Here is a 72,089-nt window from a genome sequence, read left to right as displayed (position 1 = left end):
TCATCTCCATCGCCTTCCGAGGGTGTGGCCACTGGTGGTAACTGGCCACCATTTCGAAATGATCCAGCCAAGAGAGGACGTCTTCCGATGGTAGGCCGGAGAACGGTTTTGGGCGAACTCAAGAGTCCGGGAGATTTTGTTGTGGCTCGGATCGTGCTGAAAGAAAGGACAACATGGCTTGGTTAGTATGGTTAACTTGTAAAATGATGTTGGACAGAGCTTGAACCAGTTGGTCGATTGGCGATGTGGGCTGGTGTCCTTGATTGTGTTGTAGGAATTCCGGATTCATCGAGTTTGCGTTGCCGTCGTTGTTGTCGTGTTGCATCGTGGCGGGCGTTGTTGGGGTCGTGAGTTGGGGTGGCTTGGCCCGTCTTCTCCACCAAGATGTGAAATGCTCAAGATGTGAAATGCTCTCAAGAATAGCCCTTCTTTCATTATGTCTCAAGTTACATTTTATAGACTCACTCTTAGCGTGGAGGGTGTTCTCCCGCTCCAATTAGCTCTACTAATTATGGGGCTTGGTGGGGGCCTAGTTTGGGTGTGGTGCATGAGGCTTGGTAGGGGCGTAATTTGGGTGTGGTCTATGTGTGGTGCATGGGGCTTGGTAGGGGCCTAATCTAGGTGTGGTCCATGTGACCACCACAATATAATACATACATAAATAAATATGGAATACAATATATACATATGAACACACACATAACACACACATACATAAAATATATACAACATATGCAATACAATATAATACATACATGTGTCTTCTATGTAAGGGCATTTAAAATGAGTTGTTGTCAAAATATATATTGGCACTAAGGGGTATTTTTATTAACCGTATTTTTATAGAAGGGTATCTAAAATAATAAAAAACATACATATAAGGGGTTTATAAAAGGTGTCACGAACGCACGTGATATAACCTCTTTATATATAGTGGAGCCCCCGAGGTGCGAAGTAGTGTAAGGGCTCTACAAGCATTATAGGCATTCTTGCTTTATATTGAGACCAACATTCAGGGTTGACATTTGCAATGTAGTATTCTAGCTTTGTCCTCTTAGCATCTTCCCACTTCATCCTTACTGATTCCACCAACCTTTCCTCAATCATTACATATTGCATAGTATTGTCGGAAAGTTCTAAAAGATCATCTAAACCCCATCTTCTAAAAACCATTTCCTTATGTCAACAACCCAACCAGATGACAGAATCTTACTTTTATGACTGTTTTGTAGCTTACATCCAACATTCCAAGCAAGATGTGGCAATCGATGATTCAACATATTCTTGACTTTTGTAATATATGTCATGAACATCGACTTGAATTTTAGCCTTAGGTTCTTAACAAGGGAGATCAACCCCTTTTATACATGTAGTGAAGCATGATAAGCATGCTCATGCCAAGTCTTACATACTATAATATCAAGCATACTGATTCTTGCATGCCAAGTCTTACATACTCAGTCTTATATACCACTCTTTATACAAAGGTTTTAAAATCTAAAGTTTGTCTAGGAGAAATATATATATACAAGAACCTAAGGCTAAAATTCAAGTCGATGTTCATGACACTTGTTCTCTATTGTTGATAGATGATTCCTTCACCTTTATACATTTGATTACTCATTTTAGATACAAGTCATAGAAGATGTTAAACCCCTTTGATTGTGATAAGTTCATGATACTCCAATACTTTATTATATGCAATTCTTGCATCCAAGGCCTTCCTAATACTAAGATAGGATGGCCCTTTAAGAGGATTACATGCAAATCCATGGAAATGGATATGCCAAAACACTCAATAGAAACACCCTCTATAAATCCAAATGAGAGGTCAAACCCCCATCACCCATGTCTACCTTGGTAGCTGACTTTTGATAATCAAGATTTCCAATCTTACTCACTACAACTTTAGATGTTGGACCAATTCTAATATCACTATCAACTAAAGAATCTTTGATTAAAAGACCAATAATGGTTACCGGGATAGTGGGCTGAATATCCTTTCGACCTCTGACTTGCACAATTCCCACGTAATGCATGGTCTTACGACTTTGGCGAATACTTGCAAACCTCTACACCTTTGTCTTTTAACTCTTAAACCATTCATATCGTGCTTTAGTATCCAATGTATTTGCCATGGTCTTTTTTACAACCAAAAGTTGACTTCCCACATACATTTTACTAATTTGTTTTTATTTAATTCTTTATCTTTTTTTATTACTAATTACCTCTCTTACATATTTTATACTTTCAGGAATCCATAATTCAAGCCGAAAGTAAACATTGGAAACTGAAAGAGGAGCATTAGTTTATGTATAGTTTTTTCACATTTTTTTTATATTGTTCACCTTTTTTTGTTGTGGATACAAATTTAATGTACACTTGACGTCTATTAGATCGATTCATTTGATTATTAGTCATAAGCTATAGGATTTCATTCCAAAAAACCTTCACTTTTTTATGTTATAACTTAACTTTCTCCATAAATTAGTTACTTTTTTATGTTATAACTTAACTAAATTGGACCCATCGTCAATTTACAACCTCTTAGATCAATTTGTCAACAACGCTTGGATAATTGATTCCCAAATTTTGTGTTGTCCACCGAAATAGTAACTGACGGCCAACAGCGTAGGAATAGGGAATAGTATAAGATTGTAACGCATGTAACGGTTCACGCAGGAAGCGTGAACAACTAAAAGACCCTGAGTATATAAAGGGCAGAAAACCTCTAATAGAGGTAGTGTGTAATTTTGGAATGTAAAGATGTGTATCGTAATAGAATTCTATCTTCTCTGATATCTGTGTATAGCTCCGACTAATCTACTATGTGTCTGTAACACTTGAGAGTGTAGAAGTAAGCAACGGTGAGAGTGTAGCCATTGTTAAGGAGCTCGGTTGTAGACGTCTCCCTTATATGCGGCTAGGTTACGGGGAACATTCCCTTATGTATTACGCACAGACGCTACCGTTCGTTGACACACAGTCACTTGGAGGTCTAGGTCGAAGGACTGACCGTAGACCGTGTTCCTAATCAGTAACACTTTTGGCACGCTTGGTGATCTGTGTCTTCTCACGGACGAACAACAATGAATGGATGTTTAGCCGCAGACGCCCCAGAGAACCAACACGACCAGACCGGCCAATCACAAGGTCCATCACGCGATTGGCAGAGGACCGCGCATGGCGGAAGCCTCGCCTTAGCGACCTCAACACTACCTGTCGTGATCACAAAGGTGATTTTCCGCTCTCCAAATACCTCGACGATACACGGGGAGCACGCTCACCACAGCAACACTGTGGTCTTTCCCGACCTGCCGTAGCCCCTAGCATGGCCTTTGCCTATCCCCACTTTAACGGTGAAACTGACGCCGCAACTCATATTCGCATGTTCCTTAATATCTGGAATGCAAACTAGATGGTGCAGAGCCTTATGAGGCGGTAGCGCACTAGTCCAAAATGACGGAGTTCGGGTTAACATTGGATGGGAGAGCGGCATTTTGGCATTCAGAGATGGATTTGCCAGCAATCACGACCTTCAACCAGCTCCAGTCTGCCTTTTTGCGGTTCTTCCATCGGAGGCTTCCACAACGTGAAATTCTCGGACAATTCTACACGATTAAGTAGCTACCGACCGAGACGATCGCAGACTTCAGCTTACATTTCCAAAATTTACGGCGGAAACTAGAACGGAGCCCCGTGGAGGACGAGGCTCGGGAGACATTTCTGGCAGCATTACACCGACCTATACCGACAACGCTCAACAACAATAGCGTGAAAGGGGAAACGATGAATATGGTCATTGAATGAGCGTTACAGCTCAAGCTGGACGACGAAGAGGAAAGGTTTTCTATGTCCTCATTACGACAAGCGTTACCTCAGGACGAGGAATGACAGTTTTGTCAAGCAATCCAGTGCACAATTTGCTTGAACTCGGGGCATTCCGAAGTATGAATGCAACATGCGAATCCACTGCCCAATCTACCACTCGAAGGCTCACACAGTCGAATAGTGCGAATACAATATGCTGAACAGAGCCGCTCCCATAGTACGCAACATGGACACACAACGTCCCCCACGATGTACTGAACAAAGGAGGCAAGAAGACCGACCACGGTATGGGGATTGCAACCCACGTGATGAACGACACTACCGGAATCGCCGGAATCACAACGATTCTGAGGAAGACGAGCCAGAGGATGAGGACTACCGGGGCCCCCCGAGTTATGCTAAAGGGGGCCGACGCTATGAGAATCATCGGCCGACAAACAAACGTGGCGGCTTCAATGGTTATCGTGGGAAGCAGCGGCAATATCGGAACCAACAGCAATATGACGAAAGCTCGGACAATATGATGAACCACGCCGGGACCAGCAACAACCACCGCGTATGCTTTGACAAACGAGGCCGGACCGTGAGGAGCAAGTCGCACCAGGGGATCGACACACACCACCAGGAGCCGAGAAGGGCAAATCGAGCATCCATTGTTTTGTTTGTTAGCAGCCTAGACATTATGCCACGCAATGCCCAATACGCAAGGGCAAGGGGCCCGCCGTCAATACGATTACAACGGAAGTGCAGTAAGTCACAACACGCCAACAAACAAAAACAGTTGATTGGGCCGCTCAAGATGAGATACGACGACAAGCCCACGCATGGGTTGAAAAAGCAAACGCGACAAATATAGAGCGCATGCGGAAGGAGTCCGCGAATACAATGGAGCGAGTGGAGGACGAAGGACCGGCCCCGGACCCCATTTGGTAAGCGTTGGCGGGCTGCGAGATAACGTTAACCATGGAGAAGCTGCTGCAACTAGTCCTACGCTTCCGCTAGACCATGGAAGAAGTGACGGGCATACCTGTGGTGAGCGTCGCTACGAACCTTACGAACGTTAGCGATGGACCGTCTGTAGTCAATCACCACAACCTGGCTATTACATTGATATTACACGAACAGGAAATCCCAAGATGCGTAATCGATGGCGGCTTAGGCGTTAATGTAATTAGCGCGAAAACATGCGAGTAGTTAGGCATTTCAGATTGGGAGGCTTGCTCATTCTGGCTCCGTATGGCAGATACCCGCTCAGTACGACCATTGGGGTTGATAGGCAAGATAGGCATTATCATGGGAGGACATCGCTTCGACATATCGGCGGTAGTCCTCGCCCTGGATGCCCCAGGGGCATACCCTATGCTGCTGGGCAGACCGTGGCTTCAAGCAGCAAATATCAAGCAGAGCTGGCCACACAAGTGTATCAATTTCCGACATGGACGCACCAAGGTTCACGTACCTACGGAGGGAAGCGCGACACAATTCAAGGGTATAACACCATTGTACGCGGAAGATATAAATATGTTGGCTGGGGTGGAGGATGCAGAATTAGAGGCATACCTAGACGAGCACCCTCGGATTATTCCGTTGTTCGAAATCGACGTCATCGCAACTGCGACAGAATATGCCATGGCCACTATTCTCCACGACGAGGCTTACGAACCAAACCCGGAGTCAATATTGGAACTAAGCAAAGCACGGGTAGCATTCGAGAGGGAAATGGAAATTTCACGGCGAGTCACCGCCTCCACCCTGGAAGAAGTAAACGTGGGTACGACGTCAGAAAAACCCGTTTTGTCTCCATCGCAAAGGAATTAAGGCCAGACCAGAGAGACGCGATGATCGAACTACTCAAGAAATATAAAGATGTGTTTTCCGGGGCTCACGAGGACATGAAGGGGTTAGATCCGAAGTTCTATCGACATAAGATCAATTTAGCAACCGACGCAAAACCCGTCCAGCAACGCCGCTACCGCATGAACCCGAACTACGCGACCCGTGTAAAAGAAGAAATTGACAAACTCCTAAAGGCAGGATTCATACGGCCAGTTAAACAAGCCACATGGTTAAGTCCGATAGTAGTCGTTCCAAAGAAAAACTGCAAAATACGTGTATGCGTGGATTACCGAAAATTAAAAGCCGTAACCATTACGGACGCATTCCCTTTACCTCTCATCGATAGCATACTGGATGCTGTCGCAGGACATCACATGTACAGTTTTTTAGATAGCTTCAGTGGGTATAACCAGGTACGCATGCATCCCGATGACCAAGAGAAGACGACATTTGTCACGGATTGGGGAGTCTATGTGGCAGTCGTCATGATGTTCGGGCTAAAGACGGCGCCGACAACATTTCACCGAACAATTACGGAGATCTTTGGGGAATATATTTCGGCGTTCATGCAAGTTTTTGTAGACGACTTTGCGGTATATGGGAAAACAATCGACCATTTTACGCATCTGCAATTGTGCCTGGAACGTTGCCGCACCGCATGCTTAAAACCCGAATCCCGCGAAATGTGCCTTCGGCATGACCAACGAAACTCTCCTAGGTCATATAGTTAGCAAGGATGGAATAGCGGTCGATCCGAACAAGATCTCCGCGATTACGCAAGGCAAAAACTCCGACAAACGTGAAATCACTCAGCCGGTTTTTAGGACAAACACGATGGCATAGTTGGATGATATGATACTTGGCGGACTTCGCCACGCCGTTGCATGCTGCCGTGCATCGGACTCCCTTCCAATGGACCTCAACAAAGGACAAGGCCTATGAGGTGCTTAAGATAATGCTCACACAGGCACCCGTCGTACAACCACCAGTTTGGGTGAAGCCATTCCATGTGTTCGTAGACGCCTCGAACATAGCAATAGGGAGTGCGCTAATGCAGCTCACCGAACCAAATTGGTACCAGCCAGTGTACTACGCTAGTCGCAAATTATCAACAACAGAGCGTAACTATTCCACAACGGAGCGGGAGGCGCTAGGGATGATCTATAACATCAATAAATTCCGACATTATTTGTTGGGAAGGAAATTCACGTTCCACGTGGATCATTCGACACTGCTGTATTTGGTGGAGAAACAAGCACTAACGGGGAAATTGGCACGATGGATGTTGCTGCTTCAAGAATTCAATATTCCACAACGGAGCGGGAGGCGCTAGGGGTGATCTATAACATCAATAAATTCCGACATTATTTGTTGGGAAGGAAATTCACGTTCCACGTGGATCATTCGACACTACTGTATTTGGTGGAGAAACAAGCACTAACGGGGAAATTGGCACGATGGATGTTGCTGCTTCAAGAATTCAATTTTGTAATTCAGCACCGCCCGGGACGCAACACGCAGTGGTAGATTTTTTGAGCAGACTCGATAATGGAGAAACAGTACAGAAGGACGACGACTTTCTAGACGCCGACATTCTACGGGTAGCAGCACTAGCAGAAAGAACAGAATTGACCTTTCAGGACTGTTGGCTTATGGAAATGACATACTTTTTGACTACGGGACTGCCTCCACCACAATTACGCACGGACGAGAAGAAACGATTAGCCGTCCGAAGCCTTAACTTCTACCTGGTAGAAGGAATTTTATATCCCAAAGGAAGTGATGGCATTTGGCGATGCGGGGTACGTCAGGATGAGAAAGAAGCACTCTTACGCGAGGCTCACTGCGGCATGGCAGGCGGCCATTACGCAGGTGATGTTACAGCCCGGAAAATATGGCAGGCGGGCCTATGGTGGCCAACTACACAGAAGGACGCATATGAGTATTGTAGAAAGTGTGATTTGTGTCATCGGATGGGCCAGCCCACGGAGGACGCAAGGATGCCCTACCAGCTCGTATTACCGTTAGACCCCTTCCAAAAGTGGGGATTGGATTTTGTGGGCCCCTTCACACCGGCGGCGGCCCGTACGGGCAATAAATACATATTGGTAGCCACGGGTTATTGCACCAACTGGGTAGAAGCAAAGGCACTACGAGAAAATACGGCGGCCGTCACATCGAGATTCCTTTACGAGCACATATGGTGTCCGTTCGGCTGTCCGATTGAGCTTATCAGCGACCAGGGGAGCCACTTTCTCAATACAGTTGTTCGAGAACTAACACATCATTACGCCGTAGTCCACAAGAAGAGTCCGCCATATTATCCACATGCGAATGGGTTAGCGGAATCCACCAACAAGACGTTGCATACCATCTTAAAGAAGATCATCAATGAAAATAGAACGGACTGGGATACCAAATTACAAAGTGCGTTATGGGCGTACAGAACCAACTACAAAACAAGCATATTGTGAACACCGTTTCGACTAGCGTTTGGGCTGGAGGCCATAATGCTGGTAGAGTTTCAGATACCCAGTTTACAAATTCAGGTACGAGACCGACTATCGGAAGCTAGGTCAAAGGAGGTACGGCTCCACTAGCTACTCGAACTCGGCGAAAAACGTGTACACAAGATGCCTGTGTTGGAGCAGGAACGATGACGGTGTAAAGCGTTTGTGGATCGACATCGGAATGCATGGGAAAAGGATTTCGTGGTCGGTCGAGCGGTACTGGTTTTCCAAACCCGCATGGGCCAAATGTCAGGGAAGTTACGATTCCAGTGGACAGGCCCGTACTGGATAATAGGAGTGGAACAAGGCACGTTCCAACTAGGCACGCTGGGCGGGGAAGTCTTACGACAAAAGGTGAATGGGTTTCGCCTTAAACCTTACCTGGGCCCTATGCGACCTAACCCATTCACCGTCGGATAGGACAAAGCCGGAGAACCCGCGGCGTAAGGCTGTATGTAACCGTTACGAAACAAAACAAAAAAAGAAAAAAAGAAAAAAAAAAGGAGAAGATAGCGACGCTATTAAAAAAGAGGACTGAATGCATGCACAGACTTCTACATCAAGAACATGCGGCACCACGATGGCTCACCGCCCAATGAACCCTAGGCCACAAAACGAAGGAGATAGAAGATCTTCTGCACAGAATAGAAACCCACCTCCTAACTCTCAGCGCTCTCATCGCTCCCCTCCCTCACCTTCTCCTCCATCCTATCACAGAGCTCACCGCAACCACCAATCTCCTCCCCATGAGCCTACTCTGGCTATGCCGAACTTTATCTCTACCGCCTTACGTCGATGGCTCGTGGAGAAACGTATGGATGGGTACATCAGGGTCGTAGAGGCACCTCCACACCCGGATGCATTGGACATCGCCAGAAAGCTCAATATCGACACGGTCACCAACTCTTCCATCCGAAAAATGTTGGACCTGTCATCACTCGGTGAGAGGCATTTCGAAATCCCTCCTGCAGAGTCGCTGTAGAGATATTTCAGCCCATATTCCTCCTCCGCCAAGGCCTATAGAACGAAGCAAATCCCGGATCCCTTTTTCTGTGAAGTCGCCAAGTTCCTATTAGAGGTCGGATGCGTACACATAAACGCATATGGGATGCCCAAGTAGAAGGCAAGTATCATTATTGATACCTTTGAAGGGCGTGCGGTCGATTGGGGAGTCATCACGGGGCTGGCGTTAAGGGAAGGCTTGCATGTGTATCAAGGAGGCAAGAAGCTCAAGCCGATCATATAACAGTACCTGACGGTGCTATTCCCACCTCGAGGCCTGCCAGCACCGCAGTCCAGCAGACCCACGCCTCCGCCCCGATCCGCGAAGCACAGGTTAGCGGAGTTAGTTGCCACAGAGTGCGAGGATGAACCCCAACCCGCCCAGCTGGACACACGGACAACGCCAGGTGAAGCGTTACCAGAGCCAGGCACCGAACCACGGTAGGATAGCCCAGACCGAAACGGCGAAGGCTAGACAGGAAAGATGGGCGGGGATTAGTTAAAGACGTACCCACGACGACAGAGACAATGACCGAAGGCAATGGCTCTACAACTACAGAGCCCAACACCACCTTCGAAATCATCCGGGAGCCACGACCGATCATTACGGCCTAGTCACAACGAGGGAAAGCCGTATTGTTTGCGGAAAGCGAGGTTTTGGCATATCCGGATATCGTGGACACGAACCATGAGTTTAGTGCCCTCTTGTAGTTTGGAACCTCTTTTGAGCTCATGGAATTCTTGGCAACACAACAGATAAAGGCCTCACAACGAATGGCCGAGGAGCATGTGGAGCGCCAGATGATCGAGCGCGCCTTAACACAAACGGTGGAGAGCGACGATGAGGACCGGTTAGCCAGAGTCGGTAGACAGGAACGCCGGTATACGCCGAGTGGGGATGAAGTTACCCCCATTAAATACGGCCCTAGTCAAAGTCCATAGGGAACTGGCAAAGGTCAGCAAGGGCGCCAAGGAGATAGCCATTAAAAAAAAGAATGTCTGGAAGAAGGTGAAACTGACCCAAGCTGAGCTGCAAAAAGCCAACAAACGCATCGCGGAGTTGGAAACTAACGCACTACGGCGCAATAGGCAACTCCCCTACCAAACCATGCCATCGAAGCCTTGAAGGAAGAGATTGAGGCTCAGACCGCCATTGCCTCAAAAGCAAAAAGGGTCGTACAACTAGCGGAATCAGAAATTGACCGCCAATCCTCAGACAAGGAAAAGGACATCCGGGTCAATTACGGGAAGAAGCGAAGAAATTAGAGGTGGCAATTGTGGGACTCCAAACCTTATTGGAGAAAAAGAAGGTATGGTTCGACGAGCAGCTGGTGGGCGAACAGGAAAGAAGGCATCAGCTCGAAATCCACCTAAACAATGAAATGGGGAAATTAGAAGAACTCCATGCAAAGGAATCTCAGTTGTGCGCGGGCCTGAAGAGCACGTACGAAGAAGCGACGGCGGTTAGCTAGCAAGAAATTGCAAACCTCCAGAAGTCGGTGGAAGAAGCATGCAACCGTTGCCAAGCCAACACAGACAACGTCTGTATCCTTCTACAAACGAATCAGGAGAGGTTCACAACGCAATTGAAAACGGCGCTAGACAAAGGATGGATGGCGTGGGCAGCCCAAGCGGCAGAATTGCATGCGTATTGTGCAGACTGGGAGAACCGGCGAAAAGACGGCCGAGGGTTCTATAAACTCAATGAGGAGAGCATTGTGGTAGTACGGGAGGACCTAGCGCGGGACTATCGCGCGCTAGCGGACCAACATTCCGAAGAACTCGCGCAATTATTAGATGATTTTGGTGAAAGCTAGGAGGAGCTGTTTCACCAGATCACACAAGCCGGCAGCACGTGAACAAATGAGGAATCTATCGCGACACCAATTCCGGACACTGCCGAAGAAGAGGAACCTCAGGCTAGGTCACCAAAAATTACAACGGTGAATAGCACGGAACGACGAGCGGAGTCCCCCACATTACCAGACAACAAAATCGTTGCCCAAGAGGAACCCTATCTACCGGAGCATACGCTATCGGCCGACCACACGGAGAATGTTGCGGACTAAGCGGAACCGCAACCCCACTCCCCAGAGCGTACAACGACAGCCGACACCACGGAGGAAGTGACGGATGAGACGGAGCCGCAACCGAGCACAAGCCCGCCGACGGCTGAGCCCAACCCCCTAGCCCAAGAAGAGCCCATAGAACCCGGACCGCCCACACAAGACGATCGCGACACCAGGAGAAGCCCTCCCGACCAAACAGGGGAACCACACCACGATGCACCTACGGGCCCTACGCTGTCCCCGGACGCAAACACCGTAGCAGAGCCAAACATCCGGGCCATTTTTGAAGAAGATTAACGGGATGGGTCCGACGTGCCATGGCACGGTCCCACAGGCGTGCCAGGTGATGTCCGCCGGAATAGTAACCGACGGACAAGACCGCAGGAATAGGGAATAGTATAAGATTGTAACTCATGTAACGGTTCACGCGGGAAGCGTGAATGGCTAAAAGACCCTGAGTATATAAAGGGCAGAAAAGCTCTGATAGAGGTAGCGTGTAATTTTGGAATGTAAAGAAGTGCATCGTAATAGAATTCTATCTTCTCTAATATCTGTGTATAGCTACGGCTAATGTACTATGTGTCTGTAACACCTGAGAGTGTAGAAGTAAGCAACGGGGAGAGTGTAGCCACTGTTAAGGAGCTCGATTGTAGCCGTCTCCCTTATACTCTGCTAGGTTAGGTGGAACATTCCCCTACGTATTACGCACAGACGCTACCGTTCGTTGTCACACAGTCACTTGGAGGTCTAGGTCGAAGGACTGACCGTAGACCGTGTTCCTAATCGGTAACATTTTGTGAACCCAACAATGAGCTCTCGTGCTCATGTTATATAATTTTGGAGCACTCTTGTTGGATTAAGGTTGTGTTGCATTTTTTAGCATACACAATTGCTTTCTCCTTTTCGACATGGACTTGATCTGGTCCTTGCCTAAGTTCTTGAGTTGAACAAAATATACTTAAAACAAGCATGTTGCATCTTCCTGTCGTGTACAGTGTAATCACCTTTGCACCTTCTATCACCTTAGTGGGTATTAAACCTTGACATTGTTGTTCTCGTGATTAGCTCATAATATTCAAGGTATTTCAATGGTCATTTTGACATTTCCACATCCTAATGTTTCGTTCAACTAAAATCTTGACCTCTTTGCTCAATGTTTCCTACACACATACCACATCACACATTCCTCAATGTTTATCAAAAAAAGCTCCTTCCATTAATTATAAAATTTTACAGATGAGAGCGCTATATACAAATCCATGTAGGGATGTGATAGTTCCATCTTATGTGGATGCCCACTGACTCAAGAAAAGGAGAGGACGACCAGTGCTGGATGAAGGTTAGTTGTGGTCTTTCAACTCCATTGGAGCCGCCCTTTAGGCCATCGTATTGGCTCTTTAGAGTGGCTAGAACTTCTCTCCATATCTCTTGCATTAACATTATTGGATAACATTGTGGTTTGGTTGGAGAAGACTCGTCTACACCATTGTTTCCATAGAGTCCAAAGAGTTATTGGGCTGACCAATTCAAACAAACCTTCAGATTTGACATTAATAGGAGTTAAGTGGATATTGTTGATGGTGGAAAAGGAAACCTCTTGTGCTTTAATCACCAAAGTCATCCCCTCCTCCTGATGCTCGTACTTGTCAACTGGGGCATGCCATGATAACCAACATACATTTCCCTACTTGATTGTGCCTTGCACCTAGCATAATTGCAATAGGAGACCAAATCCCATAGAGTGTGTCAGATTGATTTTGTTGCATTTGGGCATGCTACCTAATTAGGAGAGCTACGGTTCCCACCCTGCCATGCTCCAACCGGTAGTGCCTTATGTATTAATAGCCATTGGAACATGGTAATTCACCTCCCGTGATGTTGTTTCTAGATTTTCTATCAACACTTGGCGATAATTGTGTGAGGAACATGATATGGGTGCCAGACCTTTTCAGTAGCCAGATCTCGGGTGGTTTGAGCGGCTAGAATGTGGCGACCCAACCTAATCGTGGATTGGAAGGAAGGGATGGATTTGCTTCCTTGACCTGCATAAGGATCGCCACGTCCATTGCAAAAGGTTCCAACTGACCTTACATAGCTATGTGTTCTCATGAGTACATATGTGCCATTCTGGTTATACTTTGATCAGATTGGGATTTATGTGTGAGTACTCGAATTGCCATATTCAATGTTAGTTTCTCATTGTCTCACAATTCATGGCCTTTTCTCTTATCCGGTGTTTCCCTACCTCTTGGGGTCAAAGAACCCTCCTCCTTGTATCCTATCCACTTCTCCATTGTCATCATTTGATTAGCAGGTTCCCTAAGCAATAGAGCATTTATGATTTCAGATCTCATAGTCCACCTAGCCATAATTCCATGGTGTTATGTACACATAACGTTGGTGAGGGTAGGTCACTAATATTTACATTAGTGAAGGGTATGTTAACTAATGTTAAAAAAGGGGCTAATGTGATTGGATAAAAGGAATGATAGGTGCATGCACTATCATGATTTGGGCAACCAATGAATGGAGAGCCTTTTAGAAAGGCACATCTATCCAAGGGGCCTACGAAAAGGTATAAATATGAGGCTTAGCTACCCTCATAAGGACATTACGTCAGAAGGCTGCTATTTGAGACACCGGTGGTGCAGGCTAGGCTTTCATCTCGACGATCGTGTTTATCTCTTCCAAGGTGTTAGTCATCCTAATATCTGACGGTATGGGACGTCGGTGGTAGGTTGGCTATGTCTAGATCATAGCTCAAAGGTGGTTGGGTGGAACGGGTTCTTCTATCCAATCAATTTTCCTTATTTCACTTTACTTTGGTCTACTGATTAGTAATAGATTCTTAAGAGTGGTATCAAAGCATTTAGTAACAATTTTTTTTTGTTGTTTTGATGTTTTTTGCATGTGAGAAATGGGGACCTAATAAGCCTCTTCATGCTCTTCATAGGATCAAAACAACATTCTTAACCAGGTATTCTTCTTTCTCGATCTCTCTCTCCTTTTCTATGATGCGTTCTTCTTGGTCGAATCAAATTTGTATTACATTTTATTTTCTTTCTTTCTACTTTCTACCATGCTACAATTTTAATTATTATTGTGCATTGGGCCTTGGTGTTTGCACTAATCACACACGCTCAACTCATGGCCCTTTTCAATATTGTGATGTATCTGCCACTCTCCCCTCTCTTGAGCCATCTCTTACAATGATAATTATTCTTGTGCATTGGGTCGAGCACATGCTCACCTCATGGCCCTTTTGCATATGATGTTGTGTATGTGACTCTTCCCTTTATTGAACCATCACTTGGCCGATTCTATGGGATGTTGTGCTTGCCTAATCGCACATGCTCACCTCATGGCCCTTTTGCATATGATGTTGTGTATGCGACTCGTCCCTTTATTGAACCATCACTTGGCCGATTCTATGGGATGTTGTGGCCTTGATGAGGTGTATCTTGCCTACCTATGCCACTCTAGTCTCTATTGAGTAATTACTTGACCGATTCTATGGGATGTGGTGGTCTTCAGGAGGTGCATGTCGACTACCCTAGGGTTTCTTACCTTATCGCATGCTTAATGTTCATACACCTAATTGATTATTATTCTACCTATTTTTTAATTACACAAGTTATCTTCTCCCTTTCTTAAGATTTTCTTATGATTTTCATCTACGCACCCACACCCCACTATTTTTTTAACCTTAATTTTATGTTCATCTACACTATTTACATGTGTTTCCCTATTGGGTAATGATTTTGTGTAGTCTATTTTTTTCGTATTAAGGGGGCATCATACTGCTTTTTAAATATTTTTTCCAAAGTGTCCTCTAGGTTTAACTCATGTAATTGAGCCTTAGAACTTGATTAAAAACACATGAGTTCCCCTATTGATGTTTAAATATTCATAAATTTGAGTACTACATCTTCGCGCACAACACCACCACCATTTGTATCAACTTGTGGCTTATGTCGCAATTGTGCGCATTACAATCGCCATATTGGGATGGATATGTGCATACCTCGCACCATCTATTTATTGGTGGTATTTTTTTTTAGTAGAAAACACATGGTTTTTGAACCTTGTTTTCGTCACTTCTTGACTCTTATAGATAGTGACTTATTTTTCTTCTTTTTTTCATAACATTTGCTTGTTACTCGCATGTCTAGAATATTACTTACGAGTGCACTTGTTTTTTCATGTAATATGATTTCTCGACCACATCAATACATGTTGGGTTGGCATTCTAATATAAGGCTAACTAGGAAACTACATTGATGTTAGAACCATGGTTGAGCCTTGGGGAGCCGCCATGATTATTCAAGATAGAGATCCGGGACAGACATTTAGCTATGATTTCCCCCATGGTTTTTAAAACACCATAGTGTTACCATAGTTATCGGATCTCGAATCACATCTCATATGTCTAGAGGGGTAAAGTTCTTACAATCAAAATTTCAAGCATTCATTTTGCTTGTGTATTTTCTGAACCTCCTTATTTATATTGCATACCCACAACTTGCATCATGGAACAAGTTTTGAACGTTGTTGGAGCGATCTCTCCGACCGAGACCTCTCAACTCCAATCCGCATCTTGCACACAAGCTGAGATCACTATTGAGCAATTGCTCATTACTACCTTGAATCAATTGGCCGAAATGAGGCAAGCCAATATGGCATTGGAAAAGAAATTCCAAGAATTGACTATTGCGTCCAAGAAAGAAGGTGAACCTTCTTTCGTAGTAACGCCATTCAAGGGAGATAAGAAAGAAAGAACCGAAGAGGCCATTGGCACTTGGCTTGGTCGTTGGGAGTCTCACTTTGAGCTCCACCCCAAGCTTGATGCTGTAAAAATTGTTTATGTCGGTTGTGAGTTAGGTGGCCGAGCTGCTGCTTGGTGGTGTGGCCTAAGGACTACAAAGAACTTGCCCACAACTTGGGAAGGTTTCATTGATGTTTTTAAGAAATAGTTTTTGCAGCCACCTTCTCAAACTGAACAAGCACAACATTTGCTCATGTTGTCGAGGAAGCCATTTACCTCTCTCGAGGATTATGTGCATCATGCTCGGACCGAGATCCAAAAATCGGGACTTATGGGTGAGAAATGGTTTGTTGCTTTCTTTTTTAATGGTATTCCAAATGGGGATTACTACCATTGGATATTCCATGACATGGACCCCACAACTTTCGAGGAAGTCGTCAACATTCTACTTACAAGAAAGAACACAATAAACCTGAGTTCACCAAAACTCTGAATGTGAAGTTCATTGGGAAATGTAAGCAATCTAGTGACACTCTTGACTGCGAATCCAAGAAACCGAACCTCTTCTGTGCATATTGCAAGAAGTAGGGCCACACAAAGGATACCTGTCGTCGTCTTGAGAGGAAGTCATTGAACACCCCTCAAGACAAATCTACGAGTCACACAGGTGAGTCTTTTGATGTTGTTGAAGTTCATAACAACCACTTAAGTTCGTGACAACACTTTTCCTTCCCATTTACTTGGACCTAATGATTTACTTCGAGTAGTCAGGTATATCAATGGAACACAAACACATTTCTTGTTTGATTTTGGTAGTTCTCACAATTTTCTTAATGATCACTTTGTGCATCAAATGAAACTCCACATAGATGCAAGTGATCATATCTATCAAGTTCACATGGCAAATGGAAGCATTCAATACATCAATGGCATTGTTTGTCAACTACCAAGTCAAATAGATACCTATTTGGAGAAGCTAGACTTTCATGTTATGAAACTACAATCCGCAGATGTCATTTTAGGATACCCTTGGTTTATTATTAAAAACCCTTGTTTGTCCATTGATTGGGTTATTATGAACAACGATTACTCGACTCTATTTTAGATGATTTTCAAGACGTGTTTCCTAACGAATTGTCGCGTATTTTACCACCAAAACATAATGTGGACCATCAAATTGAAGTCACCACCGGTGCTGCTCCTGTGAGCATTCCACCTTACCGACTTAATCGATTAGAAGAGGATGAGATCGCTAAATAACTTAAGGAATACTTTAGTATGGGCCACATTAGGTATAGTAGAACACCTTGGGGTGCACCAATTCTATTAGTTAAGAAGAAGGATGGTTCATGGCGAATGTGTATCAATTATCGCCGTATGAATAAAATGACAATTAAAAATGCATATCTATTACCTCGTGTGGATGATTTGATTGATCGTTTGCATGGGGTCCGATATTTTACGAAAATACAGGTTATCATCAAATTTGTATTGTCGAGGACGATATTCCTAAAACCACTTTTCGTATGCGCTATGGCCATTATGAGTTTTTTGGCATGCCTTTCGGTTTGACTAATGCTCCAGCCACATACCAACAAGCGATGAATGACGTTTTCCGAGATCAACTCGGTGATTTTGTTGTCGTCTTCTTGGATGATATTTTGATATATAGTCATACCTTGCAAGATGATGTTCAACATGTTCGATTTGTTTTGCAAAAGTTCCGTGACAACTCTTCCTATGCAAAACATTCAAAATGTGATTTTTTCCAAAAATCTATTGTGTATCTAGGTCATTTAAATACAGAAAATGGCGTTGAAATTGAACCTTCTCGTATTGAAAAGGTTAAACTTTGGCCATTCCTCCTAATATTTGTGAACTGTGATCTTTCTTAGGGTTGTTGGATTTTTATGAAAATAAATTCATAACTAATCCAAATTGATTATGCCATTAAATGACCTTTGGAAAGGTCATCCTCGTATGTTTGTCAAACCGATTGCATGGAACGAACAACTTGACAAATCATTTGAGACACTCAAAGAGAATGTGTGTCAAGTTCCCTCTTTTCTATTATCAGACCCTTCTAAGCCTTTCTCAATCGAAACCGATGCTAGTGATTATGCTATTGGTGTCGTTCTTTATCAAGGTGGTCACCCTATTGCTTTTGAAAGTAAGAAGCTTGATGTTGGTCAATCTCGGTATTCGGTTCAAGAGAAAGAGTTGTTTGCAGTAATACATGCACTTAAAACATGGAGGCACTATCCCTATGGAAATAAATTTGTGGTTACAACAGACCATCAATCATTGAAGTATTTTTGTGCCCAACCAGATCTTGTTGGCTGTAAAGGCTGTTGGGTTGACCTTATGCAAGATTTGGTTTTTTTCATACGGTATCGCAAGGGTTCTATGAACATCGTTGCAGATGCTCTTTGTTGCATTAAAGAAGTTAACATGCTTAGCTTCGCGGAAATAAAATCTGATCTTTTAGATCACCTTCGAGGGAAATACCTTGATGACAGTTATTTCACAAAATACTGGACAAAAGCCGAATCTGGTTTAGATGTCATTACTAGCAACCTACCCTTGAAGGCGACCTTTTACATTAGGGTTTGCTCTACCGTAGTGGAAATGTCTGTGTCCCAGATTTACCAAACGTAAAACAGAAAATTCTTCATGAATGTCATGATGCACCATCTACAAGTCATCTTGGAATACAACGCACACTCGTTCTCATCTCGATGTGCTCTAACGTGCATAAATACGTAACTCAATGCTTACAATGTCCGATTAATAAGTGAGAACGACTTAAAGTTGTTGGTCTTTTACATCCCTTCGATATTCCCAACAACAAATGGGAAAGTATCTCGATGGATTTTATTGTTAGCATGAGTTCCGCAGATCATGCTCAGTCTAATGGACAAACTAAACGAGTTGATCAAATTATGGAGGACATGCTTCAAGCGTATGTAGAAAAATCCCCTTTTAAGTGGGAGCAATACCTTCCTATCTTAGAATTTGCCAATAATAGCTCTAAACATACATCCACTAGATATAGTCCTTTTATGTTGATGTATGGTTTTCAGCCACGTGCCTCAATCAATGTCATGATTCATTGTGATACATTAGATAGTGCATGCATTTTTTCGCAAGAGATGAACAAAATGTTGCATATTGCCAAAAAAAATGTCAAGACAACTCAAGATCGTGCTCGATTTTATGTTGATCAGAAGAGACGTCCTCGTGCATTTACTATTAGTCAAAATATTTTTTTGCATGTCCCCACTAACTCTACGTCATTGTCTATGGGCAAGTGCGCTAAGTTAGCCCTACTATATTGTGGCCCATTTGAAATCCTTAAGCGAGTTGGGTCATCTGTTTATCACCTTGCCTTACCTCGTAACGTTGGTATTCATCTTGTTTTCACGTTAGTTGTCTAAAACCATTTTTAGGCTTTGCTAATAACACCATCACAATCCAAGATCTTGTAACATTAGAGTATTTTTCTTACAAACCTCATGTTCCTGAACAAATTCTTTATTCTCGTACTAAACGTTTACGTTCAAAAGAGATTCGGCTATTCAAGATCAAATGGATGGATAAACCTATTGATGATGCCACATGGAAACGCGAGCATACTCTTAAGGCATAATTTCCTCACTTCATATCGCAAGAGTACAATCTTTTAAACTAGGGGGATGTTATGTACACATAATGTTGGTGAGGGTAGGTCCCTAATATTTACATTAGTGAAGGGTATGTTCACTAATGTTAAAAAAGGGGCTAATGTGATTGGATAGAAGGAATGATAGGTGCCTACACTATCATGATTTGGGCAACCAATGAATGGAGAGCCTTTTAGAAAGGGGGGGTCGGGGGTGGTAGCTCGGGGGTGGTCGGGTGGAACAGATTCTTCTATCCAATCGATTTTCCTTCTTTCACTTTACTTTGGTCTATTGATTAGTAATAGACTCTTAACACATGGAGTATGTTGTCTTGCGTTTGTATTGGCAATGATGCGACCTTCTTGCGAGAGCTTTTTCGAGCTCCAATGTATCAACTTTTGTCGAATGGGGTGAATAACTAGTGCAATCATAGTCTCCGGAGGAATGTTCAATCCAATTTGGAAACCCAAATATTTGTTTCTTGCTCCCTGATTGATCCACTTGAAAGTGGGATGTGGGGTGCCATGCAAGATGTTCTTCATGAGAGAGCCGTTATTGCACAAGATTTGTGCCAATTGATCATGGCGTTTGATATCTTGCAAAATACGGTTAATCCACTTTCTAGCTTTTGTAGATTTTCCAAGTCCCCTTGCAAAAAGACTACGGTGTCATTTCTTATTTCTATATCCAGGAGGCTTTCGTGAGAGTGCAACATAGGAAGTTCACATAGGTTTAGATGTCGCGAGTTGAGAAATCTAGAGAGTGCTTCAGTGTATAATAGAAATAAGCATGGTGCCAATGGGCATCCCTGTCGTACAGATCACGATATTTGGAAGAAGAGGCCCCTTTCACCTCCTAGTGAAACACAATTGTTAGCGTTTCTATAAAGTTCTGTTGTGCCTTTTATCCATGACTCTTGAAAGCCGCGTTTCCCCATCACACTATTGGCCGCCTTGGACGACCAAGTAGGAAAGGTTGAAAATGACAAAAGAAAAAAGGACAGTTATGGCAAGCGAAGAAGACGGGTGGGGCCATAGCGTAATGAAGAGGGAGTAGCAGCTTTAGCGTAGGGACATCTGAAGTGTAATTAATATTTTAAGAAAAAGTAATGGTGTCGTGATGTGGCATGCTTGATAGTGGGAAAAGACGGCGAAAGGGGTGGGAGTGTCAAAATGTGCACGTGCAATGTGTGTGCACACAAAGGCGAGTAATTGCGCACATGAAAAAGAAAAGGGAAAAGAAAGGGTGGAAAGGATGCATAGAAGCCCGTGTAAAAAGTAAGAGAGAGGAGAGATAAAAAGTAGAGGGGAGATAGGGTAAGAATTTATCGAGATAGAATCATATATTACACAAGAGAGAGTTAATGGACTAGTAGATAGTCACATTGACTTCTAGTTAGAGGTGCATGGTTCAAGTCTAGACTTATAGTGTAGTGTGATTTAAGGAATTTTATTCCCTTTTGCATTAAAGAAGAAATTGGTGAACCCCCTTCCTTTTTTTCCTATAAAAGGAGGTCGAAGAGGGGCTCATTCGAGAGGACGTTTTGGGAGGAGGAGACTATCGCCATTTTTCCTTCGGAGCTCTTCATCTTCTTATTCACCACTTCTCTTCATCTCATACCCCTTCATCCCCCCACCGCCACGTGCTCGTCTTCTTCACGACGGCACTCGAAGTGCTTGTGAGCCCAAGCTTCGTTGGTTCAACATTGCTCCGCCCCATTCATCGTTGTGAGCCTGTATGCTCGCCGTTCGGGTGGTCGTGGTTCGTTGGGATTGCCATTTTGGTTGTGCTCGCGTGTTCATCTTCACCGTGTTCGGATTTGCTCTTGTCTCTAAGGGCATTTAGTATTTATGTTTTGATTGACCTTGTGGTTAACTATAAGTTGCCATTGTAATCAAACCCTATTTTTTAAAGGGTCCTCTTGTGTTGGAATCGAACACATATTTATTTCTTTGGCCGATATCATTCGTGTTTCTTTCTTTCCTTCTTTCTTTGTTCATGTCTTCCTTGTACGTTCGGCCATCTTATGACGAGTGAGTGTTTCGCGCATGCCCATGCAGTTCTCCTCGTCATAAAGATGTACGAGCATTTGTGTGTGTGTTTGTGTCTTCCTTGTACGTTCGGCCGTCTTGTGACAAGGGATCGTTTCGGGCGTGCCCATGCACCTCTCCTCCTCATAAAGACGTACGAGCATTTGTTCGTGTGTTTGTGTCATCCTTGTACGTTCAGCCGTCTTGTGACGAGGGACCATTTCAGGTTGGCCCATTACCTCTGCTCCTCATAAACGCGTACGAGCATTTTGTGCGTGTGTTTGTGTCTTCCTTGTATGTTCGGCCGTCTTGTGACGAGGGACCGTTTTGGACTTGCCCATGCACCTCTCCTCCTCATAAAGGCGTACGAGCATTTGTGTGTGTGTTTGTGTCTTCCTTGTATGTTCGGTCGTCTTGTGACGAGGGACCGTTTCGGGCTTGCCAATGCACCTCTCCTCCTCATAAAGAAGTAAGAGCATTTGTGCGTGTGTTTCTGTCTTCCTTGTACGTTTGGCCATCTTGTGACGAGGGACCATTTCGGGCTTGCCCATGCACCTCTCCTCACAAAGACGTACGAGCATTTTGTGTGTGTGTTTGTGTCTTCCTTGTACATTTAGTCATCTCGTGACGAGGGAGCGTTCGGTCTTACCCATGCACCTCTCCTCCTCATAAAGGCTTACGAGCATTTTGTGCGTGTGTTTCTGTCTTCCGTGTACGTTTGGCCATCTTGTGATGAGGGAGCGTTTCGAGCGTGCCCATGCACCTCTCCTCCTCATAAAGGCGTACGAGCATTTGTGCGTGTGTTTTGTGTCTTCCTCGTACGTTCGACATCTTGTGACGAGGGAGCGTTCGAGCATGCCCATGCACCTCTCCTCGTCATAAAGATGTTGAGAACTTGACGTTCCTTATGTCCGACGCTCGGCCACAACCGAGATTCTTTACATACACAGAAAAACAGGTAATGAAACGCGACACAAAAGAGAAGAAATGGTACACAGGAGGTATACGTGGAAAACCCCAAAATAGGGGAAAAAACCACGGCAGCCCACAAGCTGCAAACTGTCGCTATGTAGAAATATACAACAGTGAGATCACTGAGGCAACGACCTCGTGCTCTCAGATCTTCGCCACAGGCGGCGGTTACAACAGAGGCAACGACCTCGTCTCTCTCTCTCTCTATCTGTACAGTTACGCGCTCTGATTTCTTCTTGCACCAACAAGAAAAGGATTAATCACAAAAACAACGACAACTACACACCAAAAAAAACTAAAAGTTTGCCCTAAGTCATATTTATACTAATATGACTTTTCGGCTATTTACAAATGTAGCCTCGAGGGGCTCCATCCGGCTCTCCGCAGTCGGGTACTCCTCATCCGGTTCATACCGGGCCTACACCATCCGACTCTCCACAGTCGGGTACTCCTCATCCGGTTCATACCATCTGGAGGGACTGTTCTTCTCCCTTCCCATTTGGAGGGACCTGTCTTCCAACAAAAGACGTACGGGCATTCGTGTTTGTGTTATCGTCCCCTTGTGCGTTCATCTTGCGTGCTCATCTTGGTTGTACCCGTTTGATCACTTGGCTCATGCAGTGATCTCAAAAGGTCGACGAGTCATGATCAACAAGAGCCACGGGCCTCACAAAACAAAGGACAACGAGACCTTTCTTGGGAAGGGATCGGGAAGTAGTATTGTCGTAAAGCAAACCTCGGGTCTTCTCTATCCCTTGAGTACTCCATAGTCCAAGATCCCTTGTGGTCCCACCCAAGTAACACACACGCGCGAAACTTCGCGACATAAATTGGTGAACCCGACGTGAAAGGGCGGTAAGGGAGAACAAAGGTGTGAGGAGGAAAACTCGCTGAAGCGATGGCGGCGGCGGTGGACCGCCTGGTAAATGCCGAGAAGGCATCACCGGCCTAAACCAAGCCATAGAGACGGTAGTCAGCACAATGGGTCGGTTCAATGGAATAGATATCATGAGCTACTTGGATGCCTATAAGGCCAAAATCGTTATGCGAAACGTCCCCAAAGATAGGCGTCTAACCAGATTCGCTAGAGTGGTAACGCCGAGTATCCACGCAGAGGTGCTTGAGATCCAAGAGGACTGTTGCAATTGGGTGGAGTTTGAGGAAAGACTCCTCGAGAAGTACGACCTTGATGACTCACTCAAAATTTCAAAAAGGGATCTAATGCAGTGGGTTGAGCTTCCCTGTAAGCGGAGAAATACTACGGTACTTTTACACGAATTTGAGAAGCGCTTCGCGCGACTCTCGGCTCTCGATAGGATGGTGCTCGACACAAGCAAGGTCCTACTATTCATAAAGACTGTTGATGCTCTAGACCGAGAGAAGGTGGGGTCCCTCCTCGAAACTAATGATGGGCTCACGACGGATTGGGCTATGGTAAAACAGGTTTGTAGCCGCTTCGATAAGAGAAGGGAATGGAACAACAGGTCTCCGTTAATGAGACGCACGAACCGAGGGGTGGTAGAATATCTCAAGAAAGAGAGCAAGCAAATGCAAGGTTCGTCCCTGAGAGAAACGTGGTTGAAGCACCGTCGGGAGGGTCGGCAATATACGAGCTCACAAAGATGGTGCGAGATCTCCAAATAGTGCAAGCTAGGAGAGAGAGTGGCATCCCTCAAGATCGACGTCCCCCATTCGCGCAAATATGTATGTGGTGTGACAACCTCGACCCCTACAAAGGGAGTGTGGAGACTTTCAAGAGACCCTAAGAAAGGATATTGTCTATCTTTGGAACAATAGGGTCTATTTGACGGAGACAAGGTGCCCCTTGGGATTGAATCAAGGCGGAGGGGGCATGAGAAGGCTATTGGAGGAGGCCGAAGCACGACATGTTGAAGCCGTCCATTACTCAGCGTCAGCTGGGATCCGAGTGGGGAAAGAGGTGAGGAGGCAAGAGGAGAAAGAGTTTGACTTTTGGCCGTCAATCCTTTGAAGCCTCTCTAAGGGGAAGTTCAAAAGAGAAGAAGCGGACGAAGCGGAAAGAAGGGTCCAAGAAGCAACCGGGTGGAAGGATCCGGTGGAAGAAAAGATAGGCTTAGTGGAAGCCACTTGCCAAAACTACAAAGTAATGGTAGATGAGAAGACGGTAGGAAATGACGAGGGAGCTGGTCCATCAAGGAAATATGACACTGGAGGTGCACAAAGAAGGGAAGAGCCGAACCAATCTCAAGCATGCGACGAAATATGGAAAGAGAAGGGGAACCCCCCCAACTTCAAGCTTTGCTCGGAGATCGAACAAGCAACGGACTTGAAGAAGGTAGTGGAGGAAAGGATCCTCGATAGTCGCGTAGATTTTACTCTACGAGAGGTCCTCAGAATTTCCAAGAAAGAATTCCATGAGGTCATCATCGACCTAATGAATAGGAAGCAGCTCTGGACAGAGCAAGAAGTGGAAAAAACCGCGATTGTAAATGCATTGTCAACTGAGGTTCCCGAGGAAGACGAAGACTATGCGGACAGTCACTACATGAGGCCGCATTGGGCGAGAGCGACAACGGAGACACCGGTACGGGTTGGAGATGTAAAAGAGCCGGTTCTAGCATTGATCAACCATGGCTTTGAGATCAACCTTATGTCCATGGACTTTTATAAAAAGGGAAAGTGGCCGATCAACACGAAGCACGGGTGGAAGATTAGAGCGGCAACCCGAGCAACTGAGGAGCTATACGGGGCTTGCCCGAATGTACGTGTGAAGGTGGGGGACGTAGAAATAGATCAACATTTCTTTGTTCAAGAGACGTCCTCGCACCCGGTCATCATGGGTGAACGATACATCACGGCGGCTCACATGGAGACGAAGGTGCTAGACAACAGGTTGGCATATGCGAGGGTCAAGAGCCAAGATGGGAAGCAGTCGGTCCAATTCCTTACGGTGAGGCCCAACCATGAGCGCAATCGAGCCTCCCTCAAAGGGGAGAGCCGAGAGGATTTTTGATACGGGCTATTAAAGAGTGGGGCCGCAATAGCCCGAGGCAACTATTAAATGTAATAGGAAACAATTTTGGTTCTCCGAAAATGGAGCTTGTAAAATTACTAGTTTAAGTGATAGAGATAAGTCTAGGGCCAAGAGATACGAAAGGTATCTCAAACAATGTAATTTATTGGGGGAAGATGACACCATAGGCGGTGCCATGGAGGCGATCTCGTTCGACGATACTCTCAGAGAGATGGAGAGGTTAGTCGTTTCGGGCCTCAATGAACACAAGGTAATTCCAGTCAACTGATTTGACATGTACACCGCCATCGAAGAGCTTGGGCGGTTGATTGAGGAAGCGAGAACGGTCAAGGTGCAAACAAAGTACAAGACCGTGGACAAGAAGGTGAAGCTTGTGGCTGCCCCATTGCCTAACGATAGTTGGTATCAGATAAAGGGGGTAGCGGTTTATCCTAGCTTGTGGGACCCACGAGGCATAGCGCACCGGTTCACCGACGAGACGCGATAGAAGCTCCAGATTGATGAGGGTGGCTTCCTATTGCCTAGGGAGGAGGAAAGATTTAGAAGGATGATCGAAAGCCACGGAAGGGCTTTCGCCTTCTCGTCGGGTGAGATAGGGTGTGTAAACCCTAACATCGTGGAGACAATGGTGATCTTTACAGTGCCGCATGTACCGTGGAACATCAAGCCAATCCCGGTTCCGAGAGCTTACATCCCGAAGTTGATTGAGCTACTCAAGGAAAAGATCGAGATGGGTATCCTCGAGCCATCACCGTGCCAAAGAAGAATGGCACCTTACACTTCATCCATGACCTATAACCTGTTAATCAGGTGACAATTCGAAATGTAGGGGTCGGACCGAGTGTTGACAAATTCGCTGAGGCTTTCGCTAGAAGGTCTATTTATTCGATCGGTGATCTATACTCGGGGTATGATTAATTCCAACTAGCTCTGGAGAGTAGGGACATCACGACGATGCGGACCCCTATCGGCTTAGTGCGAATGTGTACCTTGCCACAAGGAGGCACTAACTCTGTAGCCCACATGGTAAGTGCAATGAACAAGGTATTGAGAGATTGCATCCCCGACATCACCATGCCATTCCTCGATGACATCCCCATAAAAGGGTGCTCTGAAGCGGAGAAAGATGAAACCTTGGACGAGGATGGTTGCAGATGTTTTGTGGCATATCACATCTCCAATTGCGAGAAGGTTCTACAAAGACTCGAAGATGCACGCTTGACCTTCTCGGGTGAGAAATCGGCATTCGGCCAACCGGAGATCCTTGTGGTGGGACACTTGTGCGGGGCTTACGGACGGAAGCCGTCCCCGGCAAAGGTGGACGCCATCACAGACATGAGGGAAGAATGTAAATTGCAAGCAGAGGTGAGGCGATTTCTTGGTGCCTGTGTATTCTACCACATCTGGATCCTGCACTATGCTCACCTAGCTGAGCCCTTGTATGGGTTACTAAAAAAGGGGCGGAAGTTCAAGTGGGAGTAAGAGCACACAAAGGCAATGAAGAGGCTCAAAGGAATTTTGGTAGCGGCACCAACTTTACGAAAAACCGTATACAAGGAAGGGGTGCCCATCTACGTGACGGTAGATACGAGTCCAACAAGGATCGGATGGGTCATAAACCAAGAAGGAGAGGATGGTACACGCTATGCCATCCGGTTCGGAACCGAGGTCTTAAGCGAGCAACAACGAGGATACGCCCAAGTAAAACGTGAGTTTTGGGGTATTGTGTCCATAGTAAAGGCGGATAAAGATTACCTAATCAGGTCAGAGGTGGGAATAGAGACGGATTGCCTTCCAATCCTAGGCATGGTTTCAGGATGTGCAACACCTGACCTAGCTATGCTAGGGTGGATTGCTTACATCAAATCAATGAACCCGGAGATTCACCACATTTCAGGGAAGAACAATGCCATGGTAGATATGCTATCGAGGGCAAGATTCAAGGGTGAAAGTGACATGGTGTCTGAAGATGAGGATGTCGCTCTTGACTTCTTCAGACAACCCAAGCGTCTATAGATGATCGAGATGTGAGAGTACTCCATGCCTTCAACGAAAGTGAATACGAAGGGGAGTGGCTACACATTGGCAAGTTCTTAAGCTCAATGATAGTGGATAGTTCATGGTCGAAGCAGGAAGCACAGAGAATCTGAAAGAAAGCGTACAAGTACTTCCTACGAGGGGGATTCCTCTGGAGGCACCCGAAGAGAAGGATGGGGACGCCACAAAATTTGTGTCTGAGTTCCACGAGAGTCTTTGGGCGGGCCATAGAGGAACGTGGGCAACATTTGAGAAGTTAAAGGATAAGTATTGGTGGCCGAGAATGTACAAAGATGTCGCCCATTTCGTGGGGACATGTGAAAGCTGCCAACATACACCATAGGGACGAGTTGCACCCGACCTACCCACTCACCATACACTTCAAATGGATGGTGGATTTGGTTTCGATGTCGATGCGAGTGGGCCAAATGAAATATTTGGTGCTAGCAAGAAAAGACCTAACAAACCAGGTAGAAGGGCAAGCCTTAGCAAACAAAACGACGGTGGGGGTGTGTAAATTCTTACTTGAGGATGTCATCTGCCGGTACGGATGTGTGGGGATGATAGTAGTCGGCAAAGGAGAGCTGAACGCTCACAAAGCTACAGAGCTCTTTGATCGACTTGGAGTGAAGCTCTCTCTCAGGACCGCTTATAACCCGAAGGCTAATGGAAAGACAGAACGCGGACATGGGCTTATCGTAAAAGCCATTGTAAGAGCTTTTGATGGGCCAGTCGGAAATTGGCCTCGGTTACTACCTTATGCCTTGTGGGCCGACAGAACAACTCATAGCTCAGTTACAGGTTTCATGCTAGCTGAACTCATGTACCGACAAAAGCCGGTGATGCCCATTGAAGACATGATCGCTTCATGGGTAGCGATGCCGTGGGAAAACAAGATGAGTCGAGAAGAGCTTCTAGCAACAAGGATAAGGCAACTTGAGAGAAGACCCGAAGACTTGGAGTTGGCAAAGGAGAGCTTAGAAGCGGCTATGCTAAGTAACAAAGCCCGGTTTGACAGGACACATCGACTACGTCCTCAGAAGATCGAAGAAGGAGACTGGGTGATTGTATATGATAGTATTCTCGACAATCAACATAGTTCGATGCAGAAATTCGCAAAGCGATGGTTCGGGTCGTACGTGGTAACAAGGGAAAACGATAATGCTACCTACCATCTCGCTGAACTCGATGGGACTAAGCTGGCAGTACCAATAGCCGGGAAGCGGGTCAAAATCTTCAAAAAGCGACACGACAGGGAGCCAAACCTCGATGACCTTGACAAAGATAAAGGCGAGCAGACAACAAGCCACGGGGTCAATGAGGAGGAGGAAATGAACTATTGATCACCCTCAGCCCGCCATTCTTGGCACATACCAAAGGATGTGCCGTTTGTTGGGGGTGGATGTCGTGATATGGCATGCTCGATAGTGGGAAAAGCCGGGGAAGGGGGGGGGGGGTCAAAATGTGCATGCGCAATGTGTGTGCACACAAAGGTGATTAATTGCGCACATGAAAAAGAAAAGGGAAAAGAAAGGGTGGAAAGGATGCATAGAAGCTCGTGTAAAAAGTAGGAGAGAGGAGAGATAAAAAGTAGAGGGGAGATAGAATCATATATTATATAAGAGAGAGTTAATGGGCTAGTGGATAGTCACATTGACTTCTAGTTAGAGGTGCACGGTTCAAATCTAGTCTTATAGTGTAGCGTGATTTAAGGAATTTTATTCCTTTTTGCATTAAAGAAGAAATTGGCGACCCCCTTTCCTTTTTTTCCTATAAAAGGAGGTCGAGGGGGGGCTCATTCGGGAGGACGTTTTGGGAGGAGGAGACTATCACCATTTTTCCTTCGGAGCTCTTCATCTTCTTATTCACCACTTCTCTTCATCTCATACCCCTTCATCCCCCCACCGCCACGTGCTCGTCTTCTTCACGACGGCACTCGAAGTGCTTGTGAGCCCAAGCTTCGTTGGTTCAACATTGCTCCGCCCCATTCATCGTTGTGAGCCTGTATGCTCGCCGTTCGGGTGGTCGTGGTTCGTTGGGATTGCCATTTTGGTTGTGCTCGCGTGTTCATCTTCACCGTGTTCGGATTTGCTCTTGTCTCTAAGGGCATTTAGTATTTATGTTTTGATTGACCTTGTGGTTAACTATAAGTTGCCATTGTAATCAAACCCTATTTTTTAAAGGGTCCTCTTGTGTTGGAATCGAACACATATTTATTTCTTTGGCCGATATCATTCGTGTTTCTTTCTTTCCTTCTTTCTTTGTTCATGTCTTCCTTGTACGTTCGGCCATCTTATGACGAGTGAGTGTTTCGCGCATGCCCATGCAGTTCTCCTCGTCATAAAGATGTACGAGCATTTGTGTGTGTGTTTGTGTCTTCCTTGTACGTTCGGCCGTCTTGTGACAAGGGATCGTTTCGGGCGTGCCCATGCACCTCTCCTCCTTATAAAGACGTACGAGCATTTGTTCGTGTGTTTGTGTCATCCTTGTACGTTCAGCCGTCTTGTGACGAGGGACCATTTCAGGTTGGCCCATTACCTCTGCTCCTCATAAACGCGTACGAGCATTTTGTGCGTGTGTTTGTGTCTTCCTTGTATGTTCGGCCGTCTTGTGACGAGGGACCGTTTTGGACTTGCCCATGCACCTCTCCTCCTCATAAAGGCGTACGAGCATTTGTGTGTGTGTTTGTGTCTTCCTTGTATGTTCGGTCGTCTTGTGACGAGGGACCGTTTCGGGCTTGCCAATGCACCTCTCCTCCTCATAAAGAAGTAAGAGCATTTGTGCGTGTGTTTCTGTCTTCCTTGTACGTTCCGCCGTCTTGTGACGAGGGACCGTTTCGGGATTGCCCATGCACCTCTCCTCCTCATAAAGGCGTACGAGCATTTTGTGAGTGTGTTTGTGTCTTCCTTGTACGTTCGTTCGTCTCGTGACGAGGGAGCGTTCGGGCTTACTATTGAGCGGCAAGCTCAACCTGAGCCGGATCGACTGAATAAGCCTGAGCCGGTAAGCGAGATGAATCGGTATGCCGGTGAGCAACCGAGCCGGTAAGCAGTAAGGACCGGTGAGCGGGAGAGCAGGTATGCCGGATCCAATCTGTAACTAGAAGCCTAGTATAGGTTAGACTACTAGGCAATTATAGTCTCGTAGTTAGTGTCAAATGCTCGTGTGAGCATTAAAGTACACTGTACTTCTAACAGTCCTGTGTGGACTTGTATAAATAGCGCTGATGAGCGCGTTGTATATACAGAGAACAGAGTATTCATATAATTTTGAAGAATAGTGTGTCCTGCTCTCTCTCTCTCTCTCTCTCTCTCTCTCTCTCTCTCTCTCTCTCTCTCTCTGTCTCTCCCACATACTCTCTCTCTCTTTGTGTATTGTTCATTCTAACGCTTCCGCAAGCAATCTTTCACATGGTAGTAGAGCGCGTGGGTTTAGAACTTCTGCTGCAGACATCTACGCTTGTGAAGGAAACCCTAACAGATCGGAAAATAGACACAAAAGGAGAAATGGACAAAGGTATGGCTACGTCGCTCCCGGTGGAGAAGCTCGACAGAACCAACTACGCATCTTGGTCATACAAGATGCACCAGTACCTGGTTGGGCATGGCTACTGGAGTTATGTTGACGGAGTGAACGACTCTGCACCAGAGACGACACACAAGGACTTCCAAGTGTGGGAACAGGCGGCAAGCAGGGTGATGTACTACTTCGCATCTAGTGTCGGTGACCAGCTGCTTAGCCATATCCGTGACGCCAAGACACCGAAGGATGCTTGGGGAAACTTGAAAAAGGTCTTCGCTGCAAGCACCACTGCTCAGAAGCTGCAACTCAAACAGGAGTTGAGCAATGTTCGACAGAAGAACATGTCGGTGGCAGATTACATAGACCGGATCAAAGGGATCTGTGACTCGCTTGCCTCTATTAACGTCACCGTAGAGGAAGACGAGATGGTGCAGGTCTGTCTTGGAGGCGTGGCATCCAAGTTCGGAGCTTTCCGGCTGCGGTTTGTACAAGGGAGAATACGCCCTCATTTTTCGACTTACAGTCGATGCTCCTTGTAGAGGAGAACCACGCCGGTGCATCTACCAGTGCATCCCCAGACAACCGGATGTTGTACACGGGAGTGGATCGGTCCCATGGGCGTGGTGGACGAGGCAGGTCGGCACACAATGGAGGCGGCCAACAAGAACAGGAACGAAGGCACAGTGAGTGTGCCGACAACAGTTCCAGGACTTCCACAATGAGGGGGAGTCAAGGTGGTGCCGGAGGCCGGCAAGACAAATCAACTACGGAATGTTGGTACTGTGGAAAAAAGGGCCACAGGGAAAGCGAGTGCTAGAGAAAGCGTGCCGATTCAGACAAATCCAGATCCAGCAAGACTAGTAAGGAAGGCCGGCAAAGCTCGCACTACGCAAACGGATCGAGAGGATCCAAGAACCGTAAGGGGCGAGCCTTGGTGATGAAGCACAAGGCAAACTCAATGAAGAAGACCACTTCCAAATCGAAGGAAGTGTGGTACGTTGACTCCGGCGCATCGAACCACATGACGTGCCACGAGGAGTGGTTCTCCTTTTTGGAGAAGCCGGATCAACCGAGAGTTGTCGAAATCGGAGACGACACTCCCCACCCGATCGTGCACGTCGGAGAAGTCCCTTTGAGCCACGTCGGACAGAGGGGGAAGCTGATGAATGTATTACATGTTCCGACGATCACGAAGAACCTAGTGTCGGTCGGACAGATCGTCGACCAGGGGATGCAGGTGCAGTTTACGCACCTCGGGTGCTTTATTGAGGATCAGGGCGAAGTTATTGCGCAAGGCCACAGAGATGGGAGGATGTTTATCCTCAACACCAATGACGTCGGCACGACACTGTTCACCAAAGGACAGAAGGTCGAATCGGATATCGACCTGTGGCACAAGCGGATCGGCCACGTCAACTACCGAAGGCTTCAAGACCTGCAAACGGAACAAGTCGTTTTCGGTTTGCCGAAGTTTAGCGGCTGGAGAGCCCAAATTTGTGAAGCCTGCCAACTCGGGAAGCAACACCGGCTTCCATTCCCCACCGAAAGAAATTGAAGCCGTAACAAGCTCAATCTTATCCATTCGGATGTGTGGAGACCGGCACAAAACGTTAGCATTGGCGGAAGTCTATATTTCGTCTCCTTCATCGACGACTACATGCGGCATACGTGGATCTAAATCATTGAGCGGAAGAGAGAAGTCTTCGAGTGTTTCCGGAGCCTCCAGAAGATGGTGGAACGGGAATCGGAGAGGAAGATCAAATGCCTGTGGTCGGATGGCGGAAAAGAGTACTTTTCCGGCAAATTCAACAACTATTTGCAACAAAAAGGAATTCGGCGAGAATTCAGCTGCAGATACACACCGCAACAGAACGGTGTGGCCGGAAGGAAGAATCGGTTGCTGATTGACACAGCTAGGGCAATGGTGGAGGAAAAGGGCATGCCCAAGTTCTACTGGGCGGAGGCGGTCCAAACAACCGTTTACATCCAGAACCAGATCGGGGACAAGGTGTCAACTCACGAGCTGTATTTCGGGCGCAAGCCGAATTTGAGACACCTCCGGATATTCGGCAGCATAGCCTATGTACATGTGCCGGATGAGAAGCGGAGAAAGCTGGATGCAAAATCGGAAAAATGCATCCTAGTCGGCTATGCTCAAGAGCAAAAGGGGTATAAGTGTTATAATCCCCGGACGAAGCAGGTCTGAGTGAGCCGAGATGTTGAGTTTGATGAATCGGCATCGTGGTTTTCCTTACCGACTCCGACTTCCGATCTCGACCAGATGTCGGAGGATGGGGTCAGTGAGCCCGAACCGGCCTAGGTAGAGAAAGATGAAGCCAAGACTCAAGATGAGAGTCCGGAATCGTTCCGGTTAAGTGGACCGAATGAGAGACTGGATTAGTCCAACCAGTCGGATGATGAGACGGGGAGTAGTGGAGACTCTGTCGTGCTCTCCTCACGCAAGGAACCGAGGAGACGGTTCACCCGCAAAGAGAAAGGGAAGTAGAAGATGCCAAGATTTGAGACCGGCAATGATGAGTCGGATCGGTGCGTATCTGACTTCGGCAAGGACATAGGCAGATCTTCGGGAACGAAGACCGAACCGGCCAAGAAGGATCCCCTTAAACGGTACGGGTATAACGAGTACATGGCGCATCATTATGCGTACATGACCAAGGTCGCGGAAGTGCGTGAGCCGGAGAGCTACGTAGAAGCGGCAAAGGACGCAAATTGGCGTGCCGCTATGGAGGAAGAAATGCGGGCACTGGATGCCAACGGAACTTGGGACCTGGTTGACCCAACCCGTCACTATAAACCGATCGGATGCAAGTGGGTGTATAAGGTAAAGTACAATGCCGACAGTACAGTTAACCAGTACAAGGCCCAGTTAGTGGCGAGGGGATATGCGCAAACCCACGGAATCGACTACGATGAGACCTTCGCTCCTGTAGCGAAGATGACGACGGTTTGTGTGGTACTGGCGGTTGCTGCGGCAAGGGGGTGGCATCTTCATCAGATGGATGTGAAGAATGCCTTCCTTCAAGGAGATCTTGAAGAAGAAGTCTTTATGACTCAACCCCCCGGATTTCAGTCGGAGGTGAACAAGTCGGCGGTATACCGGCTCAGGAAGTCGTTGTACTTGGAATGCTAAGATCACGCACCGGTTGCGAAAGATGGGGTTTGTTGCCTCTAAGTCGGACTCTTCCCTGTTCATCCATCAAGGCTCAAACGGTCTGGTATGTATCTTACTCTATGTTGATGATTTAGTCATCACCGGCCCAGGTCTTCCGGAAATCAACCGCGTCAAGTTCCAGTTGTCGAACGCATTCGATATGAAGGACTTGGGGGACCTTCATTATTTTTTGGGGATCGAGGTGATCCGCACCCCTGACGGCATATTGCTTTCTCAACGCCATTATGTGTTGAATATGTTGTACAAGTTCGGCATGACGGAATGCCGACCTGTCTCCACTCCCTTGGACCGGAATCAGAAGATTCGTCCCAACTCCGGACCAGCCTGCGATGAGAAACGGTTCCGACAAATAGTCGGAAGCTTGATATACTTGACCATCACCCAACCGGACATTAGCTATCCGGTCGGAGTGATAAGCCAATTCATGCAGAAGCCAACCCTAGAGCACCTTCAGTGCGCGCAACGAATACTGAGGTATGTAAGCGGCACTAAGGATCGGGGGCTCTTATACCGGCAAGGTATAACCGAAGAGCTTGTCAGCTACACGGATGACGACTGGGCTGGCGATGCAACGGATCGTCGCTCAACTTCCGGTTTTATGTTTTCTCTTGGGAGCGCGACTGTTGCGTGGAGCAGCAAAAAGCAACCAACAGTGGCTCTATCCAGCACTGAGGCTGAATACCGACCCTGATCCTGATCTACTGCGATAACCTCAGCAACATGCAGCTCACCAAGAACCCTGTATTCCATGCTCCCACAAAGCACATAGAAGTGCACTATCACTTCGTGTGTGAGCGGGTCTTGAGTGGTGAAGTTAAACTACGGTATGTTCACATGGATCGGCAAGTTGTCGACATCTTCACCAAGCCGCTCGGGTCGGACAAGTTGCAACACTTTACCGAAATGCTTGGTGTTCAACATCTCGACATGCCGCACTTGAGGGGGAGACGCAAGGGCAAAGACACTACCAAAACGGGCAAAGGAAAAAAATTGTTGAACCCGTAGGTAAGAGAAGAACCGGTAGAGGTGGAGACAAGAAGAAAAATGAAGCCGAGTCGACGAAGGAAGTTGGCACATCCGAACAGGTCAGAGTGAGCGGCTGTGAAGAAGAAGTGTACACTCAAGAAGAGTAGTGCATGCTATGCAGAGGTCATCACGATCGTAATGGCCATGATGCGGAGTCGAATGAAGAATTCGACTTCGGTGAACCGGCTAAAGAAGCCAAGGGAAGCAAGGAGAAGGACAAGACCTGGACGTGGTCCGATGTGGTGAGAGCCCTGAAGCCGAAAATCGAATCAAAGGATACCGATTCGGACAAGAGGTGGAACGAGTCGGAGACAGCCGATTCGGATCAACAGACGGATCCGGATGAGTCGGATGAACGAGATTCCAAGGAGACACGGACGCAGCGGAAGTCGATGCCATCGCGGAGGAACCGACGGATCGGCAAGCGCCGTAGTCATAGCAGTGAAGGAGCTGAGATGGGCCTATTGAGCAGACATGCCGAAGGACGAGGTGCGTAGAACCGAAGGGGTCACGGCAAACGGGACCAGACCGGACAAGGAGCGCGAGCAACGCGAAGCGACACCAGGAGAAGTCGGTTGGAAGAAGCGGCTGCCATAGAGGTTGACACTACGACCCTACCTCAGGTTCAGCTTGAGGGGGAGTGTTGAGCAGCAAGCTCAACCGGAGCTGGATCGGCTGAATAAGCCTCAACCGGTAAGCGAGATGAATCGGTATGCCGGTGAGCAACCAAGCCGGTAAGCAGTAAGGACCGGTGAGTTGGGGAGTTGGTATGCCGGATCCAATCCGTAACCGGAAGCCTAGTATAGGTTAGACTACTAGGCAGTTATAGTCTCGTAGTTAGTGTTAGATGCTCGTGTGAGCATTGAAGTACACCGTACTTCTAACAGTCCCGTGTGGACTTGTATAAATAGCGCTGATGAGTGTGTTGTATATACAGAGAACAGAGTATTCATATAATTTTCAAGAATAGTGTGTCCTTCTCTCTCTCTCTCTCTCTCTCGCTCTCTCTCTCTCCCGCGTACTCTCTCTCTGTTTGTGTATTGTTCTTTCTAACGCTTCCACAAGCAATCTTTCACACTTACCCATGCACCTCTCCTCCTCATAAAGCCATACGAGCATTTTGTGCATGTGTTTGTGTCTTCCTTGTACGATCGGCCATCTTGTGAAGAGGGAGTGTTTCGGGCGTGCCCATGCACCTCTCCTCCTCATAAAGGTGTACGTGCATTTGTGTCTTCCTCGTACGTTCGACGTCTTGTGACGAAGGAGTGTTCGGGCGTGCCCATGCACGTCTCCTCGTCATAAAGACGTATGGGCATTCGTGTTTGTGTTATCGTCCCCTTGTGTGTTCATCTTGCGTGCTCATCTTGGTTGTACCTGTTTGATCACTTGTTTCGTGAGGTGATTTCGAAAGGTCGACGAGTCTTGATCAACGAGAGCCACTAGCCTCACAAAACAAAGGGCAATGAGACCTTGCTTGGGAAGGGGTCGGGAAGTAGTATTGTCATAAAGCAAACCTCGGGTCTTCTCTATCCCTTGAGTACTCCCTAGTCCAAGACCCCTGTGGTCCCGCCCAAGTAACACACATGCTGGAAACTTCACTACAACGGTTGACATGCCATTGCAAGCGTAACCACCTATGACCTTGTATATAAACGAAATGGAAAACTTGTAATAGAGAGTGATAATTTTGTATTCAGCATCTCCATATATAGTTTCTGATTGCTTGACTCTCTGTGTCGTGTAATTGTTAGTATCTTTTCTTGCCGAGCGTATTTTCTCTATGTTAAGCCATATACATTTTGTATGCTAGGGCATAAGAGGTTGGTGGTAGCCGTCTTCCTAATCTCCATAGTCTCCACGATTAAGTCAACACTTACGAGTCTAGTGTATAGTCACCCATATCACGGTTACGACGTACTCTCCCATTCCTGAACCACAATTTCCTTGAAGCCAAACCCCGAAGGACTAGGGACTCGGCATAGTGTCACCCTAACTGGACACACTTTTGGCACGCCCAGAGATCTATGACAAGAACAGGTAAACATCGAGGAATAGATGTTGTCTACCCATAGAGGTATGAAAGAAGCAAATCCCTAAGTTAAACTCCAGACTCGGGCAGAATCTCGAGAGGTAGCATAACATGTCATGGAAAAGTCATGCCTCAACACCCACTTATTGGATCTCGATGAAAGTGTGTTCGAGTCCGCACTCACCGAGTAGAACACGAGAAGTCAGAAGTCCTCTCCCCACTGCACCTGGTCATGGAAAGCACCAATAGCACTGTTGTCCGCCGGAATAGTAACTAGCAGACAAAAGCGTAGGAATAGGAAATAATATAGGAGCATAACGCATGTAATGATTCACGCAGGAAGTGTGAACGGCTAAATAGACCCTGCGTATATAAAGGGCAGAAAACCTCTGATAGAGGGTGCGTGTAATTTTGGGAGTGTAAAGAAACGCCTGATAATAGAATTCTATCTTCTTATATTTCCTGTGTATAGCTACGGCTAATTCACTGTGTGTCTTGAATACCTAAGCATTTAAGTATGGAAGTGTAACCCTTGATAGGGATTCAGTTGTAGCCGTCTCCCTTATACGCTGATAGGTTACAGGGATTCTTCCCCTACGCATTACGCTTAAAACACCTGTTCGTTGTTCCACACCCACATTGAGGTCTAGGTCGAAGGACTGACCGCGGACCGTGTTCCTAATCGGCAACACTTTTGGCATGCTTGGTGGCACGCTATGACTTAAAATATGTGGCCGAGTATTGTAAGTGGCAGAGTAGCCTTGCTGCTACAATCCACTGAGATTCAGCCCGTCGCCGCAACTGCCTTGAGGGCTCTGAATGGAAATTCCAAACAATTTGGGAGATGAATCCTTTGCATACGACTTAAATATGTGGCAGTCGTCATGATGTTCGGGCTGAATACAGCTCCGACAACATTTCAACAGACAATTACGGAGATATTTGGGGAATACATTCCGGCGTTCATGCAAGTTTTTTTAGACGACTTTGCGGTATATGGGAAAACAATAGACCATTTTTCGCACTTACAACTGTGCCTGGAATGTTGCCACACAGCACGCTTAAGCCTGAATCCCGCAAAATGTGCTTTTGGCGTGACCAGCGGGACTCTCTTGGGCCATATAGTCAGCAAGGAGGGAATAGCGGTTGACCCGAACAAAATCTCCGCGATTACGCAAGCCAACACTCCGACAAACGCCAAATCACTCAGCCATTTTTTGGGGCAAATACGGTGGCATAGTCAGATGATACGGTATTTGGCGGACTTCGCCACACCGTTACACGCTGTCGTACATCAGACTCCTTTCCAATGGACGGCAACGGAGGATAAGGCCTACGAGGCACTTAAGATAATGCTCACACAGGCTCCCGTCGTACAACCACCAATTTGGACGAAGCCATTCCACGTGTTCATCGACGCCTCGGACATAGCAATAGGAAGTGCACTAATGCAACTCACCGAACCAAGCTGGTACCGGCCAGTATATTACACTAGTCGCAAATTATCAACAACAGAGCGTAACTACTCCACAACAGAGCGGGAGGCGCTAGGGATGATCTATAGCATTAATAAATTCCGGCACTATTTATTAGGAAGGAAATTCACTTTCCACGTGGATCATTCAGCACTTCTGTATTTGGTGGAGAAACAAGCCCTGACAGGGAAATTGGCGTGGTGGATGTTGTTGCTCCAGGAATTTGATTTCGTAATCCAGCACCGACCAGGGACGCAACACGCAGTGGCGGATTTTTTGAGCAAACTCGAGAATGGAGAAACAATACAGAAAGATGACGACAATTTTCCGGACATCGACATCCTGCGGGTAGCGACACTAGCAGAAAGAACGGAATCGACCTTTCTGGACCGATGGCTTATGGAAATGACGTACTTTTTAACTACGAGATTGCCTCCACCACAATTACGCACGGACTAGAAGAAACAACTAGCCGTCCGAAGCCGTCACTTCTGCCTCGTCGAAGGCATTTTATATCACAAAGTAAGTGATGGCATTTGGTGACGTGGGGTACGTCAGGATGAGAAGGAAGCAGTTTTACGGGAGGCACACTGCGGCACTACAGGCGGCCATTACGCGGGCAACGTTATAGCCCGGAAAGTACGGCAGGCAGGCCTATGGTGGCCAACAACATAGAAGGACGCATCCGAGTATAGTCGAAAGTGTGATTTGTGTCAACGGATGGGACAACCCGCGGAGGGCGCAAGGATGCCACACCAGCCCATATTACCACTAGACCCCTTCCAAAAGTGGGGATTGGATTTTGTGGGGCCCTTCACACACCAGCGGCGGCCCGTACGGGCAATAAATACATATTGGTAGCCAAGGATTACTGCACCAAATGGGTAGAAGCAAAGGCCCTACGTGAAAATACGGCGGCCGTCACAGCCAGGTTCCTTTACGAGCACATATGGTGCCGGTTCGGCTGCCCGATTGAGCTCATTAGTGACCAAGGGAGTCACTTTGTCAATACGGTGGTTCGGGAACTAACACATCATTACGCCGTAGTCCATAAGAAGAGCACGCCATATTATCCGCAAGCGAATGGATTAGCAGAATCCACCAACAAGACGTTACAGACCATTTTGAAGAAAATCGTCAATGAAAATAGAACGGACTGGGATACCAAACTACAGAGTGCGTTATGGGCATACAGAACCAGCTACAAAACAAGCATACAGTCAACACCGTTTCGACTAGCGTTTGGGCTGGAGGCTGTGATGCCGGTCGAATTTCAGATACCTAGTTTGCGAATTCAGGTACGGAACCGACTATCCGAAGCCAAGTCAGAGGAGATACGGCTCTACCAACTCCTCAAACTAGGGGAAAAACACGTCCACAGCATGACATTGCTGGAGCAGGAACAACAACGGCGTAAAACGTTTGTGGATCGACATCAGAACGCTGTCGCGAAGATTCGCACGTGCGTGTGCTACTCGAGCGACCACCGGGGTCTTGGACTGGGGAGGACGTTCGCGGAATTATCGATGCTAGATGACGATCAATGTAAGATTAGATGAAATTGGTTTACTTGAGAAGGAGAAAAATTGTACACTTGAGAAGTAGAAAAATAATGAAGAAGATAAAGACAAATATAATTATATTGATGATAATGGTGTTGGTGATATCACATATTGAGCCCCCCTTACACAAGCCCAACTAGAGGCTTTTATAGGTCTTTCCATGCTCGTGACATGCACAAAACCATGGGCTAAAACCATGGTTTTGTGCACACGGTTTTGCTTATGTCATGCACAAACCATGGGTTTAAAACCATGGTTTTGTGCACATGGTTTTCTATGGTTGTTTCGTCTATAATTTGTATATGAAAAGGAAATACATATAATCTACACTATATGATAGTTGTCCTAATGGTAAGGCAATCATCTTGTATCTTAGAGGTGCAAGGTTCAAACCTTGCTTGCACCCCTGTGTATGAACTCAAGTGCCACTAGGCTAGGTTTATTTGCTAAGTGCATGTGCAATGTTGCACATCCTTGGTTTATTCGTCTCACTCGGTTTCACACCGTAGCTGAAAATCGTCACGACATCCACCCCCACCAAACCCGCACATCCTCCGGTATGTGCCGAGAAAGGTGAAGAGGTGAGATCTTTGGCAACGGTGATCAACCGAGTTCCTCTACACGCTCGTCGACTTCGTCTTCCACTTCGAGTATGCGCAATCTTTCCAACCGAACCACCGTAGCCACCCGATCCACCATATCCGGCGCTCACACCTTCTTCCCCGATCGGTTGTAGTAGATCTACCGAACGATGTCGTCGATACGACCGCTCTTCCTTCGTCCACCGCGCGTGTCCTTCGATTGGACTCCTGGCCACTCCTCACGCTCACCGTCTTCAACTGGGTATTGTAGATCGTTCGTGTCGATCTCCGATTAGGCCAGGTTTGCCCTTGTCCGGATTGGTCTCCACCGATCGCTTCTTGGCTTGGTTGGCCTTCGTCTGCATTCACATTTCCCCGAGTCGGGCTCGACCGATTGATTCTGGCTGGGTCGACCCCCTTTTGGATTGGAATTGTTCGATCGATTTTCGCCGAATTAGGTTTCGGCCGGGTCGGCCCCGGTCGATCGGCTCCCATGTGGATCTTCCTTCGTTCGGGTCGGAATCCCGGCCGGATCGTCTTCCGGTTCAACCGGTTCTCGACTCTTCCTTCCTTCCCGCATGCAACCTCTCCATCGAACTCAACCGCAGCTTCATCCTTGGCCTCCACGTCGGCCATATCCTTCCCTCCGTGTATGCTCGCCTCGAGCCATATTGTCTCCTCTTCGCCACCTCCTTTATCTTCGGTCTTATGCCGACACACGGTCTCGACTGCCGAAGTCTCCGGAACCAGTGTGAAGGAATCCCTTCGTTCATTTACATTTACCTTGTCTTCTTCATCGCCCTTCCGGTCGTCCTCTTTTTTGTCCACACATTCTGTCTCTCCGGTCTCACGTTGGTGCACGTGCACAACCGCCGAAGTCTCTAGAATAGGTGTGGGGATATCCTTTCTTCCTCGATCTTCTTCCTCCTTGTGTTGGGCCTTCGTCTTCCCATCACCACCTTCCGTCTCTCCGGTCTCACGTTGGCACATGGGCGCAACCGCCGAAGTCTCTGGAACAAGCGTGAAGAAAGTGTCGACATGGCTATCCGTCGTCGACTCATCCATAGCCACCTCCGACTCGATGTCGTTTGTCATGGCTACCTCCTCAATCTCTTCAGACTCAAACACTTTTTCTCCCTCGATCATGCAAGCTTTTCTCATGCTTGCGCCGTCATCACCCGATGTTTCGTACACAATGCGTGTTCCGAAACATTTATCCTCCCTCGAAGTGGCGTTCGCCGTCCTCGAGTCATCGGCCTCCTCCTTGGCCGTCTTTTCTTCGTAAGACAAGAAGGTGACTTGTTTCGCACCTTCTCTCTCGGTACTGTCATACTGAACCTTAGCCTTTGTATCGGCCACTTCATTAACCCGCATTTGTTGGGAGGTCTCTTCTTCCTCGATCACCATTTGCCTCGGTTTTGTCTCCCTTTTAAGCTTCATTTCTTTTGTTGGTGGCGCGTTGTTGCATCTTGTCCCTCTTCGATCGTCCCTCATGAGCCGTCTTGTTGTCGTCGATATTCTCGCTTGCCCCTTATCGTGTAGTCGGCATACACTTTCCACTTTGCTCCAATCCTCGATGAGGCCATTTGCACCATCATCTTCTTCGAGTTTGAGACCGATCGCCATCCTTTCCATTCGATCGATTGACTTCACGAACATAAGGACCTTATCAACCCCCACCAATCTTTGTTCCCGCTCCGACAATTGAGAAAATTGATGCTCGAAGTCTACGAATGCTTGTGTCGCGCCTTGGTGGGTCTTCGCTGATGTCACCCATTGGTCGAAGTTGCGTCGATCTTGTCCCTTCTGCCTCTCATAGCCATATTCCTCCAATAGAGCCTTCTTGAAAGTCGCCCACGAATCATGAGCTTCTAGAAGCTCTGTTACATCTTTGAAGATCGGTTGAGACACCACCCGACAAAAGTACTCTAGCCTCATAGCTTTGTCCACACCTCTTGAATCCATCTCCGCATTGTAGACTTTTAGGAAACTTTGGACTTCGGCACCGTTGAAATAGCTCATTCGTTCGACTACTTTGTCGACGGCTTGTTGGGCTTCATTTCTTCTTTTCTCTTCTCTCAGAAACTCCATCATCCTTCTTGACATTGCCTCCATGAGATATTCGCCATCCATCTTCGTCCTCCCCTGCTGCTCTTCACGTCGGGTTCACCAAATGATGTCGCGAAGATTCGCGCGTGCGTGTGCTACTCGAGCGACCACCGGGGTCTTGGACTGGGGAGGACGTTCGCGGAATTATCGATGCTAGATGACGATCAATGTAAGATTAGATGAAATTGGTTTACTTGAGAAGGAGAAAAATTGTACACTTGAGAAGTAGAAAAATAATGAAGAAGATAAAGACAAATATAATTATATTGATGATAATGGTGTTGGTGATATCACATATTGAGCCCCCCTTACACAAGCCCAACTAGAGGCTTTTATAGGTCTTTCCATGCTCGTGACATGCACAAAACCATGGGCTAAAACCATGGTTTTGTGCACACGGTTTTGCTTATGTCATGCACAAACCATGGGTTTAAAACCATGGTTTTGTGCACATGGTTTTCTATGGTTGTTTCGTCTATAATTTGTATATGAAAAGGAAATACATATAATCTACACTATATGATAGTTGTCCTAATGGTAAGGCAATCATCTTGTATCTTAGAGGTGCAAGGTTCAAACCTTGCTTGCACCCCTGTGTATGAACTCAAGTGCCACTAGGCTAGGTTTATTTGCTAAGTGCATGTGCAATGTTGCACATCCTTGGTTTATTCGTCTCACTCGGTTTCACACCGTAGCCGAAAATCGTCACGACAACGCAAGGGAAAAGGAGTTCGTCGTGGGTCGAGCGGTGCTAGTTTTCCAAAAGCGCATGGGCCATATGCCGGGGAAGTTACGATTCCGCAGGACTGGCCCATACTGGATAATTGGAGCGGAACAAGGCACATTCCAACTAGGTACGCTGGCCGGAGAAATAGTACGGCAAAAGGTGAATGGGTTTCGGCTCAAACCTTACCTAGGCCCTACGCCACCTAACCCATTCACCGCCGAACGGGACAGAGCCGGAGAACCTGCAGCGTAAAATGGACGGCCCCACTTGTATCATAATGTAAAAATAGGTAAATAATCGTTACGCAAAAAAAAAAGAAAAAAAAAAAAAGAAAAAAAAAAGGAGAAGATAACGACTATTAAAACGACTAAAGGCATGCACAAACTCCTAGTTCAAAAACACGCAACACCACGATGGCTCACCGCCCAATGAACCCTAAGCCACAAATAGAAGGAAACAGAAGATTTTCTGCACAAAACAGAAACCCATCTTCTAGCTATCAGCGCCCCCATCGCTCCTCCCCCTCACCTTCTCCCCCATCCTATCACAGAGCTCCAACCCACCGCAACCACCCGTCTCCTTCCCATGAACCTACTCTGGCGATGCCGATCTTCATCTGTACTGCCCTATGCCGATGGCTCGTGGAGAAACGCCTGGATGGGTACATCTGGGTCGCAGAAGCACCTCCACACCCGGATGCCATGGACATCGCCAGGAATCTTAACATCGACACGGTCACCAACTCTTCCATCCGGAAGAAGTTGGACCTATCCTCACTAGGCGAAGACATTTCGAAATACCTCCTGCAGAGGCGCAACAGCGGTATTTTGGTCCATATTCCTCCTCCGCCAAGGCCTATAGAACAAAGCAGATTCCGGATCCCTTCTTCCGTGAAGTTGCCAAGTTCCTGCTAGAAGTCGGCTACGTACATGTCAACGCATATGGGATGCCTAAGCAAAAGGCAAGCATTATTATCGATACCTTTGAAGGGTGTGTCGTCGACTGGGGGGTCATCATAGGGCCGGCGTTAAGGGAAGGCCTGCATGCGTACCACGTAGGCAAAAAGCTCAGGCCGATCATACAACAGTACCTTACGGTACTATTTCCACCCCGAGGCCTGCCGGCACCACAACCCAACTGACCCACGCCCCCATCCCAATCCGCGAAGCGCAGGTTAGCGGAGTTATCGGCCCCAGAGTGGGAAGAGGAACCCCAGCCTGCCCAGCCAAACCCAAGGACAACACCTCCTATCGACCAACCGGACACACGGACAACGCAGGAGGAACAACCGACACGTTTCATGGAAGTAGCCCCAGAGCAAGACATTGAAACACGGCAAGAGAGCTCCAGACCAAAACGGCATAGATTGGACAGGAAAATGGGCGGGGGCTGGTCAAAAACGCCCCCACGTTGACAGAAATAGCGACCGAAGGCAATGGCTCCGCAGCTACGGAACCCAATACCAGCTTCGAAATCATCCGGGAGCCACGGCCGGTCATTACGACCCAGTCCCAACGAGGGAAAGCCGTATTGACGGCGGAAAGCGAGGTTTTGGCATATCCGGATATCCCGGATACGGCCCACGAGCTCAGCGTCGTCTTGCAGTTCAGTACTTCTTTTGAGCTCATGGAGTTCCTGGCAACACAACAGGTAAAAGCCGCCCAACGAATGGCCAAAGAGCATGCGGAACGCCAGATGATCGAGCGCGCCCTAACACAAACAACGGAGAGCTACGATGAGGACCGGCTAGCCAGGGTCGGCAGACAGAGGAACGTCAGGGTACGCCGAGTGGGGATGGAGATACCCCCATTAAACACGGCCCTAGTCGAAGTCCATCAGGAACTGGCAAAGGTCAGCACGGGCGCCAAGGAGATGGCCATAAAAAATAAGAATGTCTGGAAGAAGGTTAAACTGACCCAAGTCAAACTACAAAAAGCCAACGCACGCGTCGCGGAGTTGGAAGCTCACGTGACTACGGCGCAACACACAACCCTGCCTCCGAACCATGCCATCGACGCTCTAAAAGAAGCAATAGAGGCTCAGACCGCCATCGCCTCAAAAGCGAAAAGCGTTGTGCAACTAGCGGAATCAGAAATTCATCGCCTTCGAGCAGAACTACGCCAATCCTCAGACAGAGAAAAGGAGAAACAGGCTAACGGTTGGAAGGCAGTAAAAATCCTTGAAGAGAAACTCACTACGGAGGTAGCTCAGCACATCCAGACAAAAGATGACAACGCCCAATTACGGGAGGACACGAAGAAATCAGAGGCGGCAATAGCGGGACTTCGGGCCTTATTAGAAAAAAAGAAGGCATGGTTCAACGAGCAGTTGGTGGTCGAACAAGACAGAAGGCATCAGCTCAAAATCCGCCTAAACAATGAAATGGGGAAATTAGAAGAACAACATGCAAAGAAATCCCAACTCTGGGAGGGCCTGAAGGCCACGTACGAGGAAGCGGCAACGGTTAAACAACAAGAAATCGCAAATCTCCAGAAGTCGATGGAAGACGCACGCAACCGTTGCCAGGCCATCACAGATAACGTGTGTATCCTTCTCCAAACAAATCAGGAGAGGTTCACAACGCAATTGAAAACGGCGCTGGACAAAGGATGGATGGTGTGGGCAACCCAAGCAGCGGAATTGTATGCGTATCGTGTGGACTGGGAGAACCGGCGAAAAGACGGTCGAGGTTTCTATAAACTAAATGAGGAGAGCATTGTGGCCATACCGGAGGACCTAGCGCAAGACTATCGTGCGCTAGCGGACCAACATTCCGAAGAACTCGCACAGCTCTTAGATGATTTTGGTGAAAGCGATGAGGAGCTATTTCACCAGATCACACAAGCCGGCAACACGCAGGAATCTCGCGCGACGCCAATTCTGGGCACAGCCGAAGAAGAGGAACCTCAGTCCCGATCACTAGAAATGACAACGATGCAGAATAGCGGGGACCGACAAGCGGAGTTCCCCACAGGACCAGACAACGAAACCACTGCACAACAAGAGGTTCATCCGCACGAGCCCACACTATCATCAGACCACACGAAGAACGGTGCGGGCCAGGCGGAATCTCCGCCCCACTCCCCGAAACGTACAAAAACGGTCGACACTACGAAGGATGCAACAATAGAGGCAGAGCCGCAGTCAACTGCAAGCACGACAACAGCGGAGCCCAACCCACTACCTCAAGAAGAGTCCACTGTACCCGGACCGCCCACACATGACGACGGCGACTCCGGGAGAAACTAGCCCGAGCAAGCAAGGGAGCCACACCACGATGCACCTACGGGCCCTACGTCACGTACAGACGCGGACACCGCAGGAGAGCCAAACATCCGGGCCATTTTGGAAGAGGATTAACGGGATGGGTCCGACATGCCAGGGCATTGTCCCACAGGCATGCCAGGTGTTGTCCGCCGGAATAGTAACCGACGGACAAAAGCGTAGGAATAGGAAATAATATAGGAGCATAACGCATGTAATGGTTCACGCAGGAAGCGTGAATGACTAAATAGACCCTGCGTATATAAAGGGCAGAAAACCTCTGATAGAGGGTGCGTGTAATTTTGGGAATGTAAAGAAACGCTTGATAATAGAATTCTATCTTCTCTGATTTCCTGTGTATAGCTACGGCTAATTCACTGTGTGTGTCTTGAATACCTAAGCATTTAAGTACGGAAGTGTAACCCTTGATAGGGATTCGGTTGTAGCCGTCTCCCTTATACGTTGATAGGTTACAGGGATTCTTCCCCTACACATTACGCTTGAAACACCTGTTCGTTGTTCCACACCCACTTTGAGGTCTAGGTCGAAGGACTGACCGCGGACCGTGTTCCTAATCGGCAACAAGCACTTGTGACACAAACCTCCCAACGCTTCTGACCGAGCCTGCTTACAACAACGTCGAACGATATGCGTGCGCCACCATGAACTTCTCTTATCCCCGTTACAACGGTGAACCCGATGCCGAGACTCACACACGATATTTCCTTAACATTTGGAACGTGAAGCATATGTCGCAACGGCTCCTAGAAGCCCACGCCAACGTTTTGGCTCACTCTGGACGCACGAGTAGCATGGTTGCATTCACAGCTCGATCTCTCGACTTTCACGACGTTCGACCAGCTCCGCACGACGTTCCTTCGATTGTTTCACCGAAGTGTTCCACAATGCGAAATTATTGGTCAGTTCTACTTTATCCGGTAGTTCAATCAGGAATCTGTCACCAATTTCGTAATCCGATTCCAGACCTTAAGAAGCTAGCTTACACGGGCACCTACTGAGGAGGAGGCTAAGGAAACCTTTCTCGCCAAGTTGCGCGAGCCCATCTGAACGACTCTAGGTATGCTCGATTTTACGGGCCAAACAACAGACACAGTCATAGACCAGGTTCTTCGGCTGGAGCTGGAAGACATTGACAAAGGAATGCCCATGACATCCTTACAACAGGCATTACCACGGGACAACGAGTATCGTTTCCAATATGCCATTCAATGCATAATCTGCCTTAACCCAGGACACTCGGCATTGAATTGCCACATTTGGCCTCAGTACCCTATTTGCCACTCTCAACCAATGCAAGTACAACCTTTTGAATCAACCCTCGGTACCAGTTCGGTGTATCAAATTGCATCGTAACAATCAACAACCCAATGACCAAATTTGATAGGAGGAGTGTTATTGGAACGTGGATTGGAATCGTCGTAATGATGGAAATGACCCTAATAGCCGAGATGATGATGAATATTAGGATGATGAAGATCAAGAGAAAGAGGCCTATCGTCGTAATGACCGGTATAACAACCGCGAAGGGCGGCGCTACAAGAATCAATGCTCCACGAATAATTGAGGCGGGTAGGCCAAATCACGAATGTATGGAGGTGACAGAGAGCCCCATAACTAGTAGTCCCGCAACGACAGTTTGGAGGATGACCAACGCGTCACCAGAATAATATCAGTATCAACAGTGACCTCGCGATGAGCCTGCGCCACCATCCGAGCCCATGGCTCAACCCACAGTAGAAAAAGGTGAGTCCAATCTACATTGTTTTATTTGTCCACAACAAGGACATTACATGAGTCAGTGCCCATGATGCAATAAGGGCAAGGGACCAAGGGCGAATATGATCACAACAGAAGTACAACAGGTGACCACCCGTATCCAGTCGAAGATAGCTGAGTGGAAAGTGCAAGATGAAATAAGAAAAGCTGCAAAAGCCTCGATAGACAAAGCCAATGAGGCCAAAGTTGATCGCGTGCGTAAGGATGCGGCAACCGAGGTAACATCGTCAAATATGTCGCGTTGTTACACACGTTGTCGAGGTATTCCTCGCGGATGCGTGGAATGAGGCGGGATCTCAGGGGTCCTGTACCGAAGAGCAAGAGAGAAAAGACAAGAGACCCACTACGTGCGAGCGTAGATTCACAGGGACACGGCCCTTCGACACAAAGACGCGAGTGGGACAGCGACTCAGAGAGACACGAATGTATGTATGTATTAACAAAGACAACAACAAGAACATGGGAGCAACAAAAACACGAAGTCGGTTACAACCGAACAGGCCGGCGAACAGATGCCGATGCCTGTTCGTAAACGCACAGAAAGACAGGAGCAGGTTGGACAGCGCGAGCCTCCCGAAACCTGCACAGAAGGGAGCTATGGAGTTTGCGAACCAGAGAGAGAGAGAGAGAGAAGCCTTCGCACGCAAACCGACAGCACTTCGTCCTCGACTCTCCGCGATCCCCTTTCTGTTCTCGTCTGCTTCCTTTTTATAGACAAGGAAGGAGCCGTTTCCCCTTTACTTCCTACCCACTAAATCTACCCGCCTAGGATCTTCTATGGACAACATTCGAGAAGAGCCGGTTCCTACGCTCCTGTGCACCGATTCCGCTTGTGGACGGTTTTCTTCACGACATCCGCCCCCACCTAACCACGCATCCACCGGCATGCGCCAAATTGAGTTGGGACGGAGAAAACCTGTCCAGCCTTCATTCCCCGCCCGTCGGTTCTTCCTCGGTTTCGGATCGTTCATCGTCGCGGTCCAGTTCAACCGGATCCGGCTTGTCGTCGTGACGCTTCTTGAACGCTTTGATCCGCTTCCCCGCTATCGGTATCGCCATTCTCGTACCGTCGAGTTCCGCCAGATGGTACGTCCCGTTGTCGTTGGCGCTTTGTACCACGTAAGGCCCGAACCACCTTCTTGCGAACTTCCATGTCGCTCGGTGCTGGTTGTCAAGGCTGCTGTCGTAGACTAGCACCCAGTCGCCTTCCTCGACCTTCTTCGGTCGGAGCCGGTGCGTTCGATCGAACCGGGCTTTGTTCCTCATCCTTGCTTCCCGAAGCTTTTCCGCAGCCTGCTCCACGTCCTCCGGTCTTCGCTCGAGCTGTCGTATACGCGCCGCCAGCAGTTCCTCCCGGCTCATCTCGCCTCTCCAGTCCACGGTTGCCCACGAGGAGATCGTGCGTTCCATCGGCATGACCGGCTTCTGCCCAAACATGAGTTCTGCAGGCATGAATCCGGTTGCCGAACTGTGCATAGTTCGGTCCGCCCACAACGCGTAAGGCAGCAGCCGCGGCCAGTTCCCGACTTGACCTCCGCATGCCCGAACTAACGCCTTGAGGATCGGTCCGTGCCCGCGCTCCACCTTTCCATTCGCCTCCGGATTGTACGCAGTGGTAAGCGAGAGCTTGACTCCTAGCCGGTCGAACAACTCCTCGGCCTCTTCGGCGTCCAACTCCCCGCGGTCAGCCACGATCTTCCCGACGCACCCATACCGGCATATCACGTCCTCAATAAGGAACCGACATACGGCCGCGGTCGTTTTGTTCTGAAGGGCCCGGCCTTCAACCTGGTTCGTCAGATCTTCCCGAGCCAGGACCAGATACCGCATCTGTCCTACTCCCATCGGCATCGTCACCAGATCTACCATCCATTTGAAGTGGATGGTCGGAGGGTACGTAGGGTACGTAGGGTGAAGCTCGTCCTGATGTCGGACTATGGAGTGCATCTGACTGTTACCGGCCGGCAAGGAGTCCAAAATACGGAGTGAAGGAATTAATTAAGTATGGTTGTAAATAAGCATAGTGTGGACGGACGGACTGGAAACGGTATGCCGTTCCAGATCCGGACGGATCCCGAATAGGTGCGATAGGCACCGTTTTGTACTACGGGCCGGAAACCTATTTAAAGGCCCGGACCCCATTGTAATCGCAGCGGATAATTAATAGAGCTTATGGTTTTTATACTTCTGTGTTGATTCCGTTCTGTAATTACTGTTATATCTTACGCGTGTAATTAACAAAAGCGCTCTAATCGTGTAACCTACGTAAGTCGGTGTAATCGTTGAGTCTTAATCCTATGCCGTAATCACCCTTTGGAGAAGTGTCTCCGTGACACCTTGTGTTAGGCCTTATCCGGTCAGAGAATAACACAGTTTTGGCGACCACGATTCTTGCTTTCTCGCAGCGAACGACGGCTTAATGGATGACGAGACCAACGCACGACCTGGTTACAGACCGAGCTCGACGCCTCGCCGAACGGCAAAGACGGCGTGAGACTTTCCAGCAAGCAGCACACGAAATTCGCTCGGATCGTTCGTTCTCCAACGAGATCCGGAGAGTCGCGGAGGAATCTCTTCGGTTACAGCAAACTCTCGACCAGGACGACGGAGGCAGCGTGCACACGAACTACCGGAGCAGCAACGATACCCCCGACGGCCCGGAGGACGACGGGTCGGATACCGTGCCGACTCCAGAACCGGAACCGTTCGACCAGGGCTATCCGGAACCGCAAACGGAAGCCGTCAACCCACCAACACCGGAAGTGGAAGAAGCAAAGCCACCGACACCAACGAAAGAGCCGGCGAAGGTACCGGAAGAAGAGCCGGTGAAGGAACCGGAAAAAGAACCGGAAAAAGCACCGGCAAAAGAACCGGAAGTGGAACCGGAGAGAAAACCGGAAAGATATCAACAAACGCCACTAAACCGCGGCCTAATACTGGACGACGACATGCCGTTCCAATACTCAAAGTATCGCGATGATCCGGACGCGGAAGCGCATGTTCATGCCTTCGAGCAGACATGGGAAGCAAATCACACGTCCCAACGAATGACAGCGGAGGAAGAAGAACGCTCGAAGATAGCGGAATTCGGGGTCACGTTGGAAGGACCAGCGACACGATGGCGGCGGACGCAGGACCCGACGACCATCACAACCTTTGCAGAAATAAAAGCAAAATTCTTGCATTTTTTCCACAAGGAGGTCGACCAGACGACAATGGTGGGCCTGTTTTATACGATCCGACAGGAGGCAGGGGAAAGCATTCCCCAATTCGTCATCCGTTTCCAACGAATGCATAGCCAGCTTGCCCGTGCACCCCCGGAGGAGGAATTACGGACGATATTTTTAAGCGCACTTCGGGAACCGTTACGCACGGTGTGTACGGTGATCGACTTTCGAGGAAGCACCATTGACCAGGTCATTGACCGGGTCAAAGAAATGGAAAAGTCAAGCTCATGGCTTACACTGGGAGCACTGCAACGGGCATTACCCACAGATGAAGATCTCCGGTTCCGGCAGGCAATTCAATGCACAATCTGCTTGAATGCCGGACACTCGGCAGTGGAGTGCACCATGCGAACCCAGTGTGTGATTTGTCAATCCAAGAGTCATACAACGGACCGGTGCGAGTATAACCTGCTAAACCGACAAGCACCACCCGTCCGACGGATCGAGCCAAGAAGCAGCCGAGACGAAGATGAAGATCGTTGGCAAAGAATGAACCGGTACCGACCGGCACAGGATGTCCGGTACGGAGACAGACAAGAGAATGATGGCCGGTACGGGGATCGGCATGATAACTACGACCGGTATGAGCGATCGGACCGTTATCGGGAGTCCAACAGACGACACGAGCAATACGACAGAGACCATTCCCCTGGTTACCGAAGGCACCAGGAGGACTACGGCCGATTTTACGATCCACCAGGACAGGACTACCGAAATAAAAATAAGAATAATAAGAAACGTAATTTCAAGAAAGGTGGTCACCCTAGGGACCCGGAACATGGAACCCCAAGGAGCCAACCGGCACAGAACGCACCACTCACTACGGGACCGACTCCGGCTACCAGCAATGCTGAATCCAGCAATACCCGTAAAGAGTACTGCTACTACTGCAAGCAGGAAGGCCACTACAGTAACCAGTGCCCGGCAAAGAGCTACGATAAACGACCAGCAGTTAATATGGTGGTTCCGGAAGTGGCGGACGTACAGCAAGTAACCACACGGTCGAAAGGCATGGCCAAAGAGTGGGAAACACAAGAGGCCATACGAAAACAGGCGACGGAATGGGTAAAGGAAGCCAATGAAAGGAACGTCGCGGACGCGGAACGGCAAAAGGCGAATACCATAGGGAGTGCCGGCGGTAGCCACGCAGAAAACGAGACATGGCAAGCACTGCAAGAATGTCAGATCACGTTGCCATTAGGAAGACTCTTGCAGCTCGTGCCGCGATTTACGGAAGGACTAAAAACGGTCATGACAGACGGTAGAGCCCCACCGGCACCAGTCCTCTTCTCGAATCCGGAGGAGGGACCGACGGTGGTGGACACTAGTAGTCCGGTGATTACAGCTATTGTCAAAGGGCACGAACTTCCCGGCACAGTAATCGATGGAGGTTCCGGGGTGAACGTAATAAGCCTCCACACGTGTGATGCCTTGGGTATACATGAATGGGAGCCATGTCTGTTCTGGCTATGAATGGCGGATACGAGCTCTGTACGGCCGACGGGCATAATACGGAAATTGGAAGTCACCATAGGAGGTCACACATTTCACATCTCGGCTGTAGTGCTGCAACTACAGGCGCAAGGCGCGTACCCACTGTTGCTGGGCAGACCATGGTTGAAAACAGCACACATCAAGCAAAATTGGCGGAAAAATATGATTACCTTCCGGCGCGGAAAAGCCAAGGTCCGGGTACCGACACAACCACGGACGAGCAACGGTAAGGAATGCACACCGCTATATGCGGAATGCGTGAACATGCTTGAAGGGTTGGCAGACGACGAAGAAGCCCAGTACTTGGAGGAACACCCGAAGATCATACCACTCTTCGAGATTGACGTAGCTGAAGCCGTAGCGCCATACTTGCCGCATCGGGACGAAACCGAAGCCGAACCAGACAAAGATTCGATTCAGGAATTACGGCAAGCACAGGAAGCGTTGGAACGGGAAATGGCCGTTTCCTAACGGGTAAAAACATCCCAGCTCGACGAAGTGAACCTAGGAAGTAAGGACGAATCAAAGTCGGTACACATCGCCAAAGAAATGAAGCCGGAAGATAAAGCGGCGATGATCAAACTTCTCACGGAGTTTCGCGACGTATTCGCCTGGTCATACGAAGACATGCGAGGGCTGGACCCTCAATTATATCAGCACCAGATCCACTTAGGCAAGGACGCGAAACCAGTGGCGCAAAGACGTTACCGAATGAACCCCAACTACGCCGCCAAAGTGAAGGAGGAAATCGACAAACTCCTAAAAGTGGGCTTCATCCGGCCGGTAAAGAAAGCGACGTGGCTGAGCCCCATCGTCGTCGTCCCAAAGAAGAACGGTAAAATCCGCGTGTGTGTAGATTACAGGAAACTAAATGCAGCCACAATTACGGATGCATTCCCTCTTCCGTTCACGGATGGAGTACTCGATGTCGTTGCAGGCCATGAAGTTTATAGCTTTTTAGACGGGTTCAGCGGATACAATCAAATCCGGATGCACCCTGACGACCAGGAGAAGACAGCGTTCGTCACCGAATGGGGGGTGTTTGTGGCCGTAGTAATGATGTTCGGACTAAAAACGGCACCAACAACTTTCCAGCGAATCATCATGGAGATCTTCGGCGAATACATTCCAGCCTTCATGCAGGTTTTCCTGGATAACTTTGCAGTCTATAGCCGGGAAAAAGACCATTTGCAGCACCTACGGTTATGCCTTGAAAAGTGTAGGTTATACCGGCTAAGCTTAAACCCAGCAAAATGCGTCTTTGGGGTGTCAAGTGGAATCTTACTGGGACACATTGTAAGTAAGGAGGGCATTGCGGTCGACCCGGACAAAGTAAACGCGATACTAGGGGCACCGGCGCCGAAAACGGCCAAAGCACTAAGCCGATTCTTAGGACAGATCCGGTGGCACAGCCGGATGCTCCGTCACTTGGCTGACTTGGCTACACCATTACACACCGCGGTACATCGGACACCGTTCCAATGGACGGATACGGAGGATAAGGCATACAATGCCCTGAAGGTACTTTTGTCGCAAGCACCCGTCGTGCAGCCTCCGGATTGGAGCAAGGAATTTCATGTGTTCGTTGACGCTTCCGACATCGCTATCGGCAGCGCCTTAATGCAACTTACGGAGCCTAAATGGTACCGGCCGGTATATTACGCCAGCCGGAAGCTGTCCCAAGCGGAGAAGAACTATTCGACGACGGAACGGGAGGCCCTGGGCATGATCTACAGTGTCACAAAGTTTCGTCATTACCTATTGGGAAGGAAGTTCTCCTTTCATGTGGATCACTCGGCGCTCCTGTACTTAGTGTCCAAGGCGTCCCTGACCGATAAGTTGGCCCGTTGGACCTTGCTGTTGCAGGAGTTCGAATTCGAGATCTTCCACCGGCTCGGTATCCAGCATGCCGTAGCAGACTACCTGAGCCGGTTAGAGTTCGGAGAATCAGGCGACGGAGTATCGGATGAATTCCCGGACGCAGAGTTATTCCGTATCACCCCGGAAACGGCAGCGGACAACACGGTGGCATCAGAAGATAGGTGGCTGACAAACATGCACCAATTCCTAAGCACGGGCCTGCCACCGGAGGAAATGAACCGGGACGAGAGGAAACGACTGGCGGTGCAGAGCCGCAATTTCTGTCTGTTACGGGACACTCTCTACCACAAGGGAGCAGATGGAATATGGAGACGGGCAGTCCGTAGTGACGAGAAACAAGTAATCTTACGGGAAGCACACTGTGGGGTTGCCAGAGGACACTATGCCGGGGAAGCGACGGCAAGGAAAGTATGGCAGAGCGGCTTATGGTGGCCCACGACGTTAAAAGACGCCGTCAAGTATGCTAAGGAATGCGACCTATGCCAACGAATGGGCCAGCCTACGTAGCAAGCACGGATGCCACACCAACCGGTACTTCCACTAGAGTCATTCCAGAAGTGGGGGTTGGATTTTGTCGGACCGTTCAAGCCACCGGCAATGAGAACAGGTAATCGTTATGTCATCGTGGCAACAGATTATTGCACTAAATGGGTGGAGGCTAAGGCCTTGAGAGACAACACCGCGTCATCCACAACAAAATTCCTGTACGAGAACATTTGGTGCCGATATGGATGTCCGATTGAATTAATCAACGACCAAGGAGGGCACTTCCTCGGCCAGGTAGTTGAAAGCTTAACAACGTTCTATGCCGTGGTCCATAAACGGAGCACACCGTACTACCCACAAGCGAACGGGTTAGCAGAGTCCACCAACAAAACGCTGCAGAACATTCTCCGCAAAATCGTCAATGAAAACCGGACGGACTGGGATACAAAGCTCCATAGCGCGCTATGGGCGTACCGGACGGCATACAAAACAAGTATCCGGACAACGCCGTTCCGGTTAGCGTTCGGCTTAGAGGCGGTCATGCCGGTGGAATTTCAGGTACCAAGCTTACAGATCCAACTACGGGAACGGCTGAATGAAAAGGAGTCGGAGGAAATGCGGCTAGCAGCACTATGCGAACTGGAGGAGCAACGGCTGGCCAGCATCCTACACATGGAACTGGAGCAACGACGACGGAAAGCGTTCGTTGACCGTCACCGGAAAGGTAATGAGAAGATGTTTGAAATCGGAAAGCCGGTGCTAGTATTCCAAACAAGGATGGGCAAGATGCCGGGTAAACTCCGGTTCAGATGGATAGGCCCGTATTGGCTGACACGGGAATACAACGGGTCCTATCAGTTAGGGACACTTGCCGGTGAAGTGCTAGGCAAGTGGGTCAACGGATTTAGACTAAAGCCCTATAAAGGACCGATGCCAAATAACCCGTTTATGCAGCCCATCGGCACTATACCGGGAACGGTACGGATGGAAGAAAAAGACGACGGGGAACCTGTAGTAGAGGCGAAGGAAGGCACGGCAACCCGTAAGGAAAACGGTAAGGGTCCGAAGGGACCTACGGATGTGTAAGATCACATACCGTCATTAAAAAAATAAAAATAAAAATAAAAAAAAACATTAAAAATCGAGGTATGAACGGACGTGAAAGCAAGGAGCGAAAAGGTACGAAGTGGGCATTTAAGAGCCGCCACGCTACTTAATACTAAAATGGTACACGACGTGTGCATGCTCGGAAAAGGCGCCAAGATGCACAGAGAAAAAGAAGAACGCATGGAGACCTTTTTTTTTCGCGAGCCAAGAAGCACAGAAGCACCAAGGCAGTGGAAGCTTAGCAAACGCGAACCTGCACTCAGAGAACCCCCACGTTCGGAACGCTCTCTCTCTCGCTCTCACTCTCATCACCACTCTACCTCGCCATCTTTCCTCGACCTCGAAGCAAACATGGAACCACAAACGCTGTCGGAAGCGGCCAGGAAATGGCTCAGGCAACACGGACTGGATGGGTTCTTGACCATCATGGAGGCACCACCGCACAAAGAAGCCGACCGGGTCATCAAGGAGCTCGACACAGAAGTCATCACCGAGGAAGCGATCCGTGCGCTAACAGGCCTTCCGGAGGGAGGTATTTTTCAGATTGATAACCCAACCTCGGAGCAACTCATCCGATATTTCGGTGAGTACTCTGTAGCCGGCAAAGGCTATCGAACGCAGGGCGGCGAAGATCCGCTATTCAGGGAGATAGCTCGAGTGCTCCATGAGTACGACCACGTGTACCCCCGACCCCCTGTCATGCCAAAAACTCGGGCAGGGATGATCATAGCCACCTATGAAGGGAACAAGGTGGACTGGCCGGTGTTGATTGCAGACGGTTTGTGCGCGGCAATCGACATGGTACGAGGAAAGGACGGCAAGGAGGGCCGGAAGCTGTGGCATGCCGTAGCTCAGTGGATAACATTGCTCGTGCCGCCGGTCGAGACCGTTCAGCCAAAGAAGCGGCCAAGATTATCGGAAGGAAGCACCTCGAAGCCCGCGTCCAAACAACAGCAGCTGCTGGCGTCGAAGGCGACGAAAGGGAAGAAACGGCTCCCAGAACCGGAGGAGGTGTCACCGGTCCTACCCGTTAAGATAACCATACGGCGACCGGGACAAAAGGAACCGGAACCCTTGACGGCACAGAAACATGCCGTTACCCAGGAAGAGGAAATGGAGGAGCCAGAGGAGCACCTCCAACGACGGTCAAGAAGTAGCACCGCCGGGACAGCGGGGGAGCGTTCGGACCCGCGAAAGGAAGAAACGCCCCCAACTCAACCTGAGCAAACCACAAGGGAGGAACCGGAACCGGTTCGTATAGAACCGGCCTTGTCGACTTCTATACCAGAAGTCATTCCAACGGCTCCGGAGACGGCGAGAACCGGAACCCAACAGCCGGCGAGCCCAGCCAGCACACACAGCGGCCAAGGAGTAGAACCAGAACGGCAGATACAGGCACTCAGGCCAGACAATTCCACGGTGAACGAGCCGACCCGACCAGTACAGCAGCAAGGCACCAGTAGCATGTGGCTACGGTGGGTAGGCGAGCAGATCGCCGGAGCGGTCGAGTACATAGAGGCGGAGGAGAGAGCGCACCACGAACGGTTGCTCGTCACAACCGTAGATCTAGAGACGGCCCGGTCCAAAATCCGGAGCCTTGAACAAGACTTGGACAGGGTCACAAGGGAAATGGCTCAATTGGCTTTGACAACACAAGTCCAAGCACCGGTGACTCCGGGCAATGTACAGAATAAAGCGTCAGATCAACCTGTACATAGCAATCAGACCCCGGCAACGGAAACCGTTCCGGAGAGAAATGCGGCACAAGCCCAAGAGCTTGCGGACTTAAAGGATGAGCTAGCTGCCCAAGAAGCGCTGAGGAGCCGCGAAAGAGAATTGAAGACGGCAGCGGAGGCAGAACTCAAAAAGACTGCTGACAATTTACGCCGAGCCGAGGAGAGCTTACGAAAAGGCCACCAAGCGTACGACTGGCTCAAGGAAGAGAAGGAGAAAATGCTGCAAGAGAAGGACAGGCTCCGGAGAAACGCCGAAACAGAAGTAGAGCGCCTGAAAGAGGAACTCCGGCAGCTAAAGGACCGGGAGGACCGGAACCATCGCCAGATCAACGGCAAGCTCAAACAAAAAACGGAGGAATTTGAGCACTTGCACCGGGAGTATAAACGGTTGCAAACGGAGCACAAGGAACGGACGGATGAGCTCCGGCAAGTAGTTGATCGGACCGCAATGGCATACGCTAATGAACAAGCGGAAACCAGAAGACAGTTGGAAGAGGCGGAGAAGGTTCGGACAGAGCTCCTCAGGCAACAGCAGGCGGAAAAAGAAAGAGCAGCGGAGGTACTGCAGAGGCTACAGACAACATATCAAGGGCAGCTGACGCGCTACAGAGAGCAGGCGGAGGATACGGCTAATCTCATCAAGCAGTTGAAGGAGGAACGACAAGTTGTGGAAAGTAGAGCGCAAATGGGAGCAAGTCGCATCCAGGATATCATGCGGGCCTGGTTGAACCAGACCAAGAGCTTGATTGACAACGGTTCCGTCAAATGGTGGACCAAGTGGGCCACGAACGCGGCGGAACTCCAATTGCTCCGGGCCGACGTAGAGAACCGGCGGAAGGAGGGTGATGATTGCTATATGCTGACTTCCGAAGACTTCACCGGCATAAGAGATGAGCTGGCCGAAGACTTTCAAGCCTTGGCAGAGGACCAACTAGGGCAGGTCCGGCAACTTGTAGCTCAGCTGGACGACGATAGGCTGGAGGCGCAGATCCAGTTTGAAAGCTACGAGAGGTCCCGGATCCGGGAAGAGAAAGCACGAGAACCGGTTACGGTCAACCTCAGTGATGAGGAACCGTTACTGGAAGGAGACCGGACCGAAAGCAGTCAGACGGAGATGCCGGAGTCAGAGAAACAAACGGAGCAGCCGCCTATAGAGCAGCCGGAGCAGCCTCAGTCCCAACCGCAACCACAGCAGCAGCAGCAAGCACAGCCGCAGCAACCACAACCGGAAGAACAAGTGGAAACTCTGGAACAAACTATTTTGGACAATTTGGGTGAACAATGAAGGGGCCGAGAAGGGTTCGACGTACAAGGTACTGTCCCACGGGCGTGCCATGTGTTACCGACCGGCAAGGAGTCCAAAATACGGAGTGAAGGAATTAATTAAGTATGGTTGTAAATAAGCATAGTGTGGACGGACGGACTGGAAACGGTATGCCGTTCCAGATCCGGACGGATCCCGAATAGGTGCGATAGGCACCGTTTTGTACTACGGGCCGGAAACCTATTTAAAGGCCCGGACCCCATTGTAATCGCAGCGGATAATTAATAGAGCTTATGGTGTTTATACTTCTGTGTTGATTCCGTTCTGTAACTACTGTTATATCTTACGCGTGTAATTAACAAAAGCGCTCTAATCGTGTAACCTACGTAAGTCGGTGTAATCGTTGAGTCTTAATCCTATGCCGTAATCACCCTTTGGAGAAGTGTCTCCGTGACACCTTGTGTTAGGCCTTGTCCGGTCAGAGAATAACACTGACAGCTCTCGCAAGTTGTCACGAACCGATGCACGTCCCGGTACAGCCCCGACCACCAGTACTTCCCCTTTATCTTCTCGAACGTGGCCCACGTTCCACGGTGTCCAGCCTAAGGGCTGTCGTGGTAGGTCGTCAACAGCTCCTCTTGTTCTTCCTTCATTGCTACCACCCGGAGCGGGACGCCGTTCCTCTTCTTCGGGTGCTTCCATAAGTATCCTTCCCGGAGAAAGAATCGGTATGCTTTCTTCCGAATCCTAAACCCTCGTCCCTCGTCCATGACACATCCGGCGTCATCGTCCTCAAAAACCCACCGATCTGGAGCCACTTGCTCTCGTCGAAGTCGTTAAGTGCCAGAGTGCTCGTCCCATCGGCCGTTACGTATGCTGCCTCGAAGAAGTCCACGCCGACTTCTTCGTCCTCCGAAACCATGCCGCCCTCGTCATCAAACCTCGCCCTCGAAAGCATGTCGGCCATGGCGTTGTCTTTTCCGGAAATGTGTCGTATTTCCGGGTCCAGGGACTTGATGTACGCTATCCACCTGAGCATCGCCAGGTCCGGTGTCGCGCATCCGGAAACCATGCCGAGAATCGGTAGGCAATCCGTCTCGATAACCACTTCTGTCCCGATCAAGTAGTCTTTGTCGGCCTTTACTGCCGAAACGATACCCCAGAGTTCGCGTTTAACCTGGGCGTACCCTCGCTGTCGTTCACTGAGAACCTTCCCGCCGAATCGGATCGGGAACCGAATGCCGTCCTCGTCTTCTTGGTTGACGACCCACCCGATCCCGGTCGGACTCGTATCCACTGTTATGTATACTGGGGTACCTTTCTCGTAGACAGCCTTCCGGAGCATCGGTGCTGCCGCAAGAGCTTCCTTCAGCTTCCGGACAGACTCCGTGTGCTCGTCTCGCCACTCGAATTTTCGCCCTTTCTTTAGCAACCCGTATAGCGGCTCCGCCACGTGGGCGTAATGCGGGATCCATATGTGGTAGAACGCGCATGCCCCCAGGAACCTCCGAACTTCCGTCACCGAGCTACAATCGGTCTTCATCGCGGAGATGGCTTCTACCTTTGCCGGAGACGGCTTCCGGCCATATGGTCCACATAGGTGTCCGACCACCAGGATTTCCGATTGCCCGAAGGCCGATTTCTCCCCGGAGAAGGTGAGCCTCGCATCCTCTAGCCTCTGTAGCACCTTCTCGCAGTCGTCGATGTGTGTTGCCACGAATCGCCGGCATCCGTCCGGTCCGAGTGTTGCGTCCCTCTCTTCTACCGGGCACCCCTTGATCGGAATGTCGTCTAGAAATGGCATGGTGATGTCCGGGATGCAATCCCTCAGTACCTTGTTCATTGTATTCACCATGTGGGCCACCGAATTGGTCCCTCCTTGTGGCAGGGTACACATTCGCACTAGGCCGAGTGGAGTTCGCATCGTCGTAATGTCTCTGCTCTCCACGGCTAGCTGGAACTGGTCGTACACCGAGTACAGATCACCGACCGAGTAAATTGACCTTCCGGCGAAGGCCTCCGCGAACTCGTCTATGGTCGGTCCGATTCCTGCGTTCCGAATGGTCACTCTGTTGACCGGCTGCAGGTCTTGAATGAAGCGCATCGTTCCGTTTTTCTTTGGTACGGTAAACCATCGGTTCGAGTATGGGGCACTCGACGGTTCGAGAATGCCCATATCTACTTTCTGCCTCAATAGCTCCATCAACTTCAGGATGTGAGCTCTCGGTACCGGGATCGGCTTGAGATTCCACGGCACATGCGGTACCGTGAATATCACCATCGGCTCCACGATCGTCGGGTCTACGCACCCGATCTCTTCCGGTGAGAATGTGAAGGCTTTCCCGTGCCTTCCGAGCATCCTCCGAAACCGGTCTTCCTCTGCCGGTAGTAGGAACCCGCCCCCACCGATTTTGAGCTCCCGGAGCGTCCCGTCGGTGAAGGTGTGTCCTATGCAGACCGGATCTCGTAAACTGGGGTTCGACGCAACCCCTCTGATCCGGGACTCGCTGCCCTCCGGTAAGGGTGCCGCGACTGGCCTTACCTTCCGGTCCACAGCCTTGTACTTTGTGCTAACTCGGGCCGTCCGATCCGACCCGAGCCCCCGACTGAAGTTCGCGATGACTTCGTACATCTCTTCGTAACATACCGGTATCGTCCGGCCTTCGTTAAGGTCTTCTCCGGCTACCTTCCTCAGCATTCCCAAGGTGTCGTCGAAGGAGACCGCCTCCACGGCTCCGCTGATTTCCTCGTCCGGGCCGAGAACTCCGCACGCTCGAAGTCGCATTTCCTCCCTTGCCTTTTCTCGGCCAACAATGTCGACTAACATACACCCTCAATCGTCGGAGAAGTAAAATCCCTTTCTTATCGTACAGGGTTTCTTCGGTTTCGTTTCTATCGTACAACTGTGGGGTCTTTCCCAAGTGTCCGGACTGTCTCGGCCCCACGCCTTGGCAGCCCTCTCTAAAAATCCTCCCGGTTCTCGCCACCAAGGGATTCGCGGTTCTGCTCGTGGTTCGGTCTCACGGTCAGAAATTGGACCGAATGGCGCCCGTCCTGGCTTTTGACCCTTGCGTAGGCCAAACCGTTGTCTAGCACCTTGGTCTCCATTCGCGCCGCCGTGATGTATGGTTCGCCTAATATGACCGGGTGCGAAGACGTTTCCTGTACGAAGAAGTGCTGGTCAATCTCGAAGTCGCCGATCTTGACTCACACGTTCGGGCAGGCCCCATGCAGTTCCTCGGTGGCACGATGTCGTGACGATTTTCGGCTACGGTGTGAAACCGAGTGAGACGAATAAACCAAGGATGTGCAACATTGCACATGCACTTAGCAAATAAACCTAGCCTAGTGGCACTTGAGTTCATACAGAGGGGTGCAAGCAAGGATTGAACCTTGCACCTCTAACATACAAGATAATTGCCTTACCACTAGGACAACTATCATATAGTGTAGATTATATGTATTTCCTTTTCATATACAAATTATAGACGAAACAACCATAGAAAACCATGTGCACAAAACCATGGTTTTAAACCCATGGTTTGTGCATGACATAAGCAAAACCGTGTGCACAAAACCATGGTTTTAGCCCATGGTTTTGTGCATGTCACGAGCATGGAAAGACCTATAAAAGCCTCTAGTTGGGCTTGTGTAAGGGGGGCTCAATATGTGATATCACCAACACCATTATCATCAATATAATTATATTTGTCTTTATCTTCTTCATTATTTTCTACTTCTCAAGTGTACAATTTTTCTCCTTCTCAAGTAAACCAATTTCATCTAATCTTACATTGATCGTCATCTAGCATCGATAATTCCGCGAACGTCCTCCCCAGTCCAAGACCCCGGTGGTCGCTCGAGTAGCACACGCACGCGCGAATCTTCGCGACATCATTTGGTGAACCCGACGTGAAGAGCAGCAGGGGAGGACGAAGATGGATGGCGAATATCTCATGGAGGCAATGTCAAGAAGGATGATGGAGTTTCTGAGAGAAGAGAAAAGAAGAAATGAAGCCCAACAAGCCGTCGACAAAGTAGTCGAACGAATGAGCTATTTCAACGGTGCCGAAGTCCAAAGTTTCCTAAAAGTCTACAATGCGGAGATGGATTCAAGAGGTGTGGACAAAGCTATGAGGCTAGAGTACTTTTGTCGGGTGGTGTCTCAACCGATCTTCAAAGATGTAACAGAGCTTCTAGAAGCTCATGATTCGTGGGCGACTTTCAAGAAGGCTCTATTGGAGGAATATGGCTATGAGAGGCAGAAGGGACAAGATCGACGCAACTTCGACCAATGGGTGACATCAGCGAAGACCCACCAAGGCGCGACACAAGCATTCGTAGACTTCGAGCATCAATTTTCTCAATTGTCGGAGCGGGAACAAAGATTGGTGGGGGTTGATAAGGTCCTTATGTTCGTGAAGTCAATCGATCGAATGCAAAGGATGGCGATCGGTCTCAAACTCGAAGAAGATGATGGTGCAAATGGCCTCATCGAGGATTGGAGCAAAGTGGAAAGTGTATGCCGACTACACGATAAGGGGCAAGCGAGAATATCGACGACAACAAGACGGCTCATGAGGGACGATCGAAGAGGGACAAGATGCAACAACGCGCCACCAACAAAAGAAATGAAGCTTAAAAGGGAGACAAAACCGAGGCAAATGGTGATCGAGGAAGAAGAGACCTCCCAACAAATGCGGGTTAATGAAGTGGCCGATACAAAGGCTAAGGTTCGGTATGACGGTACCGAGAGAGAAGGTGTGAAACAAGTCACCTTCTTGTCTTACAAAGAAACGACGGCGAAGGAGGAGGCCGATGACTCGAGGACGGCAAACGCCACTTCGAGGGAGGATAAATGTTTCGGAACACGCATTGTGTACGAAACATCGGGTGATGACGGCGCAAGCATGAGAAAAGCTTGCATGATCGAGGGAGAAAAACTGTTTGAGTCTGAAGAGATTGAGGAGGTAGCCATGACAAACAACATCGAGTCGGAGGTGGCTATGGATGAGACGACGACGGATAGCCATGTCGACACTTTCTTCACGCTTGTTCCAGAGACTTCGGCGGTTGCGCCCATGTGCCAACGTGAGACCGGAGAGACGGAAGGTGGTGACGGGAAGACAAAGGCCCAACACAAAGAGGAAGAAGATCGAGGAAGAAAGGATATCCCCACACCTATTCTAGAGACTTCGGCAGTTGTGCACGTGCGCCAACGTGAGACCGGAGAGACAGAATGTGTGGACAAAAAAGAGGACGACCGGAAGGGCGATGAAGAAGACAAGGTAAATGTAAATGAACGAAGGGATTCCTTCACACTGGTTCCGGAGACTTCGGCAGTCGAGACCGTGTGTCGACATAAGACCGAAGATAAAGGAGGTGGCGAAGAGGAGACAATATGGCTCGAGGCGAGCATACACAGAGGGAAGGATATGGCCGACGTGGAGGCCAAGGATGAAGCTGCGGTTGAGTTCGATGGAGAGGTTGCATGCGGGAAGGAAGGAAGAGTCGAGAACCGGTTGAACCGGAAGACGATCCGGCCGGGATTCCGACCCGAACGAAGGAAGATCCACATGGGAGCCGATCGACCGGGGCCGACCCGGCCGAAACCTGATTCGGCGAAAATCGATCGGACGATTCCGATCCAAAAGGGGGCCGACCCAGCCAGAATCAATCGGTCGAGCCCGACCCGGGGAAATGTGAATGCAGACGAAGGCCAACCAAGCCAAGAAGCGATCGGTGGAGACCGATCCGGACAAGGGCAAACCCGGCCTAATCGGAGATCGACACGAACGATCTACAATACCCAGTTGAAGACGGTGAGCGTGAGGAGTGGCCAGGATTCCAATCGAAGGACACGCGCGGTGGACGAAGGAAGAGCGGTCGTATCGACGACATCGTTCGGTAGATCTACTACAACCGATCGGGGAAGAAGGTGTGAGCGCCGGATATGGTGGATCAGGTGGCTACGGTGGTTCGGTTGGAAAGATTGCGCATACTCGAAGTGGAAGATGAAGTCGACGAGCGTGCAGAGGAACTCGGTTGATCACCGTTGCCAAAGATCTGACCTCTTCACCTTTCTCGGCACATACCGGAGGATGTGCGGGTTTGGTGGGGGTGGATGTCGTGACGATTTTCGGCTACGGTGTGAAACCGAGTGAGACGAATAAACCAAGGATGTGCAACATTGCACATGCACTTAGCAAATAAACCTAGCCTAGTGGCACTTGAGTTCATACAGAGGGGTGCAAGCAAGGATTGAACCTTGCACCTCTAACATACAAGATAATTGCCTTACCACTAGGACAACTATCATATAGTGTAGATTATATGTATTTCCTTTTCATATACAAATTATAGACGAAACAACCATAGAAAACCATGTGCACAAAACCATGGTTTTAAACCCATGGTTTGTGCATGACATAAGCAAAACCGTGTGCACAAAACCATGGTTTTAGCCCATGGTTTTGTGCATGTCACGAGCATGGAAAGACCTATAAAAGCCTCTAGTTGGGCTTGTGTAAGGGGGGCTCAATATGTGATATCACCAACACCATTATCATCAATATAATTATATTTGTCTTTATCTTCTTCATTATTTTCTACTTCTCAAGTGTACAATTTTTCTCCTTCTCAAGTAAACCAATTTCATCTAATCTTACATTGATCGTCATCTAGCATCGATAATTCCGCGAACGTCCTCCCCAGTCCAAGACCCCGGTGGTCGCTCGAGTAGCACACGCACGCGCGAATCTTCGCGACATCATTTGGTGAACCCGACGTGAAGAGCAGCAGGGGAGGACGAAGATGGATGGCGAATATCTCATGGAGGCAATGTCAAGAAGGATGATGGAGTTTCTGAGAGAAGAGAAAAGAAGAAATGAAGCCCAACAAGCCGTCGACAAAGTAGTCGAACGAATGAGCTATTTCAACGGTGCCGAAGTCCAAAGTTTCCTAAAAGTCTACAATGCGGAGATGGATTCAAGAGGTGTGGACAAAGCTATGAGGCTAGAGTACTTTTGTCGGGTGGTGTCTCAACCGATCTTCAAAGATGTAACAGAGCTTCTAGAAGCTCATGATTCGTGGGCGACTTTCAAGAAGGCTCTATTGGAGGAATATGGCTATGAGAGGCAGAAGGGACAAGATCGACGCAACTTCGACCAATGGGTGACATCAGCGAAGACCCACCAAGGCGCGACACAAGCATTCGTAGACTTCGAGCATCAATTTTCTCAATTGTCGGAGCGGGAACAAAGATTGGTGGGGGTTGATAAGGTCCTTATGTTCGTGAAGTCAATCGATCGAATGCAAAGGATGGCGATCGGTCTCAAACTCGAAGAAGATGATGGTGCAAATGGCCTCATCGAGGATTGGAGCAAAGTGGAAAGTGTATGCCGACTACACGATAAGGGGCAAGCGAGAATATCGACGACAACAAGACGGCTCATGAGGGACGATCGAAGAGGGACAAGATGCAACAACGCGCCACCAACAAAAGAAATGAAGCTTAAAAGGGAGACAAAACCGAGGCAAATGGTGATCGAGGAAGAAGAGACCTCCCAACAAATGCGGGTTAATGAAGTGGCCGATACAAAGGCTAAGGTTCGGTATGACGGTACCGAGAGAGAAGGTGTGAAACAAGTCACCTTCTTGTCTTACAAAGAAACGACGGCGAAGGAGGAGGCCGATGACTCGAGGACGGCAAACGCCACTTCGAGGGAGGATAAATGTTTCGGAACACGCATTGTGTACGAAACATCGGGTGATGACGGCGCAAGCATGAGAAAAGCTTGCATGATCGAGGGAGAAAAACTGTTTGAGTCTGAAGAGATTGAGGAGGTAGCCATGACAAACAACATCGAGTCGGAGGTGGCTATGGATGAGACGACGACGGATAGCCATGTCGACACTTTCTTCACGCTTGTTCCAGAGACTTCGGCGGTTGCGCCCATGTGCCAACGTGAGACCGGAGAGACGGAAGGTGGTGACGGGAAGACAAAGGCCCAACACAAAGAGGAAGAAGATCGAGGAAGAAAGGATATCCCCACACCTATTCTAGAGACTTCGGCAGTTGTGCACGTGCGCCAACGTGAGACCGGAGAGACAGAATGTGTGGACAAAAAAGAGGACGACCGGAAGGGCGATGAAGAAGACAAGGTAAATGTAAATGAACGAAGGGATTCCTTCACACTGGTTCCGGAGACTTCGGCAGTCGAGACCGTGTGTCGACATAAGACCGAAGATAAAGGAGGTGGCGAAGAGGAGACAATATGGCTCGAGGCGAGCATACACAGAGGGAAGGATATGGCCGACGTGGAGGCCAAGGATGAAGCTGCGGTTGAGTTCGATGGAGAGGTTGCATGCGGGAAGGAAGGAAGAGTCGAGAACCGGTTGAACCGGAAGACGATCCGGCCGGGATTCCGACCCGAACGAAGGAAGATCCACATGGGAGCCGATCGACCGGGGCCGACCCGGCCGAAACCTGATTCGGCGAAAATCGATCGGACGATTCCGATCCAAAAGGGGGCCGACCCAGCCAGAATCAATCGGTCGAGCCCGACCCGGGGAAATGTGAATGCAGACGAAGGCCAACCAAGCCAAGAAGCGATCGGTGGAGACCGATCCGGACAAGGGCAAACCCGGCCTAATCGGAGATCGACACGAACGATCTACAATACCCAGTTGAAGACGGTGAGCGTGAGGAGTGGCCAGGATTCCAATCGAAGGACACGCGCGGTGGACGAAGGAAGAGCGGTCGTATCGACGACATCGTTCGGTAGATCTACTACAACCGATCGGGGAAGAAGGTGTGAGCGCCGGATATGGTGGATCAGGTGGCTACGGTGGTTCGGTTGGAAAGATTGCGCATACTCGAAGTGGAAGATGAAGTCGACGAGCGTGCAGAGGAACTCGGTTGATCACCGTTGCCAAAGATCTCACCTCTTCACCTTTCTCGGCACATACCGGAGGATGTGCGGGTTTGGTGGGGGTGGATGTCGTGACGATTTTCGGCTACGGTGTGAAACCGAGTGAGACGAATAAACCAAGGATGTGCAACATTGCACATGCACTTAGCAAATAAACCTAGCCTAGTGGCACTTGAGTTCATACAGAGGGGTGCAAGCAAGGATTGAACCTTGCACCTCTAACATACAAGATAATTGCCTTACCACTAGGACAACTATCATATAGTGTAGATTATATGTATTTCCTTTTCATATACAAATTATAGACGAAACAACCATAGAAAACCATGTGCACAAAACCATGGTTTTAAACCCATGGTTTGTGCATGACATAAGCAAAACCGTGTGCACAAAACCATGGTTTTAGCCCATGGTTTTGTGCATGTCACGAGCATGGAAAGACCTATAAAAGCCTCTAGTTGGGCTTGTGTAAGGGGGGCTCAATATGTGATATCACCAACACCATTATCATCAATATAATTATATTTGTCTTTATCTTCTTCATTATTTTCTACTTCTCAAGTGTACAATTTTTCTCCTTCTCAAGTAAACCAATTTCATCTAATCTTACATTGATCGTCATCTAGCATCGATAATTCCGCGAACGTCCTCCCCAGTCCAAGACCCCGGTGGTCGCTCGAGTAGCACACGCACGCGCGAATCTTCGCGACAACGCGTCGCCGCCCGTATCTTCCACCCGTGCTTGGTGTTGATCGGCCACTTCCCCTTCTTATAGAAGTCCATGGACATTAGGTTTATTTCCGAACCATGGTCCACCAACGCCACCACCGGTTCCCGAACATCTCCGATCTTTACCGGGGTCTCCGTGGTCGCTCGGGCCCAGTGTGGCGTCGAATAGTGGCTCTCCGCCCACTCATCTGCCAGCGCCGAGTCGTCAATGTGCGTCGTCCGCACCTCTACCGGTCTTTCCGGATCCGTCTCCGTCGACAGCCTCTTCCGTTTCACCAAGTCTACAATGGAGTCGTGGAACTCCTTCTTGGCGATCCCTAGCACCTCCCGCAATGACATCTCCACCTTGCTGTCGAGGATCCGTTCCTCTAGAACCTTCCGTAGGTTCGTAGTCCTTTCTATCTCTGTCCCCAGTCGGTATCCACCCTTCCTGGGGTTATCTTGCGAGCTGGACCCGCCGGCATCATTCCGTTGTTGCCCGAATCGGGTCTCGTATCGTTGTGAAGGCCCGGCTGCTCCGGCTTTCCCCACTCGTTTGTCTTCTACCAGAGCCTCGTAGTTCTGGCAGGCGGCTTCTACGAAGCCCGTCTTCTCCTCGACCGGATCGCTCCACCCGGTTATTTCCCGGACCCGTTGTTGTGTGAATCTTCACACACTATGTAAAAAAATAATGAAATAATTATTATAGATTAGATTAGTATCTTACTATATAAAGATGGATATACTCAAGAGCTTCAAAACGTATTTTACTATATACAAAATGGAGAAATACATATCAAGTTATGTGAAAATAAAGTTTGAGAATATAGGAAAATTAGAACTATCCCACATAGATAGGAAACTTAAGGCCCTGGCTATATAAGCACCTTGAGCTCCCTCATTTTTCATTTGTGCTAAGAGCACTTTGGCCACTTTGTCTTGATGGATAATGGTGGCCAAATTCCTTAAAACCGGAAATCGGCTAGTAAGCAAATCCGGAAAATGGGTCCGGTAAGCAAATCCGGAGAACGGGTCCGGTAAGCAAATCCGGAAACGGGCCGGTAAGCAAAACCGGAACCGGAACGGGTATGCAAACCGGAAACCGGTCGGCAAGCAAAACCGGAAACCGGCCGGTAACCAAACCTGGAACCTAAATCGGCAAGCAAACCGGAACCGGAACCGGCCGGCAAGCAAAACTGGAACCGGAACCGGCCGGCAAGCAAAACCGGAACTGGAACCGGCAAGCAAACCGGAACCGGCAAGCAAACCGGAACCGGCAAGCAAATCGGAACCGGCCAGCAAGCAAAGCCGGAAACCGGCCGGCAAGCAAAACCGAAACCGAAACCGGCAAGCAAACTGGAACCGGTCGGCAAGCAAAATCGGAACCCGAACCGACCGGCAAGCAAAATGGAACCGGCTACCGGACGATGTTGGACGCGGACGGATGAAAGATTGGATCATGCAGCAAACTAAAGTAAAGTGAAGAGAACTAAAGTAAAGGCCATGTGGACGCAAGCAACTAAAGAAGGGAGTGCATGGAAAAAGTAAAGGTCATGTGGACAGTCACATGCAACCAAAAGAAAAAGCTAGGCAACTAAAAGTAGAGGCCATGCAACAAAAAGTGAAAAAGTTATGATCAAGGGAGAACTCCATTTTTATTCCATTTTTTTTCCTACACTAGGAGACTCTCCATATTATCTTAATTTTTCTTGTTCTTCTCAACTCCCTTATCTTAGGGAAGCCATAACTCTCATAATTCCAAAATTCCCTACGGAAGCGATAACACTGTTACCCGGACCCGGACAGTCAGTTTTACCGAACAAGTGGGAAAGCGTCAAAAACAGAGTCGGTTCGGATCGACTGTTCGGATCAATGACTCAGCAGTAAACGAAGAGAACTAAGTTAGTTAGATAATTTTGTAAATCTTGATAGTAAGTAGGAATAGTTCTTGATGAGAAAAGACCTTCGGTATACCTATAAAAGGGAACCGAAGGCATTGTAAGAAAGGTCGTTTTATTTAGTAATATAAGTTTAAGTTAGGAATATCTTGTACGGATTCTGTGTTTCTTCTATTGTCTATGATCTTAAGTGCAAGCTTCCTAAATTATAACTAAGTAACGATCACGGTAATTACCGATTAATATAGCATAATTCCGTTTCGTAAAACACAATTCCTTGTTAGAACGTTGAGTAGCGACGTTCACTCTTCTGTATCGGTAGTAGTTAGTAATTAGCCGATTA

This window comes from Azolla caroliniana, unplaced genomic scaffold (genome assembly GCF_043228905.1).
Source record: "Azolla caroliniana isolate FFs.n. ecotype wild unplaced genomic scaffold, voAzoCaro1.0.p SCAF_14, whole genome shotgun sequence".
In the NCBI taxonomy this organism is placed as follows: Eukaryota; Viridiplantae; Streptophyta; class Polypodiopsida; order Salviniales; family Salviniaceae; genus Azolla; species Azolla caroliniana.
This window is presented reverse-complemented; position numbering follows the sequence as displayed.